Consider the following 53,922-nt stretch of genomic DNA (forward strand, 5'->3'; position numbering starts at 1 on the left):
AGAATCACTGCTCCAGTGTTTGAAAACTGGGAGCCTCCTGAGAGATTCCAATCAAGACTCCATCTCTTATTTAGTTTAAAATATTGAGCACTTCCCTGGTGACTCAGATGGTAAAGTGTCTGCCTACAATGCCAGAGACCTGGATTCAATCCCTGGATTGGGAAGATCCCCTGGAGAAGGAAATGGCAACCCACTCCAGTACTCTTGCCTGGAAACTCCCATGGACAGAGGAGCCTGGTAGGCTACAGTCCATGGGGTCCCAAAGATCAAGGCATGACTGAACGACTTCACTTTCACTTTTATTGAGCATAACATTAAACACTTCTGAGTATCATTGACAAAATGGGGAATGAAGTGCATAAGAGGACTACATCATAAATATAGTATGAGGACTACATTTATTTATGACTACATCATAAATAAAAATTTTTGCAATCACTACAATGTTCTAAGGTAGGTTATGGTATGTTGTTACTCTTGTTCACTAGCTAAGCCAAGTGCTTGGTTTTCATATTAATTAGAAAGATCTTGACCAAGTTGTTCAATCCCACAGTTGTGTCTGGCTCTTTGAGACCCCGTGGACTGCAGCAACCCAGGCTTCCCTGTCCTTCACCATCTCCTAGAGCTTGCTCAAACTCATGTCCATTGAGTCAGTGATGCCATCCAGCCATCTCATCTTCTGTTGTCCCCTTCTCCTCCTGTCTTCAATCTTTCCCAGCATCAGGGTCTTTTCTAATGAGTCAGACTTCACATCAGGTGACCAAAGTAATGAAGCTTCAGCTTCATTATCAGTCAGTCCTTCCAATGAATATTCAGGATTGATTTCCTTTAGGATTGACTGGTTTGATATCCTTGCAGTCCAAGGGATTCTCAAGAGTCTTCTCCAACACCACAGTTTAAAAGCATCTATTCTTCCATGCTCAGCCTTCTTTACGGTCCAACTCTCTACCAGGAAAACCATAGCTTTGACTGTGTGGACCTTTATCAGCAAAGTAATGTCTCTGCTTGTTAATACACTGTATATGTTTGTCATAGCCTTTATTCCCTGAAGAAAATAAAGTCTGTCACTGTTTCCATTGTTTCTCCATTTATTTGCCATGAAGTTATGAGACCGAATGCCTTGATCTTAGTTTTTTGAATGCTGAGTTGTAGCCAGCTTTTTCTTTCTCCTCTTTCACCTTCATCAAGAGGTTCTTTAGTTCCTCTTCACTTTCTAGCATAAGAATGGTGTCATATGCCTATCTGAGGCTATTGATATTTCTTCTGGCAGTCTTGAGTCCAGCTTGTGATTTATTCAGCTCAGCATTTCACATGATGTACTCTGAATGTAAGTTAAATAAGCAGGGTGACCATATACAGCCTTTGATGGATTCATTTCCCAATTTGGAACCAGTCCAGTTTTAACTGTTGCTTCTTGACCCTCATACAGATTTCTCAGGAGGCAGGTAAGGTGGTCTGGTATTCCCATCTCTTGAAGAATTTTCCACAGTTTGTTGTGATCCACACAGTCAACGGCTTTAGTGTAGTCAATGAAGCAGAAGCAGATGTTTTTCTGGAATTGTCTTGTTTTTTCTATGATCCAATGGATGTTGGCAATCTGATTTCTGGTTCCTCTGCCTTTTCTAAAGCCAGCTTGTCCATCTGGAAGTTCTCAGTTCATGTACTGTTGAAGCCTATCTTGGAGGATTTTTAGCATGATCTTGCTCACATGTGGAATGAGTGAAATTGTGTGGTAGTTTAAACATTCTTTGGCATTGCCCTTCTTTGGGATTGGAATGAAAACTGATCTGTACCAGTCCTGTGGCCACTATGGCCAAATTTCCTGACATATGGAGTGACGCACTTTCACAGCATCATCTTTTAGGATTTGAAATAGCTCAGCTAGAATTCCATCACCTCCACTAGTTTTGTTCATAGTGATGCTTCCTAAGGCCCACTTGACTTCACTCTAGGTAAGTGATCAACCATTGTGGTCATCTGGGTCATTAAGATCTTTTTTTGTATAATTTTTCTATGTATTCTTGCCACCCTGTCTTAATATCTTCTGCTTCTGTTAGGTCCATACCATTTCTGTCCTTTATTGAGCCCATCTTTGCCTGAAATATTCCCTCAGTATCTCTACTTTTCTTGAAGAGATCACTAGTTTTTCCCATTCTATTGTTGTCCTCTATTTCTTTGCATTGATCATTGAGGAAGGCTTTCTTATCTCTCCTTCCTATACTTTGGAAATCTGCATTCAGTTGGATATATCTTTCCTTTTCTCTTTTGCCTTTTGCGTCTCTTCATTTTTCATCTATTTGTAAGGCATCTTCAGACAATCATTTTGACTTCTTACATTTCCTTTTCTTGGGGATGGTTTTTTTAAATTTATTTATTTTAATTGGAAGTTAATTACTTTACAATATTGTATTGGTTTTGCCATACATCAACATGAATCCGCCACAGGTATACAAGTGTTCCTCATCCTGAACCCCCCTCCCTCCTCCCTCCCTGTACCATCTCTCTGGGTTGTCTCAGTGCACCAGCCCCAAGCATACAGTATCATGCATCAAACAGTCTTTTGGGGATGGTTTTGATCACCTCCTGGTGAACAGTGTTATGAAACTCCATCCATAGTTCTTCAGGCACTCTATCAGATCTAATCCTTTGAATCTATTTATCACTTCCACTGTGTAATCTTAAGGGATTTGATTTAGATTGTACCTGAATGGTTTAGTAGTTTTCCCTACATTCTTCTATTTAAGTCTGAATTTTACAATAAGGATTGCAAAAATAAATCCTGACCAAGGTATTTATGCAAATACATGCCTACTGCAGCATTACTTGGAATATATATATCTCAGTATCTTTTCTATATTTGCATAAAATGTTTTATGTGAAAATGGGCACACTAAAGAGCTTTAATTATTAATTATAACAGTTGCAATTATTTTCTTACCAATGATGCTGTGTATATATTTCCATTTTTTAGTCATTTAATTTCTTGATTAAAAATATTGTCTGTGAGAGTCTTTTGTTTTGTATGCTCTGGTTGGATTGGTTGGATTCCTATGTTTGATCATACTTTTCAACAAAAATTTGATGTTTCATTTGTTCACAAAATTATTGCATGCAATTTAATTATTTTATGTATGTAGATATATTAGAATGTTTGATAACATATACTCAGTCATATGTTGTTCCTTTTATTACTCAGTTCAGCTAAGTCATTCAGTCATGTCCAACTCTTCGTGACCCCATGGGCTGCAGCAACCCAGGCTTCCCTGTCGATCATCAGCTCCAGGAGCTTGCTCAAACTCATGTCCATTGAGTTGGTGATGCAATCCAACCACCTCATCTTCTGTCATCCCCTTCTCCTCCTGTCTTCAATCTTTCCGAGCATCAGGGTCTTTTCTAAGGACTCAGTTCCTTGCATCAGCTGGCCAAAGTATTGGAATTTCATCTTCAACATCAGTCCTTCCAATGAATATTCAGGACTGATTTCCTTTAGGATTGACTGATTTGATATCCTTGCAGTCCAAGGGACTCTCAAGAGTCTACTCCAACACTACAGTTCAAAAGCATCAATTCTTCAGTGCTCAGCCTTTTTTATAATTCAACTCTCACATTCATACCTGACTACTGGAAAAACCATAGCTTTGACTATGTGGACTGTTGTCAACAAAGCAATGTCTCTGCTTTTTAACATGCTGTCTAGGTTGGTCATAGCTTTTCTTCCAAGGGGCAAGCGTCTTTCATTTTCATGGCTGCAGTCACCATCTGCAGTGATTTTGGAGTCCAAGAAAATAAAGTTCGTCACTGTTTCCGTTGTTTCCTCATCTATTTGCAATGAAGTGATGAGACTGGATGCCATTTTTTGAATGTTGAGTTTTAAGCCAGCTTTTTCACTCTCCTCTTTCACTTTCATCAAGAGGCTCTTTAGTTCCATATCACTTAGTCATATGGTGTTCTTTCCATTGCTTTTCTACTTTTTGGCTTTTTTTTTTTTTTACTGCAATAATTGAACTGTCACTTTAATACTTGTCACTTGCAAATCCTTGTTATAAACTAAAACAAGAGTGAATGTTCTCTTGCATAGTGTGAATAAATAACCTTTTATACTTTTATATACATGGAAATCTGTTACTCGTCATTGCTCTATCAGCCTTTCTTTATTAAACATATTTCTAAAAGTTGTATCACTTTTGGTGAGCACCTGGAAAGCATTCTTCTTTGCCATTTGAAAAATATCACCTTCATCTTTCATATGTTTATTTGAATCCAAATATATTAACATGAGAACAAATTGTAACTTGAGTACTCCTTTATTCTCACATTTTAAAATCCTTTAAGTTATTTTATTTTTAAGTCTTTGGGAATCTAGGTTGAAATAGTAGCTCATGTTGGTATCATTAAATTGGTAATATTTTATGTCCTTATATAAGTTAATTGTAGATTTTTATTCAATATTGTTGCATTCAGTTATCTTGAAATCACTATGAAAAGTGAAAGTGTTAGTTGCTTAGTCGTATCTTACTTTTCAGGATTCCAGGGACTGTAATCCATCAGGCTCTTCTGTCTATGGAATTCTCCAAACAAGAATATTGGAGTGGATAGCCATTCCCTCTCCAAGGGATCTTCCTGACCCAGGAATTGAATCTGGGTCTTCTGTATTGCAGGTGGATTCTTTACTGACTGAGCCAGCTGGAAAGCCTAATGTACATCTCTACTGTACCTGATTCTTGATTAATTCAACAAATAATTGAACATCTACTATGTACCACTGTTTCTAGGAACATTGAGTATTATATTCAGTTAAAACTCATCAGTGGCCATAGGACTGGAAAAGATCAGTTTTCCAATCCCAAAAAAGGGCAGTGCCAAAGAATTTTCACTCATCTCACGCTCTAGCAAAGTAATAATAAAAATTCTTGAAGCCAGGCTTCAATAGTATATGAACCATGAACTTCCAGAAGTTCAAGATGGATTTTAAAAAAGCAGAGGAAAAAGAGATCAAATTGCCATCATTCATTGGATCATTGAAAAAGCAAGAGAGTTCCAGAAAACATCTACTTCTGCTTTATTGATTACCCCAAAGCCTTTGACTGTGTCAATCACAACAAACAGTGTAAAATTCTTCAAGAGATGGGAATGCCAGACCACAGACCACCTGACTTGTCTCCTGAGAAATCTGTATGCAGGTCAAGAAGCAACGGTTAGAACTGGACACGGAAGAACAGAGTGGTTCCAAATTGGGAAAGAAGTACGTCAAGGCTGTGTATTGTCACTCTGCTTATTTAACTTATATTCAGAGTACATTATGCAAAATGCCAGGCTGGATGAAGCACAAGCTGGAATCAAGATTGCTGGGAGAAATATCAATAACCTCAGATATGCAGAACACCACCCTTATGGCAGAAAGTGAAGAGGAACTAAACAGCTTCTTGATGAAGGTGAAAGAGGAGAGTGAAAAAACTGGTTTAAAACTCAACATTCAAAAAACTAAGATCATGGCATCCGGTCCCGTCACTTCATGGCAAATAAATGGAGAAACAGTTGGAACAGTGAAAGACTTTATTTTTGGGGGCTCCAAAATCACTGCAGATGGTGACTGCAGCCATGAAATAAAAAGACGCTTGCTCCTTGGAAGAAAAGCTATGACCAATCTATACAACATATTAAAAAGCAGAGACATTACTTTGCCAACAAAGGTCCATCTAATCAAAGCCATAGTTTTTACAGTAGTCATGTATGGATGTGAGAGTGGGACTATGAAGAAGGCTGAGCACTGAAGAATTGATGCTTTTTAACTGTGGTGTTGGTGTAGACTCTTGAGAGTCCCTTGGACTGCAAGGAGATAAAACCAGTCCATCCTAAAGAAAATCAGTCTTAGATATTCATTGGAAGGACTGATGCTGAAGCTCCAATACTACAGCCACCAGATGCAAAGAACTGACTCCTTAGAGAAGACTCTGATGCTGGGAAAGATTGAAGGCAGGAGGAGAAGGGGACGACAGAGTATGAGATGGTTGGATGGCATCACTGGCTCGATGGATTTGAGTTTGAGCAAGCTCTGGAAGCTTGTGATGGACAGGGAAACCTGGATTGCTGCAGTCCATGGGGTTGCAAAGAGTCAGACACGACTGAGTGACTGAACTGAAGTGCATGTCTACTCTTTTGCCAATTTTATTAATAATCTATGTCACATCATTAGGTCAATACCATTCTTTGCTTCTTTAAGTTTTTTCAATTGAAGTATAGTTGATATGGGCTTTCCTGGTTGTGCTAATGGAAAAGAACCCACTTTCCAAGGCAGGAGTCATGAGATGTGGGTTTGATCTGTGAGTTGGGATGATCCCTTGGAGGAGGGCATAGCAACCCATTTCAGTATTCTTGCATGTAGAATACCATGGACAGAGGCCCCTGGCAAGTTACTATCCATAGAGTTGCAAAGAATTGGGCACAACTGAAGCAACTTAGCATACACAAGGATAAAGTGCAAGGAGGTTAGACCTCTGGAAGGCAGGCAAGTTCATGGGAAGAAGGTAATAAAAACTAGATTCATCTGACTTCTAATTAGCCTTCTGGGAAAAGAGACTTACCCGGAAAATTTTCCTATCTAGACCAGTGTCCCAAGGGAAGTGTTGTGCTCAGATGTGGGAGTAACAATGGAAACAGTGCCTAATGAACAGATATGGAGAGCTGTAAAACCTCCTTGGTTGCATTCCTCGATCTGTATAACCTTGAGCTGCACAGGGCATGGTTATTGGTTTTGGAGTCCTACATCTGAATAAGGACCAATGCTTCCCTCTTTCCTTCTGACCTGCCTGGGAACAGAGCTTCAGCCTTTATCATCAACCATCCACGGAGAAACATGGATATCGACACAGGGACTTTCCTCCTGTCGTCCCCATCCAGGTGAGTGTGTGAGTTCTATAGGTACTTCAAGGAAGTTTGAGAGAGAATACAAGCAGAAAACTTTTTTCTGAGGTCACTTGAGAGCCTAATCGGCCCACACCAGGGCTGAGATATTAGCCACTGTTGTTCATTAGGTTGACTAATTAACTTATAATTCATTTTTTTTATATGTTAAAATTTTTGGAGAAGTGTCTGATGAACTCAGCAGCACAAGAATCAGTGTTGACAATTAAGTGATGGGAATGGAAATCCAACTGGATGAGAATGAGGAAGCAATGAGGAGCATAAAGTGGTTCCAGTACAATCAGAGCATATTAGAGGAGTTATACATTTAAGGAGAGTAAGAAAAGTGGGTTTGGAGGCATGTGAAATGAAATATCTACATTTGCAAAAAGACTTTTAAATTTGGGAAGTATTTGAATACCTTCCACTTTTATTAGAACAACCCATACCTATGGAAGTAAAAACTGCCTTGCAACAGTGTTTTTGAGACAAACATTTCACAGTATCTTTCCTCATGTTAGATATTCACAGGAAAATATTGTGCTTAGAATGAAAAGAGGGGTATGAAAAGGAGTCTTACTTTAAAATTCTTAAATACCAAGAGGTAGGGAAGCAAGGGAGGCATTTGGAAGGTAGAAAGAAAAAAACAAGCAAATTCACATCTCTGTGATACCTGCTAATTTAGTATGAGAAAGGAACTATGCTAAACTTTTACATATATTGACTAAATTTGCCTTCCAACTTAGGAGGATAGATACCACTATCCCCACTATTTGAATTAGGTCATTAATGTTTAGAATGGGTCTGCAGATCCACTACATTCAAATGACTAATATGTGATAACACTGAGTTTCAAAAGTCAGTTTTCTGAATAAAAAGCTTTGTATTCAAGATCATTTACAAAAGCCTGTTACCATTTACCTTTTTTTTTATTTTTAAAGTTTTTCAGTTTTATTTATTTATTTTCTTTACAATATTGTATTGGTTTTGCCATACATTGACATGAATCTGCCATGGGTGTATATGTGTTCCCCATCCTGAACCCTCCTCCCACCTCCTTCCCCACCCCATCCCTCTGGGTCATTCCAGTGCACCAGCCTAGAGCATTTATCTTTTACAATCCTCATCTATAATTGTGTATTGTCTATTTTCTGTTGTCAGTTGTGGGTTTATTCCCTTGGAAGTGTTAGTTGCTCAGTTGTGTCCAACTCTTTGTGACCCTATGGACTGTAGACCACCAGGCTCCTCTATTCATGGCTTTCTCCAAGTAAGAATACTGGAGTGGGTTGCCACTTCCTACTCCAGGGAATCTTCATGATCCAAAGATCAAACCTAATCAAATCTCCTGCACTTCAGGCAGATTCTTTACCATCTGAGCCACCAAGGAAGCCTTATTCCCTTTGCTTACTTTCTACTGGAATGCTCCTGTTGTCCTAAAATGATTACTCCTTCCTGCTTTGATAAATAGCTCTAGAATATTTTATGAGGTATTTTGAGCATCAAGGCAATATAACTGTCATTGGAAAGCTACCAGAATCAAGGAATCTTTCTCTTTTCCGTGGTCTCTTAGAGACCAGCTGAGTTTATTAGATTTTGCTTTGAAAATGAAAGTATTCAATACAGGTTTGTAGGGGAGACCATGGTGTAAATCCCTGATGCCATCAGACTTGTCATAGAGGATGAAATGTCTGCATAACTGAGGTATACATATTTCAAGGCCTGGATCCTAGGACAATGCAACCACCAAGGAATGTGACCCACAGGTAGGCCTTATTTTCATCCACAGGACTTTTCATTCTCTCAGTTTTTAAATTACTTTTTTTTTTAATGCATGCATGCTTGCTCAATTGCTTCAGTCATGTCCAGTGCTTTGCAAGTCCATGGATTGTAGCCCACCAGGCTCCTCAGTCCACGGGATTCTCCAGGCAAAAATATTGGAGTGGGTTGCCATGCTCTCCTCAAGGGGATCTTCCCAATCCAGGGGTTAAACCTGTGTCTCTTGCATCTCCTGGGCTTCAGGGGGATTATTTACTGCTGAACCACAGGGGAAGCCCAGTACAGGGGACAAAGAAGTCACATTTAAATGGAATACAGTCCATGGGAAGCTTACTATCTAGAACTTGGGTACTATTTCTACATTTGCTTAGGGAAAAATAACATAGTGTTGATGACTTTCTTTTATCACTGCTTTCATAATTATTGTAGCCAAAAGTGAGACAAGCCAGAGAGTAACAAGCCCAGTAAGACATGATGTGTATAAGTGTGTATTGTGTGTGTGTGTTGTGGGGAAGGAGCAGTTCTCTGGAAAGTGATTCTTAAATTATCCACTCCAAAATGTTACCCTTAAAACATAGACACAATGTCAACCAGAAGATGCAAATAAAGGAGTCCATTCATTTTAACTCACAGGAATCGAAACAAATGTAAAAATGTGAAAGTAACAACATGTGGATGAAGGACTTCTTGTGTCTTGAAGGTTCAGCTGTAGCCAGGAAAACCTTGTACCTTAGCATTCTCTGATACTATTTCTACTCACACTCACTCTTGTTTGTTCCCCTTGACACTTTTGCTGCTTTTAAAGTCTTGAATATTTGAAACAAGCCCTACCCTCAGGTATGTTGCAGACTCTTTTCCCAATAGGGCACACTGTTCCCCCAGGTAAACTGATGTCTCTGCTTTGTCTTGCTTCGGGTCTCTGTTCAAATGTCTCTGCTTTTTTATTTTTTATTTTTGCATATCTTCCTGAACTCATTAAAATATAACATATCCATGCATGGTAATTTATACCTGCCTTTTTCCCCCATATCATCTGTCACCACATGAGATGACACATATACAAATTTTTCATTTGCTAACTCATATTCTTTCTTCATCATTGCATTTTTGGAAGTTTTGTTCTCAGCATCTCACACATTTCCCCTAGAAGATGGCTGATACTCAACATGAATTTCTAGAATATATGAAAGACATTTGCTTTAAAACTGTATAATCATGACCTCTTGGGGAAAAGGTTGAGTGTTAGGAATTTCTAATCACAGATAACACTGTAGATTACTTAAAGATGATTTAATATTGTAATTCATAGCATCTTATTATGTTAATGTGCACACATGTAGAAATTAATCATGCTATATTTTTCTTCCCTAGTAGTGATCACCACCACGTGGTACAAGGAAATGATACAGGAATGGCACAATTTATTCTTCTAGGATTATCAGAGGAACTAGAACTGCAGCCTCTCATATTTGGACTTTTCCTCTCCATGTTCCTGATCACTGTGTTTGGGAATCTGCTCATCATTTTTGCCACCATCTCAGACTCCCACCTCCACACTCCCATGTACTTCTTCCTCTCCAACCTGTCCTTTGTAGACATCTGTTTCATCTCCACCACCATCCCAAAGATGCTGTGGAACATCCAGACACAGAGCAAAGACATTTCCTATGAAGGCTGCATCACCCAGATGCATTTTTACATACTGTTTGTAGAGCTGGAGAACTTAATTCTAACTGTCATGTCCTATGACCGCTTCATAGCCGTCTGTGACCCCCTGCACTACACAGTCATCATGAGCCCTATTCTCTGTGGACAGATGGTGCTCCTATCCTGGATGATGAGTGCCCTGAATTCCTTAGTACAAAGCTTACTGGTACTGAGACTGTATTTCTGTACAGTCTTGGAAATCCCCCACTTTTTCTGTGACTTGAAAGAAGTACTCCGACTTGCTTGTTCTGACGCCGTTCTTAATAACGCTGTGATGTATTTTGCAGTTGGGCTCTTTGGTGCCGTCCCCCTGGCTGGTATATGTTACTCATACTCTAGGATAGTTTCCTCCATATGTAGAATCTCATCAGCTGAGGGGAAGTATAAAGCATTTTCCACCTGTGCATCTCACCTCTCTGTTGCTTCCTTATTTTATTGTACAGGTTTAGGATTGTATCTTAGCTCTACTGCTACCCACAGCTCACATTCAAGTGCAATAGCCTCGGTGATATACATTGTGGTCACACCCATGCTGAACCCATTCATCTACAGTCTGAGAAATAAAGACATAAAGAGGGCTCTGAGAAGATTTTTTGGGGTGGCAGCTATGAAAGGGCCATTTGTCCTGGGGCTGAGGAAGTCCTGGTAATGGCTGTGCTCAAAGCATTAGAGTCAGAAATTGTGCTTCTTGATCAGATTGTGGAAAGAGCACTTGTTCTTTTTATGTATTGCCTGGTTTTTGCACTCTTTGATTTAAATTCAGCATATATATATGGAATTTAGAAAGATGGTAATGATAACCCTGTTTGCGAGACAGCAAAAGAGACACAGATGTATAGAACAGTCTTTTGGACTCTGTGGGAGAGGGAGAGGGTGGGATGATTTGGGAGAATGGCATTGAAACATGTATAATATCATATAAGAAATGAATCGCCAGTCTAGGTTCAATGCAGGATACAGGATGCTTGGGGCTGGTGCACTGGGATGACCTAGAGGGATGGTATGGGGAGGGAGGTTGAGGGGGGTTCAGGATTGGGAGCATGTGTACACCCGTGGTGGATTCATGTTGATGTATGGCAAAACCAATACAATATTGTAAAGTAAAAATAATAAAAATAAAAACAAAATAAAGTAAAAAATCCAGCATATAATTTAAGTAACTCGATTAAGCTTTCTTAATAGCTGATGCATGGACAATTTTCCCTTGTTTTTTTTTTTTTTTTTTCTATTTTTCTACTTTCCCTAAAATTTTCCCAAACATGGGTGAGAAATATTCGGAAACTTCCATTTATTTGGTAGGAAAAACTGGATTTCTTAAGGCCTTTGTCTTAAGCAACATTCATCTTCTCAAGTATTTTAAAAAAATTCTTCTCTACTCATGAGGAATAACTGCCTTTGGCAGCTAAAGTAACTTATAGAATTCAACTGCAGAGCAAAGTCTGAAACCAATGTTTTTATTTTGGCTCTGTATTTATTTGTATTTGTTTTTATTTGGCTCTTTATTTTCATGTATCACCAGTTTAACTGTTCTTCCTGATAATATCGATTTTATTCATGCCACTGAGTTTTATAACTGGTCTTTTGGTGTCATACAATTATTCAGCCTGTGTCCCCAGTATCTACCACGTGTTGTTGCTGTTGTTGTTTAGTCGCTAAGTCATGTTTGCCTCTTTTGCAATCCCATGGACTGTAGCCTGCCAGGCTTCTCTGTCCATGGGATTTTCCAGACAAGAATACTGGAGTATCCATCTTGAACCTCCCTCCCACAACATACTACTCCTCTAGGTTGTCACACAGCATCAAGTTGAGCTCCCTGTGTTGTTCTTTTTTTGGTTAAAAAATTTCTGTGCTGCTTACAATTATGGGTTCTCTATTGCATATAAGTTAAATAAGCAGGGTGACAATATACAGCCTTTATGTACTCCTTCCCCAATTTGGAACCAATCCATTGTTCCATGTCCAGTTCTGTTGCTTCTTGACATGCATACAGGTTTCTCAGGAGGCTAGTAAAGAGGTCTGGTATTCCCATATTTTTAAGAATTTTCAGAAGTGTGTTGTTCAGCCTCCATATGTTGGAATTTTTAATAGTTTTTCTCCTGTAATTGAGACCTAATCTTAATGCATTATGGTCAGAAAAGATGCTTGGAATGATTTCAATTTTTTTAAATTTATCAAGGTTAGATTTATGGCCCAGGATGTGATCTATCCTGGAGAAAGTTCCATGAGCACTTGAGAAAAAGGTGAAATTCATTGTTTTGGGGTGAAATGCCCTATAGATATCAATTAGGTCTAACTGGTCTATTGTATCATTTAAAGTTTGCGTTTCTTTGTTAATTTTCTGTTTAGTTGCTCTATCCATAGGTGTGAGTGGGGTATTAAAGTTTCCCACTATTATTGTGTTATTGTTAATTTCCCGTTTCATACTTGTTAGCATTTGTCTTACATATTGCGGTGCTCCTATATTGGGTGCATATATATTTATAATTGTTATATCATCTTCTTGGATTGATCCTTTGATCAATATGTAGTGGCCTTCTTTATCTCTTTTCACAGCCTTTGTTTTAGAGTCTATTTTATCGGATATGAGTATTGCCACTCCTGCTTTCTTTTGGTCTCTATTTGCGTGGAATATCTTTTTCCAGCCCTTCACCTTCAGTCTGTATGTGTCCCTTGTTTTGAGGTGGGTTTCTTGTAAGCAGCATATAGAGGGGTCTTGTTTTTGTATCCATTCGGCCAGTCTTTGCCTTTTGGTTGGGGCATTCAACCCATTTACGTTTAAGGTAATTATTGATAAGTATGATCCCATTACTATTTACTTTATTGTTTTGGGTTCGGGTTTATACACCCTTTTTGTGTTTCCTGTCTAGAGAATATCCTTTAGCATTTGTTGGAGAGCTGGTTTGGTGGTGCTGAATTCTCTCAGCTTTTGCTTGTCTGGAAAGCTTTTGATTTCTCCTTCGTATTTGAATGAGATCCTTGCTGGGTACAGTAATCTGGGCTGTAGGTTATTTTCTTTCATGACTTTAAGTATGTCTTGCCATTCCCTCCTGGCCTGAAGACTTTCTATTGAAAGATCTGCAGTTATCCTTATGGGAATCCCCTTGTGTGTTATTTGTTGTTTTTCCATTGCTGCTTTAAATATTTGTTCTTTGTGTTTGATCTTTGTTAATTTGATTAATATGTGTCTTGGGGTGTTTCACCTTGGGTTTATCCTATTAGGAACTCTCTGTGTTTCTTGGACTTGGGTGATTATTTCCTTCCCCATTTTAGGGAATTTTTCAACTATTATCTCCTCAAGGATTTTCTCATGGTCTTTCTTTTTGTCTTCTTCTTCTGGGACTCAGAAATATAGATCAATGGAACAAAATAGAAAGCCCAGAGATAAATCCATACACATATGGACACCTTATCTTTGACAAAGGAGGCAAGAATATACAATGGAGTAAAGACAATCTCTTTAACAAGTGGTGCTGGGAAAACTGGTCAACCACTTGTAAAACAATGAAGCTAGATCACTTTCTAACACCGCACACAAAAATAAACTCAAAATTGATTAAAGATCTAAATGTAAGACCAGAAACTATAAAACTCCTAGAGGAGAACATAGGCAAAACACTCTCCGACATAAATCACAGCAGGATCCTCTATGATCCACCTCCCAAAATTCTGGAAATAAAAGCAAAAATAAACAAATGGGATCTAATTAAAATTAAAAGCTTCTGCACAACAAAGGAAACTCTAAGCAAGGTGAAAAGACAGCCTTCTGAATGGAAGAAAATAATAGCAAATGAAGCAACTGACAAACAACTAATCTCAAAAATATACAAGCAACACCTGCAGCTCAATTCCAGAGAAATAAACGACCCAATCAAAAAATGGGCCAAAGAACTAAATAGACATTTCTCCAAAGAAGACATATGGATGGCTAACAAACACATGAAAAGATGCTCAACATCACTCATTATTAGAGAAATGCAAATCAAAACCACAATGAGGTAACACTTGACACCAGTCAGAATGTCTGGGATCCAAAAATCTGCAAGCAATAAATGCTGGAGAGGGTGTGGAGAAAAGGGAACCCTCCTACACTGTTGGTGGGAATGCAAACTAGTACAGCCACTATGGAGAACAGTGTGGAGATTCCTTAAAAAATTGCAAATAGAACCGCCTTATGACCCAGCAATCCCACTGCTGGGCATACACACCGAGGAAACCAGAATTGAAAGAGACACATGTACCCCAATGTTCATCGCAGCACTGTAATCCCTAATATTTTTTGAAGAGATCTCTAGTCTTTCCCATTCTGTTGTTTTCCTCTGTTTCTTTGGATTGTTCATTTAGGAAGACTTTCTTATATCTCCTTGTTAAACTTGAATTCAAATGGGTGTATCTTTCCATTTTTCTGTGCCTTTTGCTTTTCTATGAAAAGGCAAAAAGATATGACACTGAAAGATAAACTCCCCAGGTTGATAGGTGCCCAATATGCAACTGGAGAAGAAGGGAGAAATAGCTCCAGAAGGAATGAAGAAGCCGAGCCAAAGCGGAAACAGCACCCAGTGCCATATGTGTTTGGTGCTGAAAGTAAAGTCTGGTGCTGTAAAGAACAATGTTGCATCAGTTCAGTTCAGTCACTCAGTAGTGTCCGATTCTTTGCGACCCCATGAATTGCAGCACGCCAGGCTTCCCTGTCCATTACCAAATCCCAGAGTTCACTTAAACTCATGTCCATCGAGTCAGTGATGCCATCCAGCCATCTCATCCTCTGTCGCCCGCTTCTCCTCCTGTCCCCAATCCCTCCCAGCATCAGAGTCTTTTCCAATTAGTCAACTCTTCACACGAAGTGGCCAAAGTACTGAAGTTTCAGCTTTAGCATCAATCCTTCCAAGAACACCCAGGGCTGATGTCCTTTAGAATTGACTGACTGGATCTCCTTGCAGTCCAAGGGACTCTCAAGAGTCTTCTCCAACACCACAGTTCAAAAGCATCAATTCTTTGGTGCTGAGCCTTCTTCACAGTCCAAATCTCACATCCATACATGACCACAGGGAAAACCATAGCCTTAACTAGACGGACCTTTGTTGGCAAAGTAACGTCTCTGCTTTTGAATATGCTATCCAGGTTGGTCATAACTTTTCTCCCAAGGAGTAAGCATCTTTTAATTTCATGGCTGCAATCATCATCTGCAGTGATTTTGGAGCCCTCCGAAATAAAGTCTGACACTGTTTCCACTGTTTCCCCATCTATTTCCCATGAAGCGATGGGACCAGATGCCATGATCTTCGTTTTGCGAATGTTGAGCTTTAAACCGACGTTTTCACTCTCCTCTTTCACTTTCATCAGGAGGCTTTTTAGTTCCTCTTCACTTTCTGCCATGAGGGTGATGTCATCTGCATATTTGAGGTTATTGATATTTTTCCCAGCAATCTTGATTCCAGCTTGTGCTTCTTGCAGCCCAGCGTTTCTCATGATGTACTCTGCCTAGAAGTTAGATAAGCAGGGTGACAATATACAGTCTTGACGTACTCCTTTTCCTATTTGGAACCAGTCTGTTGTTCCATGTCCAGTTCTACCTGTTGCTTCCTGACCTGCATATAGGTTTCTCAAGAGGAAGGCCAGGTGGTCTATTTCAATCTTTTTCAGAATTTTCCACAGTTTATTGTGATCCACACAGTCAAAGGCTTTAGCATAGTCAATAAAGCAGAAATAGATGTTTTTCTGGAACTCTCTTGCTTTTTCCATGATCCAGCAAGTGTTGGCAATTTGATCTCTGGTTCCTCTGCCTTTTCTAAAACCACCTTGAACATCTGGAAGTTCATGGTTCACGTATTCCTGAAGCATGGCCTGGAGAATTTTGAGCATGATTTTACTAGCATGTGAGATGAGTGCAATTGTGCAGTAGTTTGAGAATTCTTTGGCATTGCCTTTCTTTGGGACTGGAATGAAAACTGACCTTTTCCAGTCCTGTGGCCACTGCTGAGTTTTGCAAATTTGCTGGCATATTGAGTGCAGCACTTTCACAGCATCATCTTTCAGGATTTGAAATAGCTGAACTGGAATTCCATCACCTCCACTAGCTTTGTTTGTAGTGATGCTTTCTTTGGCCCACTTGACTTCACATTCCAGGATGTCTGCCTCTAGGTGAGTGATCACACCATCGTGATTATCTGTGTCATGAAACTCTTTTTTGTACTGTTCTTCTGTGTATTCTTGCCACCTCTTCTAATATTTTCTTCTTCTGTTAGTTCCTTACCATTTCTGTCCTTTATCAAGCCCATCTTTGCATGAAATGTTCCCTTGGTAACACTAATTTTCTTGAAGAGATTTCTAGTCTTTCCCATTCTGTTGTTTGCCTCTATTTCTTTGCATTGATCGCTGAGGAAGGCTTTCTTATCTCTCCTTGCTATTCTTTGGAGCTCTGCAGTCAAACGGGTGTATCTTTCCTTTTCTCCTTTGCTTTTTGCTTCTCTTCTTTTCACAGCTGTTTGTAAGGCCTCCCCAGACAGCCATTTTGCTTTTTTGCATTTCTTTTCCATGGGGATGGTCTTGATCCCTGTCTCCTGTTCAATGTCACGAACCTCCATCCATAGTTCATCAGGCACTCTATCTATCAGATCTAGTCCCTTAAATCTATTTCTCACTTCCACTGTGTAATCATAAGAAATTTGATTTAGGTAATACATGAATGATCTAGTGGTTTTCCCTACTTTCTTCAATTTAAGTCTGAATTTGGCAATAAGGAGCTCATGATCTGAGCCACAGTCAGCTCCCTGTCTTGTTTTTTCCAACTGTATAGAGCTTCTCCATTTTTGGCTGCAAAGAACATAATCAATCTGATTTCGGTATTGACCATCTGGTGATGTCCATGTGTAGAGTCTTATCATGTGTTGTTTGAAGAGGGTGTTTGCTATGACCAGTGCATTCTGTTGGCAAAATTCTATTAGCTTTGCCCTGCTTCATTCCAAACTCCAAGGCCAAATTTGTCTGTTACTCCAGGTGTTTCTTGACTTCCTACTTTTGCATTCCAGTCCCCTATAATGAAAAGGACATGTTTTTTGGGTGTTAGTTCTAAAAAGTCTTGTAGGTCTTCAGAGAACCGTTCAACTTCAGCTTCTTCAACATTACTGGTTGGGGCATAGACTTGGATTACCATGATTTTGAATGGTTTGTGTTGGAAACAGAGATCATTCTGTCGTTTTTGAGACTGCATCCAAGAACTGCATTTCGGACTCTTTTGTTGACCATGATGGCTACTCCATTTCTTCTAAGGGATTCCTGCCCGCAGTAGTAGATATAATGGTCATCTGAGTTAAATCCACCCATTCCAGTCCATTTTAGTTCGTTGATTCCTAAAATGTCAACGTTCACTCTTGCTATCTCCTGTTTGACCACTTCCAATTTGCCTTGATTCATAGAGCCAACATTCCAGGTTCCTATGCAATATTGCTCTTTACAGCTTTGGACCTTGCTTTTATCACCAGTCACATCCACAGCTGGGTATTGTTTTTGTTTTGGCTCCATCCCTTCATTCTTTCTGGAGTTATTTCTCCACTGTTCTCCAGTAGCATATTGGGCACCTACTGACATGGGGAGTTCCTCTTTCAGTATCCTATCATTTTGCCTTTTCATTCTGTTCATGGGGTTCTCAAGGCAAGAATACTGAAGTGGTTTGCCATTCCCTTCTCCAGTGAACCAGATTATGTCAGACCTCTCCACCATGACCTGCCCATCTTGGGTGGCCCCACTGGGCATGGCTTAGTTTCATTGAGTTAGACAAGGCTGTGGTCCTAGTGTGATTAGATTGACTAGTTTTCTGTGATTCTAGTTTCAGTGTGTTTGCCCCCTGAAGTCCTCTTGCAACACCTATCATCTTACTTGGTTTCTCTTACCTTGGACTTGGATTATCTCTTCATGGTTTCTCCAGCAAAGTGCAGCCGCTGCTCCTTACCTTGGACAAGAGATACCTCCTCACCACCACCCCTCCTGATCTTGAACATGAAGTAGCTTCTCTAGGCCCTCCTGCACCCACGCAGCCATCACTCCTTGGACGTGGGGTGGCTCCTCTTGGCCACCGCCCCTTGGGCATGGGGTCCTCCTGGCTTCTGCCCCTGACCTCTGACGTGGGGTAGTTCCTCTTGGCCACACTTGTGCGCCATCGCAGCCACCCACACTTATTCTTATTGCAATATTTCATAGGAACCAGTAATGTTAGATCCATGAATCAAGGTAAATTGGAAGTGATTAAACAGGAGATGGCAAGAGTGAACATCAACATTTTAGGAAACTAAAATGAATGGGAATGGGTGAATTTAATTCATATGACCATTATATCTACTACTGTGGCAAATAGATGGGGAAACAATGGAAAGAGAAACTTTATTTTGGGGGGGCTCCAAAATCACTGCAGATGGTGACTGCATCCATGAAATTAAAAGACACTTGCTCCTTGGAAGAAAAGTTATGACAATCCTAGGCAGAATATTAAAAAGCAGAGACATTACTTTGCCAATAAAGGTCCATCTAGTCAAAGCTATGGTTTTTCCAGTAGTCATGTATGGATGTGAGTTGGACTACACAGAAAGCTGAGCTCTGAAGAAGTGATATTTTTGAACTGTGATGTTAGACTCTTGAGAGTCCCTTGGACTGCAATGAGATCCAACCAGTCCATCCTAAAGGAAATCAATCCTGAATATTCATTGGAAGGACTGATGCTGAAGCTGAAACTCCAATACTTTGGCCACCTTATGAGAAGAACTGACTTATTGGAAAAGACCCTGATGCTGGGAAAGATTGAAGGCACAAGGAGAAGGGGATGACAGAGGATGAGATGGTTGGATGACATCACCAACTCAATGGACATCAGTTTGAGTAAGCTCTGGGAGTTGGTGATGGACAGGGAAGCTTGGCATGCTGCAGGCCATGCAGTCGCAAAGAATCAGACACAACTGAGCGACTGAACTGACAGTGGGCAAGAATCCCTTAAAAGAAATGGAGTAGCCCTTATAGTCAACATAGAGTCTGAAATGCAGTTTAGTTCAGTTCAGTCGCTCAATCATGTCCGATTCTTTGCGACCCACTGAATCGAAGCACGCCAAGCCTACCTGTCCATCACCAACTCCCAGAGTTCACTCAGACTTGCGTTCATCGAGTCAGTGATGCCATCCAGCCATCTCATCCTCGGTCGTCCCCTTCTCCTCCTGCCCCCAATCCCTCCCAGCATCAAAGTCTTTTCCAATGAGTCAACTCTTCTCATGAGGTGGCCAAAGTACTGGAGTTTCAGCTTTAGCATCATTCCTTCCAAAGAAATCCCAGGGTTGATCTCCTCCAGAATGGACTAGTTGGATCTCCTTGCAGTCCAAGGGACTCTCAAGAGTCTTCTCCAACATCACAGTTCAAAAGCATCAATTCTTCGGTGCTCAGGGCTTCCCTGGTGGCTCAGAGGTTAAAGCATCTGCCTCCAATGCGGGAGACCCAGGTTCAATCCCTGGGTCGGGAAGATCCCCTGGAGAAGGAAATGACAATCCACTCCAGTATCCTTGTCTGGAGAATCCCATGGACGGAGAAACCTAGTAGGTTACAGCCCACGGGGTCACAAAGAGTCGGGCACGACTGAGTGACTTCACCTCACCTCACCTCAGCCTTCTTCACAGTCCAACTCTCACATCCATACATAACTACTGGAAAAACCATAGCGTTGACTAGACAGACCTTAGTCGGCAAAGTAATGTCTCTGTTTTTGAATATGCTATCTAGGTTGGACATAACTTTTCTTCCAAGGAGTACATGTCTTTTAATTTCATGGCTGCAATCAACATCTGCTGTGATTTTGGAGCCCAAAAACATAAAGTCTGACACTGTTTCCACTGTTTTCCCATCTATTTCCCATGAACTGATTGGACCGGATGCCATGACCTTCGTTTTCTGAATGTTGAGCTTTAAGCCAACTTTTTCAGTCTCCTCTTTCACTTTCATCAAGAGGCTTTTTAATTCCTCTTCGCTCTCTGCCATAAGGGTGGTGTCATCTGCATATCTGAGGTTATTGATATTTTTGCCAGCAATCTTAATTCCAGCTTGTGCTTCTTCCAGCCCAGCGTTTCTCATGATGTACTCTGCATAGAAGTTAGATAAGCAGGGTGACAATATACAGCCTTGATGTACTCCTTTTCCTATTTGGAACCAGTCTGTTGTTCCATGTCCAGTTGTAACTGTTGCTTCCTGGCCTGCATGCAGTACTTGAGTACAGTCTCAAAACAACACAATGATCTCTGTTCATTTTCAAGGCAAACCATTCAGTCTCAGAGTAACCCAAGTCTATATCCCAACCACTAATGCCAAAGAAACTGAAGTGGAATGATTCTATGAAGACCCTCAAGACCTTCTAGAACTATCAAGAAAAGATGTCCTTCTCATCATAGGGAACTGGAATGCAAAAGAAGAAAATCAAAAGGTACCTGGAGTAACAGTTAAGTTTGACCTTGGAGTACAAAATGAAGCAAAGCAAAGGATAACAGAGTTTTACCAAGAGAATGCACTAGTCACAGCAACACCCTCTTCCAGCAACACAAGATATGACTCTACGCATGGACATCACCAGATGGTCAATACTGAAATCAGGTTGATTACATTCTTTGCAACTGAAGATGGAGAAGCTCTATACAATCAGCAAAACAACTATGGGAGCTGACTGTGTCTTAGATCATGAACTCCTTATTGCCAAATTCAGACTTAAGTGGAAGAAAGTAGGGAAACCTACCAGGCCAATCAGGTAAGATCTAAATCAAGTCCCTTACAATTACAGTGGTGAATGTGACAAAGATTAAAGGGATTAAATCTGATAGACAGAGTGCCTTAAGAACTATGGCCTGAGGTTCATAACGTTGTACAGGAGGCAGTGATCAAAACCATCCCCAAGAAAAAGAAATGCAAAAAGACAAAATGGTTGTCTGAGGAGGCCTTACAAATTGCTGAGGTTTTTATACTTATTTAAATACAAGACAGAAAATGGTCACACTTTAATGAAGCACCAAGTTCACATGTCCCAGGCAGGCTCACCAACTGGACTATGAATGTTATTTCTTTACTCTTTAGGGTAAAGATAATTTGATTGACAGCTTTATTTCTAGAGCTTTTTTTTTTTTTTTCCTTCCTAATTTTGGTTAGGAATGAGAAGGGGCTTCTTTGGTGGCTGGACAGTAAAGAATTTGCTTGCAATGCAGGAGACCTGGGTTTGATCCCTGGGTTGGGAAGATCCTCTGGAGAAAGCAGTGGCAGAATATACCAGTATTCTTCCTGGAGAATCCCATGGACAGAGGAGCCTGGTGGGCTACAACCCATGGGGTAACAAAGAGTTGGACACAGCTGAGTGACTAACACTTTCACTTTCTTTTAGGGATGAGAATAGCCTGGGTGTATTGTGCCCCTAACAGGACAAAATATGCTCTGTGTTGTGTGTTGTGTGTGTGTTGTGGCTGATGCACAGTTCTAAGTGTTGACTACCTGAACCCACATACAGTAAAGTGACCTTTAAAAGACAGAAACCAGAATGTTAACCAACACATGAAGATAAGGAGAATCCATGTGACTAGGATCCATGCCTAGTCACAGGATGCCTTGAAATCAAAGATGAGATGAAATTCCCATTAGATCAAAAGTATTATATCTCAAATAACTTAGAAATAAAGGGGAAGTTGGAAGTAAAAAAAAAAAATTAATGATGAGCAAAGAACAGAATTTGACAAAGGGACTCTTTTGTGCCCTGAAGTCCCAGTTATGGTAAGGAGTCCACTCTCTGACACTATCTGTCATCACTTTCTCTATGCTCTTTGCTCACCACACTGGAAATATATTGAGCCTGGAATGTCTGAAATGAGAACCTTCCTCAGATACCTTTCACTGACTCTTTTCCCTGCAGGGCACACACTTTCCCAGACAACTCTTTGTCTGCCAACTATTTTTCCTTAAGGTTTATGTACAAATATCCCCCTGTTTTTCAGTCTTCCTGAACGTCCAATGAAAATAACAAAACCACCCACTCTTTCTTATGTTTACTTTTGCTTGACATACAGTTGTAATTGCAGCATTTTCAACATGTTACTGATGTCCATTTATATAAAAATTAATCATAGTATTTTATTTTATTTTTTTATTTTTATTTTTATTTTACTTTACAATACTGTATTGGTTTTGCCATACAATGACATGAATCCACTACGGGTGTACATGCGATCCCAAACATGAACCCCCCCCCCCCCTCCCCACAGCATCCCTCTGGGTCATCCCCGTGCACCAGCCCCAAGCACGCTGTGTCCTGCATTGGACATAGACTGGTGATTCGATTCTTACATGATAGTATACATGTTTCAATGCCATTCTCCCAAATCATCCCACCCTCTCCCTCTCCCTCTGGGTCCAAAAGTCCACTATACACATCTGAGTCTTTTTTGCTGTCTTGCATACAGGGTCATCATTGCCATCTTTCTAAATTCCATATATATGTGTTAGTATACTGTATTGGTGTTTTTCTTTCTGGCTTACTTCACTCTATATAATTGGCTCCAGTTTCATCCATCTCATCAGAACTGATTCAAATGTATTCTTTTTAATGGCTGAGTAATACTCCATTGTGTATATGTACCACAGCTTTCTTATCCATTCATCTGCTGATGGACATCTAGGTTGTTTCCATGTCCTGGCTATTATAAACAGTGCTGTGATGAACATTGGGGTACATGTGTCTCTTTCAATTCTGGTTTCCTCGGTGTGTATACCCAGCAGTGGGATTGCTGGGTCATATGGCAGTTCTATTTGCAATTTTTTAAGGAATCTCCACACTGTTCTCCATAGTGGCTGTACTAGTTTGCATTCCCACCAACAGTGTAGGAGGGTTCCCTTTTCTCCACACCCTCTCCATCATTTATTGCTTGCAGATTTTTGGATCGCAGCCATTCTGACTGGTGTGAAGTGGTACCTCATTGTGGTTTTGATTTGCATTTCTCTAATAATGAGTGATGTTGAGCATCTTTTCATGTGTCTCAAAAATATACAAGCAACTTATGCAACTCAATTCCAGAAAAACAAACGACCCAATCAAAAAATGGGCCAAAGAACTAAATAGACATTTCTCAAAAGAAGACATACGGATGGCTAATAATCATAGTATTTTAAAATTTTAGTCTTTACCACCACACATGAGACCAGGCAATGATACCGAATTTTCAGGATTTCTTCTTCTGAGATTATCAAAGGAACCAGATCTGCAGCCCATCATGTTTGGGCTTTTCCTCCCATGTACCTGATCATTGTGCTTGGAAACCTGCTTATCATCCTGGCTGTCGGCTCAGACTCCAACCTCCACATCCGCCTGTGTTTCTTCTTCTCCAACCTGTACTTTGTAGACATCGGTTTCACCTCCACCACAATCCCAAAGATGCTGTGGAACATCCAGACACAGAGCAAAGGTATCTCCTATGAAGGCTGCATCACCCAGATGTATTTTTCCATACTCTTTGGACACCTTTCTCCTGGCTTTGATGGCCTGTGTCCACTTCTTTGCCATCTGTCATCCTCTGCACTACAATATCATCCTGAATCCCCAGCTCTGTGGACTGCTGATGCTGGTGTCCTGGGTTTCGAGTGTCCTAAATTCCCTGTCACAAAGCTTAACGATGTTGTGATTTTCCTTCTGTACAGATATGGAAATACCCCACTTTTTCTGTGATCTCAATCAGATGCTCAAACTTGCCTGTTCTGACACTTTTCTTAAAGATGCTGTGTTTTATTTTTCAACTGGGTGCTGGCTGGTGGTCCCCTTGCTGGTATTCTTTACTCTTATTCTCAGATAGTTTCTTCTATATGTAGAATCTCATCAGCTCAGGGGAAGAATAAAGCGTTTTCCACCGGTGCTTCTCATCTCTCGGTTGTCTTCTTGCTTTACTCTTCTGTCCTAGGAGTGCACCTTAGCTTGGCTTCTATACAGCTCACCCTCAAGTGCAATAGCCTCAGTGATGTACACTGTGGTCACACCCATGCTGAATCCCTTCATCCACAGTCTGAGGAATGAAGACATTAATGGGGCTCTGAAGAGATTATATGGGATGGCAGGTATAAAAGGACCAATCATTCTGGAGGTGAAGAAGTGTCCTTGATTGCATGACTCAAACCCTCAGAACACAAAATTATGATTCTTTGAGCACTGTGGAATATAATTTGTTTCCAATTATTTCCTAGAATTCTATTTCTTTGAATTCAACCTTTGTATACAATTTCAACAATTCAATTTATTAATCTTTCTGTTCTGTCTGGTATATAGACAGCTTTTCCTTGGGGCCATTTTCATATATTCCCAAAGTTTTCTCTACTTTGGATCAGATATATTTGTAAATTAACATATATTTCATGAAGAGACTTAGATTTCTTAAAAATATTTTCTTCTCAAAAGACTTATACTGTCCCACACAATTGCTCCTAGTTTCCATGAAAGAGCAATCATGTTATTATATTGATATGAATAAAACTATACTTGGCATCTAAGATCATTTATACAATGCCTTTGTAGGGGGAAAGATGAAACCACAGTTTCACTTTGGTATTGTCACTCTGCTTTAGATCATTATTTTAACTGCTCTTCCTGGTAATGTGGACTGTCTCATGAACCCAATTTCAGTATCTACCTACTGATATGATGGTGTTACCTAAGAATGCCTGGGAGGCACTGCCCAGGCCTGTAATGTTTGTGATTTTGATCTGAACAAATGTTTTGACTAAACCAGCCCTTATGTTGTTGTTGTTTTAAATGAATCATAACTGATATTACCTAATGTTAGTTTCAGGTGTACAACATAATGGTTTGATAATTGTGTATATCACAAACAAATTACCACAATAAATCAAGTTAGCTTTCATCATGATGTTGTTATTTTCATTTGCTAAGTCATGTATGACTTTGTGATGACGTGGACTACATAGCACACCAGGTTTCTCTTTCCTCCACTATATCTCAGAATTTGCTCAGATTCATGTCTATTGAGCTGGTCATGCTACCTAAACATTTCATCCTCTGCCACCTCCTTCTCCTTTTGCTTTCAATCTTTCCCAGCATCAGGGTCTTTCCCAGTGAATCAGCTCCTCACATCACGTGGCCAAGGTACTGAAGCTTCAGCTTCAGCAACAGTCCTTCCAGTGAATATTCAGGATTGATTTCCTGTAAGATTGACTGGTTTGTTCTTCTTGTTGTCCACAGAACTCTCAAGAGTCTTCCACAGCACCACAATCTGAAAACATAAAGCTTTCTTTATGGTCCAACTCTCACATCATTACATGACTACAGGAAAACCGGTAGCTTTGACAACATGGGCCTTTGTCAACCAAGTGATGTCTGTGCTTTTTAAAATGCTTGACTGCTGGGCATACACACTGAGGAAACCAGAATTGAAAGAGATACGTGTACCCCAATGTTCACCACAGCACTGTTTATAATAGCCAGGACATGGAAGCAACCTAGATGTCCATCAGCAGATGAATAGATAAGAAAGCTGTGGTACATATACACAATGGAGTATTACTCAGCCATTAAAAAGAATACATTTGAATCAGTTCTAATAAGGTGGATGAAACTGGAGCTTATTATACAGAGTGAAGTAAGCCAGAAAGAAAAACACCAATACAGTATACTAATGCATATATATGGAATTTAGAAAAATGGTAACAATAACCCTGTATGCAAGACAGCAAAAGAGACACAGATGTGTAGAACAGTCTTTTGGACTGTGGGAGAGGGAGAGGGTGGGATGATTTGGGAGAATGGCATTGATACATGTATAATATCATATATGAAACGAATCACCAGTCCAGGTTCGATGCATGATATAGGATGCTTGGGGCTGGTGCACTGAGTCGACCCATTGGGATGGTACCGGGAGGGAGGAGGGAGGGGGGTTCAGGATGGGGAACATGTGTATACCTGTGGTTGATTCATGTTGATGTATGGCAAAACCAATACAATATTGTAAAGTAATTAACCTCCAATTAAAATAAATAAATTTATATTTATAAAAATAAAATGCTTGTCTCAATTTGTCACAGTTTTTCTTCCAAGGAGCAAGCATCTTTTAATTTCATGGCCTCAGTCACCATCTGCAGTGATTTTGGAGCCCAAGAAAATAAAATCTGTTACTACTTCTACTCAGATTATAACTGGGAGATCACTAATCCCTACGAACCCCATTTCTACAATGGAAAACCGAGTTCATAATAGTACTACCTCACAGAATGAAGTTTTCCAAAGATAAATCATACAATCTCTAGGAGATGTTAAGATCTAAATATACCTCTTATAATTAACAAACACTTTCTAATGAGGAACAAAATAACCAGTCTTGTGCTGGAAGTATGAAATGTGCAATTGTTTTGGCAGTATTGTCATAAATCCAAGCAGTGTACTGACCAAGATTTTATATTAAGGTGACACTTTAACCCACTTCTTAAAGATGGCAATAGGATTTTAGGGGCTGTGACCCATTACAGTTAGTGCTTGATTAGGGCCCTAATCAAGACAGAATACCAATCTTGGATTCTAGTTAAAGATGGATTCATGGTTGGAATAAATTGCTGGGAAACTTAAGGTTTATTCCTCTGGGTAGACACGACAGTTCATGTAAAGAGTAATAAATGTTGAACGCATTTGACTTGTAACATTGTCTCCTAAACATAGAAAATGAACAGGAAAATTTTTTTATCTGTCCAGACCAGTGTCCCTCAGGGAAATCAGTTATTAGAGCTGGTGGAAACAAGAGAGAAACATGGTAATGAGTAGACCCAGGGAGCTGTAAATATCTCCTCTGCTGCAACCCTCAGCCTGTGCATCCTTGGTCTGGAAGGACTAGCTTGTTGTTTTTGGAGACATAACTGACTTAGGGGACCGATGCTTGACTGCATCTCACTGTCTTGTCTGGGAACAGAGCTCCTATTTCCATCATCAACCATTCAAGAGGAATTTGGACATCTCTGTTGAGAACTTCCTCTCAGAGACTCACCCAGGTGAGTCAAGAACCAGATAAATACTGCAGAGTGTCAAAGGGAATAACAATCAAGAACATTCACCCAAGTTCACCTGAGAGCCAGTCCAGGCTAACCCAGAGGCAAGATCACTGAAGTTGTTTGTGTGCTTGATTAATAATATATTAATTTTTTATTCCAAAAATAGAAGCGAAAATTGAACTAACAATGCAAGGTCAAGGTTGACCATTAAAAGATGCACATGAAAGCCCAATGAGAAGAGGGAATGGGAGGTATAAAGTGCTTCCAGTAAAAGTAGAATCTAAGTTCAAGGATTTTGTAATTAACTGGAGTAGAGACAAAGGGTATTAGCTGTGGAAGGATGTACAGAGGTGGAAGGATGTACAGAGGTGGAAGGATGTACAGAGATGCCAGGACTTTTTTTTTTTTTTAATATGGGGCATATTTGACTATGATGAGAGGTATCCAGACTAAGGAATACCTCCACATATTTTTTTGAAACAGCAGTTCATAAAAAATAAAATATATATATATATATATATATATATTTCACAGTATTTCTCCTCTCAATGTAGAAAATAAAACACATTATCATGTGAAAAATGGTGTAGTAATGAGCTTCATCTGTGGTTATTTCCTGTAAGAGTGAATACATTTGTAGATTAGCTAACCAATCGCTTTCTCTGTTGAAAATATAGAGACATGACTAATCAGGACCTTTCTTTTTTCAATTTATTTACTTATTTTAATTGGAGGATAGTTACTTTATAATATTATGATGGCTTTTGCATGCATTAACATGCATTGGCCATAGGTATACATGTGTCTCCCCAGCTGAAACCCCCTCACACCTCCCTCCCCACCCCATCCCTCTATGTGAATCCAGCATGTTTTATTCCTGTTTTATATTTTATTCTTCCAAACAATTAAATTTTTTCATCAAGCTTGCTGCTTGCCATTTACTTATTTTCTGTATATATAAAGCAATTTGTATATAATGTGTGAGAATTTATAAATTTTGTGTGGTAAAATCAGTGTTATTTCATCTTATTGCTCTTCATTTTTTGGAATTCATCTCTATTGCTTTTTAAAAAGAGTTTAACTGAAGGGATAGAGTTGTCACTTAAATATTACTTACTTGGAAAATCCTTGCTTTAAATAGAAATGAAAATGTTCTTCTGTATATTGGGTGCTAATAAATCATGCTTTTAATGCATTTGCAACTACCTTTCCTATCTCTTATCCCTTATTGTTTAATTTATTCTATTTTGATCAGATCTATTTATGAAAGTTGCACATATTCAGCCACTACTATTTGGAAGGCATTCTCTTTTATATTTAACCAAAGACAACTTTGTGTTCCATACCTGAATTTGAGTCCATATGTCCCCATGGAAGAGGAAATTATAACTTAGGTACTGCTTCCTCCCCACATTAAAAAAGACTTTCTGTCATATTCTTTCATTTCCAAATCTAAAATTGAATTAGTGACACACTTGATATCATTAAATTGTAATTATTGTATATCATTTCTTTGAGAAGTCATTTCTGGATTTTCCTTAAATTTTGTTTCTTATAGGCATTTTTTTCAATTAAAATAAATAAATTTTTAAAAACTGAAAAAATAAAATAAAAAGCTAAAAAAATGAAATAAAATAGTATCTTTTATTGAGATGTAATCAACATGTTATATTAGTTTCAGGCTTACAACATAATGATTCAATATTTATATATATTGTGAAATGGTTACCAAAATAAGTCTAGCTAATACACATCACCAAGTGTAGATATAATTTTTATCTTGATAGAAACTTTTAAGATTTACTCTATTCGCAACTTTCAAATATGTAATGCAGTATTATTAACTATTGCCATGATACTGTTTATCATAGCCCCATGACTTATTTATCTTATAACTGGAAGTGAGTACCTTTGACCTCTTTCATCCAGTTTACCCACTCCACTCCCTGCTCCTGCCTCTGGCAGCCACAGTCTGTTCTCTCTGTCTGTGAGCTTGGCTTTTGTTTTTGTTTTGATTCCACATATAAGCAAGAGGTTACAAGTGTTTGTTTGTCTCTGTCTGACTTATTTCACTTATCATAAAAGCCTGCATGGCAATTAAGACCCAGGACAGCCAAAATAAATAAATTAATTAATTAAAAAAATAATAAACAAATAAAACAAAACAAATAGGATATAAATCTGTAATGTGCAGTATAGGGAGTATAAGCAATATTCTGTAATACTTTTAAATGGAGTATAATCTGTAAAAATATCAAATAACTATGTTGTACACCTGAAACTAATAAGCAGTTTGGATCAACTATATACCAGTTTTTAAGAAAAGAATGAAATCTTGCCAACAACATGGTTAGAACTTGAAACCATTATGATAAGTGAGATAAGTGATACAGGCTTTTTAAAATACGAAGTTTCTTAAAGCGCTGAAGACACATGTGGACTTTATGACTTGAAGTTTCCGCAGTAACACGGAGGCTACATGATTTTTCAACCTTCTCCGACAATATCTCTCCTCACTAATCCTCCTGCTCATTTTCCCTCACCAGATCGGCTTCCTTTGATCAGCTGGGCCATCTTAAGCAAGCGCTTTCCTCAGGGCCTGTGCACTGGCCGCTTCCTTGTAAGGAGACCCTTCCCCAGGTCTGTTCATGACAGTCACCCTTCTTTGAAGTCTGTTCAAATAACGTCTTGTTTACAGTTCTTGTCTAAACATGCATAAAATAGTATTTCCTTTTCACTCTTGCTTTTATGCCAGCTTTCTTTTCTTTTTATTTTATAGGTCTCTTTTTAAGAGACCCATAAGCATAAGACACGCTATATAAACATTTAAATTTCTGTGTCACTTTTTATTTGCTTATATTCTCTCTGCACAACCAGAGTTTATGAGCTTTTGTTTTCCAACATCCTAAATCCCTGCATAGATAGTACCTGGAATATTGTCACAATTCAATTTACATTCCTCAAATGCATGAAAGAATTTCTTATTAAAATTGTAGTATACATAACATGTTGGGGGAAACTGACCATGAGACAACTTTGCTAACTAGGGATGACACAGGAGGTTCCTTCAAGTGCACAAAATCCATGAACAAAATGTTGAAAGCAATTATTGATGGCAAAATATAAATGGTGGCATTTCTACCACATGAGCAATGATGCTTTTGTGTGAAAATAAATTATGCTATTTCCCTCTTTTTCCATAGTCACCATCAACACATGGCAATAGGAAACCTAACAGGAGTTTCACAATTTCTTCTTCTGGGAGTCTCAGAGGAATTAAAATTGCAACACTTCATATTTGGTCTTTTCTTCTCCATGTACCTGATCACTGTGTTTGGAAACCTGCTCATCATCCTGGCCGTCAGCTCAGACTCTCACCTCCACACCCCCATGTACTTCTTCCTCTCCAACCTGTCCTTTGTAGACATCTGCTTCACCTCCACCACCATCCCAAAGATGCTGTGGAACATCCAGACACAGAGCAAAGTCATAACCTATGAAGGCTGCATCACCCAGGTGTATTTTTTCACACTCTTTGCAGGACTTGACATCTTGCTCCTAACAGTGATGGCCTATGATCGCTTCATGGCCATCTGCCACCCTCTGCACTACATGGTCACCATGAACCCCCAGATCTGTGGACTGCTGGTGCTGGTGTCCTGGGTCATCAGTGTCCTGCATTCTCTGTTAGAAAGCTTAAATTTGTTGAGACTGTCATTGTCTACCTTCTTAGAAATCCCCCACTTTTTCTGTGAACTCAATCAGATGATCCAACTTGCCAGTTCTGACACCTTTCTCAATAATGTGGTGATGTATTCTGGAGCTGTGTTGCTGGCCGGGGGTTCCCTCACGTGTATTCTTTACTCTTACTCTGGGATAGTTTCTTCCATAGGCAGAATCTCATCATCTCAGGGGAAGTATAAAGCATTTTCCACCTGTGCATCTCACCTCTCAATAGTCTCCTTATTTTATTGCACAGGTTTAGGAGTGTACCTCAGCTCTGCTAGTACCCACAGCTTCCACTCAAGTGCAACAGCCTCGGTGATGTACACTGTGGTCACACCCATGCTGAACCCCTTCATCTATAGTCTGAGAAACAAAGACTTAAAGAAGGGTCTGAAAAAACTCTTTGGAAAGATAATCATAAAAGGTCCTATTGGCATAGGTCTTAAGAAGTACTTAGTCACTCAGTCATGTCTAACTCTTTGTGACCCTTTAGACTGTAGCCCACCAGGCTCTGTCCATAGGATTTCCCAGGCAAGTATACTGGAGCGAGTTGCCATGCCCTTCTCCAGGGGATCTTCCTGAACCAGGAATCAAACCCATATCTCTTATGTCTCCTGAATTGCAGGTGGATTCTTTACTTGCTCAGCCATCAGGGAAGCTCAATAGACCTGAATTCTCCTGGCTTATAACCCGATCTCTTGAGAACAGAGAATCAGAAGGAAAAATTTCTTTCTGTCCAGACCAAGTTCCATAGGGAATTTATGTGCTTACAGGCCGTTGTAAAATGAGAGAAATGTACATAATGAGCAGATAGAAAGAGCTGTAAATATCTCCTCTGCTGTGGTCCCTGAGCTTGTACAACCTGGGTGTGGATGAGACACAGTTGTTGCTTTTGGAGTCCTAAGTCTGGCTCTAGTTTCGATAGTTTAACACTTCCTGCTGTCTCATCTGCACACAGAGCTTCAGTCTCCATCATCAACCATCCAGACTTCTGCCCAGAGAACTACCTCTCAGAGTTCCCATGCTGGTGAGTCCAAGAGCCCAAAAGACACTGCAGAAACAGGTCATAGAGAATGAAAATCAAGAATATTTACCTGAGGACACGTGAAAAATAATTCAGTCTATCCCAGAGTCCAAAGAATACTGTGGTGGTTTGCTTGTTTGATTGAAATGTCAAAGTATTTTTCAGATGCTAAAAAGAGAACTCAGTAAGGCAATGCTCAGTGATGACAATTAAATGACAGGAAAGAAAGCACAATTACAAAAGATAAAAGAGAGATATAAAGGGCTTCCAGGCAGAATATAATAGAATATCCAAGTATCTTACTAATTCACTGGAAGAAAGAGGTAAAGTGTTAACTGGAGGGACATAAAATGAAGTGAGGGCATTTTTTTCTAACTTTCAATATAGGGCATATGTAACTATATTTCCTTATTGATGAGAAAGGTCCACACCAAAGAAGATCTGCAAACACATCCTTGCAACAGCAGTTGCAGGAGACATTTATTTCACAGCATCTTCTATGGGGGAAAAAAAGGAAGGAAAATAATTAATTTTCATAAAGGGGAATGCTAATGAACTTGAATTATTCCGTTCCTTGTGATGCTTGAATATATAAGTGGATTTGATAACTATTTACTTTCTGTATCTCAAATTATCTTTGTGACTCCTTTCCTTGGTAGAATAGAACTGGAGAATTTCTATTCTTGTTTGTAATTGCTGCTGCTGCTAAGTCGCTTCAGTCGTGTCTGACTGTGCGACCTCATAGATGGCAGCCCACCAGGCTCCCCCGTCCCTGGGATTCTTCAGGCAAGAGTACTGGAGTGGGTTGCCATTGCCTTCTCCATGTTTACAACTATGATCTTTCAAATAAACAGTTGGAGGTTACCACTACCCCCTCATACTGGTTATTTGTCATTTTGTTCTTTATTTATGTATAGATGTATTTGAGGGGAATTGTGAATATATATGAATTTGGTGTGGTCAAATTTCTTAATTAATCATATTGTATATTCTCCATTGCCTTCTATTTATTTATTTATTGGCATATAGTTGCTTTACCACATTGTGTTACTTTCTACAGTGCTATGAAGTGAATCAGCTCTATGCATATATACATCCCCTCCCTCTTGGCCCTCCCTCTCATCCCCCATCCCATCTATCTAGGTCATCATGGAGCACCGAGCTGAGTTTCCTGTGTGGCACAGTAGGTGTGCACTAGCTATCTGTTTTACACATGGCAGCGCACCTGCTTCAGTCCCAATCTTCAAATTCATCCCCCTTCTCCCCTCCAGCTCTGTCCATATGTTTTTTCCCGATGTCTGTGTCTCTATTCCCACCCAACAAATAGGTTCCTCAGTACCATTTTTCTAGATTCCACTTACATGCATCCCTATATATTTGTTTTTATTTAAAAATTTTTTTTCTGAAAGAAATTGAGCTGTCAGTTTAATAGTTTCCATTTGCCGATCATTGTTTTAGACAAAAATGAAGTTGAAAGTTCTGTATCCTTCATGCTAATAAATCACCGATTACAGTTTTTCCAACATGCATTTACATCTCTGCTATTTCTAATTGTTCCTTTATTTATTTATTTTTGGCCACCTTAGATGGCATGTGGGATCTTAGTTCTCTCACCAGGAATGGAACTTGTGCCCCCTGCAATGGAAGTGCTGATTCTTAACCACTGGACCAGCAGGGAAATTCCTAATTGCTCCTTTTGATTAGACCTATGTTTAAAAGTTGCTTCACATCAAACCATCATTTGGAAGGCATTTTTTTTAATTTTAATTTTTACTTTATTTTGCTTTACAATACTGTATTGGTTTTGCCATACATTGACATGAATCAGCCATGGCTGTACATGAGTTCCCAATCCTGAACCCCCCTCCCACATCCCATCCCATATCATCTCTCTGGATCATCCCCATGCACCAGCCCCAAGCATCCTGTATCCTGTATCGAACATAGACTAGCGATTCGTTTCTTATATGATAGTATACATGTTTCAATGCCATTCTCCCAAATCATCCCACCCTCTCCCTCTCCCTCAGAGTCCAAAACTCCATTCTATACATCTGTTTGTTTATCATTTGACTAATGATCACTATACCTTCTGTGAAAATTGAAAGTGAAAGTCACTCAGTCATGCCAGACTCTTTGTGGCCCCATGGACTCCTCTGTCCATGGAATTCTCCAGGCAAGAATACTGGGGTGGGTTACCATTCCCTTCTCCAGGAGATCTTCCTGACCCAGGAACTGAACCCAGGTCTCCTGCATTGCAGGCAGATTCTTTACTATCTGAGCCACCAGGGTACACTGAAATCCACAACTATTCATATAAGGTGAAATTATGACTTAAATACTGCTTTCTCCCTACATTTTAAAAGTCATTCTGTTTCATTCTTTTTTCCCTAGTCATTGGCAACTTAACTTTATATTAATGATCAATGGTGACTTTGTTAAATTGTTACTATTTCACATTTTTATATAGCATAGATTTTCATTCCATTTTGTTACATACAGTTGTTTTGAAACTACTCTACTTGACCTAGTCTCATTCAAGTTAATATATTTTTTTTGCCATAAATTCTTAGATTATTTTAAAACCTCACTTTCTGTATTATGCATGAAGTCTTAACTACCAGACTGCTAGGGTAGTTCCCCAAGATTAACATCTTGTTTGTACTATGCACTTTGGATATATTCTTGACTATGGTAATTGTTCAAGATGTTTGTCAGCATGAAAGCATTTAAATTCCTAATGGAAAAAAAAATCTTACTCATTATTAAAATAAAAATTGATTTAAAGTGAAAAAAGAATATCTATAGTTTGACTATTAATAGCTATCTTCAGATTGTTTATCAGAGACTGATCCTTTACTACTACTAGCACATTTGGGGGTAATTATTCTTACCCCAAAATGTGAAAGGTCTTTAAGTTTTCCCCAGGACAATGGTATGAAAAAGATTTTTTGCTGTTCCCTTAAACTATATACTGAGTTCAAGCAAAGATTTTTATGCTGGATCATGATTTTGATTTGCCTAGTATTATTATTATGTACCCACATATTATATGTCCAGTTTTCTATAGATACCAATATTTCAAAGAATTTTTATGAAAGATTGTTTTTGAACTGACTTTAAGTACATACTTTTGGTCATAAGTTAAAAAACATTTTTTCTCTAGTTAAAAATGTCTATCATCTTACTTCTGAGTATCTTGACTTATTTATCATGATTTTGCCCACCCAAAGACTTTATATGTAGATTTCAAGATGTTTATCTATGTGTCTGTTTCACTTACACTGAGGTCATAATCTTTCTAAATTTTTGCAAGATGTTTTACGGTGGGAACCTACAGACTTGGCAAAATAAATAGACATTTGTGTTTAATTTCATCAACAATTCACTTCTTCCAAACCAAATGAAATACAACCTTAAATGTCCATAAATAGAGACCTAAGTCCTAATGTATCCAACAAATAACTGAGAACGTGCTATATACCAGATCATTCTAGGAAGATTATATTTTATATTATTTGACATCTAGGTCATTGTCAATTTAATTAACCCATTTTTATATCATGAGTCAGAAAGTCGCTCAGTTGTGTTGACTCTTTTTGACCTGTGGACTATACATATAGTCCATGGCATTCTCCAGGCCAGAATACTGGAGTGGGTAGCCATTCCCTTCTCCAAGGGATATTCCCAACTCAGTAATTAAACCCAGGTCTCCTGCATTGCAGGTGGATTCTTTATCAGCTGAACCACAAGGAAAACCTGTAAGTTATTGTTATTATATTTCTTATACATTTAGTTTTCTTTATTTTTATTTTTATTTTTTTGTATTTCTTATACATTTAGTTTTCAATGCTCCATTCTATTTTGTTTGCTAAACTTGTCTTGAAACCATACTATTTAACTTGGTTTCATTCTCCTTTTCCTTTCCCCAACTTTTCATTTTTTCTAAATTCATTTTTGTACAAGTGCATTTATATTCACACACGGTTAAAATACAAACTTGAATATAACAGGTGAAGTCTCTGTCTGCTTAGACCCTGTTTTCATTGAGAAGATGAGTACAATGAAAGAAATGTATGAATAGCACAATGTCTCAGATAACTAATATGAAGAATGTTACTGAGAAGGCTGGAATCACCATGACATGTATATCTTACGTGTATGGACCGTGGAGGTCACTGATGGTTGGGCAAACTAGGACCAAAGTGTGCATACACGAATTAACAGATCATCCCACCCTCTCCCTCTTCCACAGAGTCCAAAAGACTGTTCTATACATCTGGGAGAATGGCATTGAAACATGTATATTATCATATATGAGACAAATCGCCAGTCCAGGTTCGATGCATGATACTGGATGCTTGGGGCTGGTGCACTGAGACGACCCAGAGGGATGGTACCGGGAGGGAGGAGGGAGAGGGGTTCAGGATGGGGAACATGTGTATACCTGTGGCAGATTCATGTTGAAGTATGGCAAAACCAATACAATATTATAATTAACCTCCAATTAAAATAAATAAATTTATATTAAAAAAAGAATAAACAGAAAAATGATGAAAACCCAAGAATAGCAAAGAGAAGGGGCCACGTACGAAAAGAGAGAAAGAGGACTGCCTAGTCTGCTATCAGACCACATAAAAACAATTAAACAAAAAAATATAAAACAGGCACAGGAAAAACAAGTTTTGCTGCCTCATCATAAAGATGGGCTTTCCAAGTGGCACGAGTGGTAAAGAATCTGCCTGCCAATGCGGGCAAAGGCACCCCACTCCAGTACTCTTGCCTGGAGAATTCCACGGACGGAGGAGCCTGGTAGGCTGCAGTCCATGGGGTCGCGAAGAGTCGGACACGACTGAGCGACTTCCCTTTTACTTTTCACTTTCATGGATTGGAGAAGGAAATGGCAACCCACTCCAGTGTTCTTGCCTGGAGAATCCCAGGGACGGGGGAATCTGGTGGGTTTCCATCTATGGAGTCACACAGAGTCGGACAGGACTGAAGCAAGTTAGCAGCAGCAGCAGCCAATGCGGGAGACATGAGTTGTGAGTTTGATCCCTGGGCCAGGAAGATCCCTGGAGGAGGAAATGGCAAGCCAGTCCAATATTCTTGTATGGAGAATCCTATGCACAGAGGAGCCTAGAGGGCTACAGTCCATGGGTTTGCAAGGAGTCAGACATGACTAAATCGACTAAGCACAGGATAGCACATTAAAAGTCAACATTCATTTTACATTATGTATTGTACTTTATATACATCCTTTTACAAGTTTTTTTTTTTTTTTTCGCCTTTACTCACTTTTATCTTGATGGTATAATCTGCAAATGTTTTAAAGCATAAAGACATCACTACTTTATCTTTTGGGTGAGTGTATTCTTTTTTATCATTTTTCCTGGGCATCAAGGGAGTATTCAGTTCACTTGCTCAGTCGTGTCTGACTCTTTGAGACCCAGTGAACCGCAGCACACCAGGCCTCCCTGTCCATCATCAACACTCGGAGTCCACCCAAACCCAAGTCCATCGAGTCAGTGATGCCATCTCATCCTCTGTCATCCCCTTCTCCTCCAGCCCTCAATCTTTCCCAGCATTAGGGTCTTTTCAAATGAATCAGCTCTTCGCATCAGGTGGACAAAGTATTGGAGTTTCAGCTTCAACATCAGTCCTTCCAATGAACACCCAGGACTGATCTTTAGGATGGGTTGGTTGGATCTCCTTGCAGTCCAAGGGACTCTCAAGAGTCTTTCCAACACCACAGTTCAAAAGCATCAATTCTTCGGTGCTCAGCTTTCTTTACAGTCCAACTCTCACATCCATACATGACCACTGGAAAAACTATAGCCTTGACTAGACGGACCTTTGTTGGCAAAGTAAGTCTCTGCTTTTTAATATGCTGTCGAGGTTGGTCATAAGGAGTTCCTTTCAAGGAGTAAGCGTATTTTAATATCATGGCTGCAATCACCATCTGCAGTGATTTTGGAGCCCAGAAAAATATTCAGCCACTGTTTCCACTGTTTCCCCATCTATTTCCCATGAAGGGATGGGAACAGATGTCACGATCTTAGTTTTCTGAATGTTGAGCTTTAAACCAACTTTTCGCTCTGCACTTTCACTTTCATCAAGAGGCTCTTTAGTTCTCCACTTTCTGCCATAAGGGTGGTGTCATCTGCATGTCTGAAGTTATTGATATTTCTCCTGGAAATCTTGATTCCAGCTTGTGCTTTTTCCAGCCCAGCATTTCTCTTGATGTACTCTGCATATAAGTTAAATAAGCTGGGTGACAATTTCTACCTTGACGTACTCCTTTTCCTATTTGGAACCAGTCTGTTGTTCCATGTCCAGTTCTCACTGTTGCTTCCTGACCTGCATACAAGTTTCTCAAGAGGCAGGTCAGTTGGTCTGGTATTCCCATCTCTTTCAGAATTTTCCACAGTTTATTGTGATCCACACAGTCAAAGGCTTTGGCATCGTCAATAAAGCAGAAATAGATGTTTTCCTGGAACTCTCTTGCTTTTTCCATGATCCAGTGGGTGTTGGCAATTTGATCTCTGTTTCCTCTGCCTTTTCTAAAACCAGCTTGAACATCTGGAAATTCACCGATCACGTATTGCTGAAGCCTGGCCTGGAGAATTTTGAGCATTACTTTACTAGAATGTGAGATGAGTGCAATTGTGTGGTAGTTTGAGCATTCTTTGGTATTGCCTTTCTTTGGGATTGGAATGAAAACTGACCTTTTCCAGTCCTGTGGCCACTGCTGAGGTTTCCAAATTTGCTGGCATATTGAGTGCAGCACTTTCACAGCATCATCTTTCAGGATTTGCAATAGCTCAACTGGAATTCCATCACCTCCATTAGCATCATTCGTAGTGATGCTTTCTAAGGCCCACTTGAGTTCACATTCCGGGATGTCTGGCTCTAGGTGAGTGATCACACCATCGTGATTATCTGGGTCATGAAGATCTTTTTTGTATAGTTCCTCTGTGTATTCTTGCCATCTCTTCTTAATATCTTCTACTTCTGTTAGGTCCATACCATTTCTTTCCTTTATCAAGCCCATCTTTACATGAAATATTCCCTTGGTATCTCTAATTTTCTTGAAGAGATCTCTAGTCTTTCCCATTCTATTGTTTTCCTCTATTACTTTGCATTGATCACTGAGGAAGGCTTTCTTATCTCTCCTTGCTATTCTTTGGAACTCTGCATTGAAATGGGAATATCTTTCTTTTTTTTCTTTGCTTTTTGCTTCCCTTCTTTTCACAGCTATTTTAAGACCTCCTCAGACAGCTATTTTGCTTTTTTTTAATTTATATACTCAAGGGAGTATAGAAGCACATGAAATGTCACCAGAACCAAAGAAGGTTTTCTTTACCACAGTCTGTCAGGGACCATTTGAGCTTATTAGATCTTTCTTTTCTCTTATGTCCAGTTCCTCTCTCTCTCCCTCGATACATACATACATCATTTTTCAGTTTTATTAATTTTTGCCTGTGCTGGGTCTTCATTGATGTGTGGGCGTTTCTCTAGTTGGGGCGAGCAGGGGCCACTTTCTAGTTACATTGTGAAGACTTCTCATTGTGGTTCTGTTTGGGAGAGCACAGGCTCTAGGGCACTCTGGCTCAGTAGTTATGATGCATGGACTTAGTGATCTGGCAGCATATGGAGTCTTCCTGGACCAGGGATTGAACTCATGACCCCTGCATTGACAGCCAGATTCTTAACCACTGAACCACCAGAAAAATCCATATATATATATATATATATATATACATGTATATATATGTATTTTCAGGCTTTGAGAAAGAAAATTATATATATACACACACACACACATATATATGTATATATATATATACACACACAAGCATATAGCATCACAGACTCAATGGACATGAATGCAAGCAAACTCCAGGAGATAGTGGACAGGGAAGTCTGATGTACTACAGTCCATGGAAAGAATCAGACATGACTTATCGACTGAACAACAACATGACTTTATGTAACAAATTTTCAACATAAGTTTAATACAAAGCATAAAATGGCCATACCAAAACAGAGCTCCAAGTTTATTGGCACTGTGCTCTGTCATTTCCGTTATGTCTAACTCTTTGCAAGCCTATGGCCTGTAGCCCGCCAGGCTCCTCTGTTCATGGGATTCTCCAGGCAAGAATACTGGAGTGGGTTGCCATGCCCTTCTCCAAAGGATCTTCCCAACCCAGGGATCAAACTCGTGTCTCTTGTGTCCCCTGCATTGCAGGCAGATTCTTTACCCATTGAGCTATCTGGGAATGTTAGGAAATTTACAAACTGGAATTTCTGGATGCCATTTCTAAATAATTTGCCGTGATCATCTTGAGTTATATCAACATCCAACTTAATAAGGGTAGTTAGGGGTGAAAAAGACATGGAAGTTACACAGTATAGGAAGGAAGATTCTACCGTGTGTGTGTGTGTTTTCATGCCTTGTGAAGTGTGTGAAGTCCTCCAGGCAGGCGTACTGAGCACATATATTCCAAGGTGAAGCTTATAACAGAGTTCTAAACTCAACTGCCAGAAGAGATTCATTAGTACTTACAAGCCAACTTTGCAACAATTTCCTGAGGTTCTAAAAATACATAGTGTATATAAGAGACTCCTTGATATTTGCTGCTTCAGCAGCAGCAGGGAGGCCGCTTTGCTTCTCAGCATCCTATGACATCATCTCTGCTCACTTCCCCTCCTGCCGATTACCTTTCCCATACTGAACATCTTAAGAAGGACCTCTCTTTGCACTGCTGTTCTCTCTGCCTGGCACACATTTCATCTGATATGTTCACGGAAATGTCACCTTGTTTTTCAAGTTTTCAAGCCTTAGCATGAACATCCATAAAAAATAGCACCCCTTCTTTGCTCATTCTCTTATACCTGCTTTCGTTTTCTTCATACAATCTGTCACAGTCTGAGAAGCTATACATACCATTTTTTTTTTTAATTCTCTGGATTTTTCTCTGTAGATGGATAGTAAGAGTTTTTATTTTTCAGCACCCCATACTCATTGCCCAGACAGCACCAGGAACATTGTTGGCACACAATTTAAATGCCCTGAAAAAAATGAAAGAATTTCTCCTTAAATATGAGAAATATTTGACTTGCCAGGGAAAATGCTGAAAGTCAAAAAAGCTTGCTAATTAAAGATGACATAAGAAATTCCACCAAGGGGACTGAATTCATAAACAAATTTTTGAAATTAATATTTTGATAGGCAATTATAAATGGGAGCCCTTTAACAATGTGAGTAGTGTCTGATTGTGTAAAAATCAGTCATGTTATTTTCCCATTTCCTCATAGTTACCTTCAGCCCATGGTACCAAGGAACCTAACACATGTTTCAGATTTTCTTCTTCTGGGATTTTCAGAAGAACCAGAACTGCAGCCCCTCATATTTGGACCTTTCCTCTCCATGTACCTGATCACTGTGTTTGGAAATCTGCTCATCATCCTGGCCATCAGCTCAGACCCCCATCTCCATACTCCCATGTACTTCTTTCTCTCCAACCTGTCCATTGTAGACATCTGTATCACCTCCACCATCACCCCAAAGATGCTGTGTAACATCCAGACACAGAGCCACATTGTAACCTATGAAGGCTGCATGATGCAGATGTATTTTTTCATGCTGTTTGCAGGGTTGGATGACTTCCTCCTGACTGTGATGGCTTATGACCGCTTTGTGGCCATCTGCCACCCTCTTCACTACACGGTCATCATGAACCCACAACGCTGTGGAATTCTGGTTTTGGTTAGCTGGATCATTAGTGTCCTACATTCCTTGCTAGAAACTTTAATGGTATTGACGCTGTCCTTCTGCAGAGAGGTGAAAATCCCTCACTATTTCTGTGAACTCAAGCAGTTGATTCAACTTGCATGTTCCAACAACTTTCTTAATGAACTGGTGATGAATTTTGCAGCTGGGCTTCTGGGTGGTGTTCCCCTTGCTGGTATCCTTTACACTTACTGTAAGATAGCTTCCTCAATATGTAGAATCTCATCAGCTCAGGGGAAGTATAAAGCATTCTCCACCTGTGCATCTCACCTCTCAGTCGTCTCCTTATTTTACTGTACATGCTTGGGAGTGTATCTTAGCTCTGCTGCTCCCCACAACCCACACTCAAGTGCAACTGCCTCAGTGATGTACACCGTGGTCACACCCATGCTGAACCCCTTCATCTACAGTCTGAGGAACAGAGGCATTAAGAGAGCTCTAAGAGCGTTCTTTCAAATGTGAGCTATAAAAAAAGGTAATTCACCTGGGCTGAAGAAAGGCCTCAGAATCATACATTGCTAAACTTTGATTAGGCTGTGGAAGCCGAACTTGCTATTTCAATTTATTTCCTGAAATTTTCCTTTTTTTGACTTCAGCTTCTCCATATGATTTATATAACTGTTAAAGCTTGTGATACCTCTCATAATTCAAATATTTTTCATTTTATGGTTTTCCCCCTTTCTCAGATTTATGCTTAGCCTTGGATCTGGATAATTTGGGAATTAATCATTTTTTCATATAACTATATGAATTTCTTAAAACTGCATGCATGCTAAGTCACTTTAGTCAAGTCCAACTCTTTGCGGCCCTATGGACTATAGCCTGCCAGGATCCTCTGTCCATGGGATTCTCCAGGCAAGAACACTAGATTGGATTGCTGTGCCTTCCTCCACGGGATCTTCCTGACCCAGGGATCTAACCTGCATCTCTTATGTCTTACCGGAAGGTTCTTTACCACTAGCGCCACCTGAAAAATCCTTCTTAAAATAATTTGTTCTCTGATCATCTGTTTTACATATGGAAATATACATGTTTCAATGGGGAGGGAGGTGGGAAGGGCTTCAGGATGGGGGTACATATTATACCTGTGGCTGATTCATGTTGATGTATGGCAAAACCATCATAATTTCATAAACTAATTATCCTCCAACTAAAATTAATTTATTAAAAAAGAAAAAATATTTTCTCTCAAATAAAACATATAGCATCAATGACTTTTTTTGTTGTTTGTATAAAGAATAGTCATGAATTGTAGTTTTGCTATGAAAGAAAAAAAAAACTATAAGCATTCATGTCTGTTCATGTATTTGTAAAGATTAAAATCTCAGACCACAGATTTGATTTTTATTTGTATCATTTCTTTGTATATAACTACCTTAACTCTTTTTCCTGATATTCTAACTTAGAAAATTTAGTGTCATTTGTAATGTGCAATTTAATTTTTTTCTCCTCATTAAGTTCCTATTATCTTGTTCACGTACCTACCATGTGCGTACATGAATGCTCAGTTGCTTCATTTGTGTCCGACTCTTTGTGACTCTATGGACTGTAGTCTGCCATGCTCCTCCTGTCCATGGAATTTTCCAGGCAAGAATACTAGAGTGGGTTGCCATGCCTTCCTTCAGCGGATCTTCCTGACCCAAGAATTAAACCTGTTTCCTCAGTCTCTGGCATTGCAAGCAGATTCTTTACCCACTGAACCACCTGGGAAGCCCCATACCTACCATAGTCAATGGCCAAAACAGATGATCAAATGCATGTATCCATGTGATATCCCCAAGGCAAGGCACTTTTTGAACTTTTTTCCTGATTTTTAAATCTGAAGTAGAGTTGATTCACAATGTCTTATTTATTTTTGGTGCATAACACACTGATTCAGTATTTTTACAGATTATCTTTCACTAAAAGTTAATAAAAGATAATATCAATAATTGCCTGTACTACACAATATATCCTTGTTACTTGCCTATACAGTAGTTATGCTCTCTTTTTCCCATACTGCTAATTTGCTCATACCGTATTCTCTTTACAGTCTGGTAACTTTTAATTTGTGTTCTGTATCTGTGAGTATGTCTCTGTTTTGCATATATTCTTATTGTATTATTTTTAAGATTTCATATGATCATTTACCATAAATCATAAGTTATATCATACACTATTTTTTCCCTGATTTATTTCACTAAACATAATAATAACTAGGTCCATCCACATGGCTTCAAATAGCAGAATTTCATTCTTTTTAATGTCTGAGTAATGTTCATTATTTATACATATTAATGTTTATTTATTTGTGGCACATATTCTTTATATATTTGTCTATTGATGTACATTTGAGTTGCTTCCATACTTTGGCTATTGTAAACAGTGCTGCAATGAACATTCAGTTCAGTTCAGTTCAGTCGCTCAGTCGTGTCCGATACTTTGCAACCCCATGAATTGCAGCACGCCAGGCCTCCCTGTCCATCACCAACTCCCAGAGTTCACTCAGACTCACATCCATCAAGTCGGTGATGCCATCCAGCCATCTCATTTTCTGTGGTCCCCTTCTCCTCCTGCCTCCAATCCCTCCCAGCATCAGAGTCTTTTCCAATGAGTCAGCTCTTCACATGAGGTGGCCAAAGTACTGGAGTTTCCTCTTTAGCATCACTCCTTTCAAAGAAATCCCAGGGCTGATCTCCTTCAGAATGGACTGGCTGGATCTTCTTGCAGTCCAAGGGACTCTCAGGAGTCTTTCTCCAACAGCACAGTTCAAAAGCATCAATTCTTCAGCGCTCAGCTTTCTTCACAGTCCAACTCTCACATCCATACATGACCACTCGAAAAACCATAGCCTTGACTAGACGGACCTTTGTTGGCAAAGTAATGTCTCTGCTTTTCAATATGCTGTCTAGGTTGGCCATAACTTTCCTTCCAAGGAGTAAGCGTCTTTGAATTTCCTGGCTGCGGTCACCATCTGCAGTGATTTTGGGTGCATGCATCTTTTAAAAATTGTGCTTTTATATTTTGGGTGTATATATTCCCAAGAGTGGTTTTCAGGGTCATATAATAGTTCCATTTTTCAGTCATTGAGAAACCTCCCTACTGATTTCCATAGTGAACGAGTGAGTGAGTGAGTGGAGGTCACTCAGTCATGTCTGACTCTTTGCAACCTCATGGACTATACGTTTGATGGAATTCTCCAGGCCAGAATACTGGAGTGGGTAGCTTTTCCTTTCTCCATGGAATCTTCCCAATCCAGCAATCAAACCCAGGTCTCCCACATTACAGGCAGATTTTTTACCAGCTGAGCCACAAGGGAAGCCCAAGAATACTGAAATGGGTAGCCTATCCCTTCTGCAGCAGATCTTCCCAACCCAAGAATCAAACCAGGGTCTCCTGGATTGCAGGCAGATTCTTTACCAACTGAGCTATGAGGGAAGCCCATTTTCCTTAGTGGCTGTATCAATTTACAATCCCAACTATATCAATGAACAGATGGTCCAAACAGAAAATCAATAAGGTAACAGTTGTCTTAGATGACATCAGTCACTTAAATAAACCAGTTAGATAATAGGTAACACAAATTTGAATAAATATTTGACATAAAGAATGTGACCTCTCCTTTCTGGAGAGGACATATGTATGCTTATGGTCCATTCGTGGTGATGGATGGCAGAGGCCATCACAATATTATGAAATATGATATAGCAAAATCTTTGTTATACGTCAACTCCTTAAATTATGGAAAATCAATATTCAAGTGAGAGGAGGTTTATATGTTGGCGTGAAGGATTCAATGGCTGATTTTATGTGCTTTTATTAGATTATCTTCTGGTTTCTGGTTGAAAACTTAGAGTGCTGCCTATACATGAATTCTGTTGCTGCCCTAAAGAAATATCATCCTATTTCCTAAGTTAGGCATAATATTAACTGAGGAGAAATGCATGTACATTACAAATAAGAACCATTTTATGTCCTCTCTATGGTAAAGAATCTCTTCAGTCTTTATAATAAAAGGGTGACTCACAAGAACAATTGAATTCCTGTCTAGTCCTCTGTTTTAGGGTCATATGTTTTTCTCCACAAACATTCATTTTCTTTCAAACTCCTCTGGTTACCTGAAAGGGAACTTTAATGGAGTTACATTTTAATAATGTGATCTAAGTTAAACTTAAATAACAAAATGGTCATTAATGTTGTCTTGATAGCAAATCAAATGTCAGAAGTCTTCACTTCTGCTCATTTGGGTTGTTGTATCAGTAAGCTCTCGTTGCATAACAAGCTATTCTTTTTTTAAAAAATACTTTATTGAGATATAGTTGATTTACAATGTTGTGTCAATTTCTGCTATATAGTGAAGAGATTCAGTTATATATGCTTTATTTTTATATCCTTTTTCATGATGCTTTATCACAGGATACTGAATATAGTTCCTATGCTGTACTGGAGGACCTTGCTGTTTACTCATGCTAAATATGATAACTTGTATCTGTTAATGCAAAACTTTCAATCCATCCCCCCTACACTCCCTCTCCCTTGGCAACTGCCAGTCTGTCCTCTATGTCTGTGAGTCTGTTTCTGTTTCAGAGATAAGGACATTTGTGTACATTTGTGTCATATTTTAGATTCTTCATATAAGTGATATCATATGTGTTCACAACTAGCCATTATGAAAGCTTGTTTTGCTAACATGAAATTGTATGGTGATCTTTCTTCTGATGCAAATAAAAATTGTTTACCTCGAAATTTTCTTGTGTCTAAGGTAGACCTGTATTGCCAAATAGTTCTATCTTAGTTCAGGTTTAGTATATCTCATAGATTTAAGTATGTGATATTTTTATTTTCATTTGTTTTCAGGTGATTCTCTATTTCTCCTTTGCTATTTTTATTGACCTCATAGTTGTTCAGTAGCATGTGTTTCAAGTTTCACATAGTTCTGTTTTCTGTTTCCATCTTTCCTCTTTTATTTGATTTCTAGTTTTATATCTTCAAGTGATTGGAAGAGAAGCTTGATGCAATTCAAAATTTCCTAAATTTATTGAGGCTAGTTTTGTGTCCCCAAAACGTGGCCTATTCTTGAGAATGTCCCATGTACACTTGAGAAAAAAATGTATATTCTTCTGCATTAGGATGGAATGTTCTATATAAATATATCAAATGAATCTGGCCTTATATTTAATTTAGCTGATACTTATTTTTTGACTTTCTAGCTGGATGATATTTCTTCATATACCAGGATTGTTAAAGTCATGGGCTATTATTGTGTTACTGTCAATTTCTCCCTTTAGGTCTGTTAACTATTGTTTTATATGTTTGGTGCTCCTATGTTAGGTGCTTGTAAATAAAAAAAAACAATTATGTGCTCTTGATGAACTGTCCCCTGTAGCATTGTATTCCGTCCATTTTTGTCTTTTGTTTCCTTTTCTGTCTTGAGATCCATTTTTTCCTGATATGATTATGGCTACACCTTTTATGTTGCCATTGGCTTGGGCTATCCTTCTCCATCACTTAATTTTAAATCTATGTCTTTAGACATGAAGAGCCTCTTGGGTTTAGTATGTATGTGGGTCTTGTATTTTAATCCATCCAGACACTGTATTTTTGATAGGTGCATTCAACACATTTAGAATGATTATTGACAGGTGAGGATTTAGTATTGCTATTTTATCTTTTATATTCTGGTTATTCCATTCCCCACCCTCCTTTTTTCTTTTTCCTGAGTTTCTGCCTGCCATTTGAATTTGGTCATTTTTCTATGATTTGTTTTAACCAGCTTCCTCTTTTTTGATGTTTTGAGTCATTAGTCTAGGTTTATGTTTTGTGGTCACCACGGCTTTATGGTAAACATCTCATAGGTAAAATAGTCCTTTTCCCACGGATACCATCTTATTTTTGCTGCACACATGGGTTCCTTAGTTTCCTTCTTCCCATTTTGTGTTTTAGTTGCCTTTTTATGTTGTGAGCTTGTTACCTAATTGAAGTAGCCATAATTATTTTCTGCTTTTTCTCCTCTTTGCACATTACATTATAATAAGGTATTTAAAACTCTGTTCTGTAGTATTTTATAATTTTATGACTCTATTTGTCACCTTACTCAAAGTTGTGTGTGTTTTTGCCTTTCTGTTTCATGTTGAAGAGCTTCTTTCTACATTTCTTGTAGGTTAGGTCTAGTGTTGTTAAAATCCCTTAGCATTAGTTTGTATGAAAAAGTATTTCTCCTTCATATCTTAATGATAATTTTTATGGATAGAATATTTGGGGGTGAAAGCTTTTCTCTTTCAGAATTCTGAGAATGCCATTCCATTCCCTCCTGGCTTGTAGAATTTCTGCTGTGAAATCTTCTTTTAGCCTAATGAGTGTTTCATGAAGGCTACCATCCTGTTTTCTCTGTCCCCGCCTCTAAATTATTTTTTGCTCATGATTTTTGACAACTTTAATATGCTGTGTCCTGGAAAAGGTCTTTGTGCATTGAGGTAATTAGATGATCTTAACTTTATGGACTTGAATTTCCAATTCTTTGCCCAGGTTTTGGAAATTCTCAGTTTTATTTATCTGAATGAGCTCTCTACACTTTTCTTTCTTCTCTTCTGTTTTTCAGACACACATTAGCTTAAAGTGGCCCTTCTTTAAAGAGTCAGTTACCTCTCATTGAATTTCCTCATTTTTTAAATATCTCATTTCTCTTTCTTCTCCTTCTTTTATCATGAATTTCCATCTTCACACTCACTAACTCTGCCCTGCTTCCAATGATTTCTAATGCATTCTTCATCTGGCCTATTGTTTGCTTTTCAGCTCTAGAATTTCTGTTTAGTTTTATCTTAAAGTTTCAATCTTTTGGAAAAGCATTCCTTCTGGTCATCAATTTTATTCCTGGGTTCATTCGGCTGCCTTTCTCAGTTTTCTTGTACTGAATTTCTTCACAACAGTGTGGAAGTTTGGTTGCAGGACAGTTGCTGTTTTCTTTTGGTGGTGCTGTTCCTGTGGTTCTTTCTCGTCTTTGGTGTGCTGTTCCTCTCAGGTGGTGCCTTTTAAAAAGGGAGCAGTATTCTCTTTCCTTCTACTAAATTAAAAATGTGTTGCTTTTTTAATCTACTAGGTGGCATACCTTTTTCTTTTTTCTTTTGGTTTTTCAATCTTCCTACCTGAGCAGCCCTTCATTATCATTTGAAAGTATTCACTTTCCAACCTCTGTCAAAGATGTTCTCTTTCATCCTAATTATAGTTTCGTGTACCTCTGGGACTGTTGGTACCTTGCTTGCTGCGACTGTTACCGGTATGCTGCCTGGACCGCTGGGATGAAGGCTTTTCTAAAGGGTCTGAGAAATACTGAGTCACAGGCTCTATCACCCTCTTGGCACCTCCTATATGTCCCCACCTTAGAAGTAAAGGTTTGTGGAATTCTCTGATAACCTGGTATGTTGTGCAGAGGCACCGTTGTTGTGTTGTGGACATTATCTTGGCTGTTGATTGAAGGGGAGAGACAAAAGGAGTCTTTCATTAACCCATGATGTAGAAGACAAGATAATTTAAATAGAAAAACCCAAACTCTCCACCAAAAGTGTATTAGAAATATTAAATGAAATCAGAAAAGTTGCAAGATAAAATTTTAATATACAGAAATCTATAGCTCCCTATACACTAATAATCAACTATAAGAGGAGAAAGGTAAAAAAATAGATAGTTAAAATCAAATTTAAAAAATGCCTAGAAATAACCTTAACCAATGAGGTGAAAGATCTGTATTCCAAAATGTATAATATATTAATGAAGTAAATCAAAGATGATACAAAGAAATGAAAAGACATTCCTGTGCTCTTGGAGTGGAAGAAGTAATACTCTTAAAATGACATACAACCAAAAGCAGTCTACAGATCTGATGCACTCTGAGATCAGCCCTGGGATTTCTTTGGAAGGAATGATGCTGAAGCTGAAACTCCAGTACTTTGGCCACCTCATGCGAAGAGTTGACTCATTGGAAAAGACTCTGATGTTGGGAGGGATTGGGGGCAGGAGGAGAAGGGGACAGCAGAGGATGAGATGGCTGGATGGCATCACCGACTCGATGGATGTGAGTCTGAGTGAACGCCGGGAGTTGGTGATGGACAGGGAGGCCTGGCGTGCTGCAATTCATGGGGTCGCAAAGAGTCGGACACGACTAAGTGACTGAGCTGAACTGAACTGAACTGAATCAAAATGCTCATGATATTTTTCACTCAAGTAGAACAAAATCCTAAAATTCACACGAAACTACAAGAGACCTAGAATTGTCAAAGCAATCCTGGGGAAACAACAGCAACAACAACAAAGCTGGAGTCATAAGGATCCCAGACTTCAGACTATACTATCAATACCAAGATATGATAATCAGAACTGCATGGTACTGGCACAGAAACTGATGCATGAATCAATAGATCATCCAAGCAATAAATCCAAACAGTTGTGACCAATTAAACTATGGCAAAGGAGGAAGCAAGAATGTACCGTGGAGAAAAGATCAGTCTCTTCAACAAGTTGCACTGCCAAAACGGAATGGGCATTTGTGCATGCTCAGTCATGTCCAGCTCTTTACAGCCTCGTGGATAAGCCCTCTAGGCTTCCCTGCTGGTGGGATTTCCCAGGCAAGAATACAGGTGTGGATTGTCATTTCCTTCTCCAGGGGATCTTCCTGACTCAGGGATAGGAACTGTGTCTCCTATACTGGTGGGCAAGATTATTTACCACTGAGCCACTTGGGAAGCTGGTGAAAACTAAATGGCCACATGCGAAACAATGAAATTAGAACATTTTCTCACACCGCATATGAAAAAAAAAATTCAAGATGGATTATGGACCTAAATGTAAGACCTGAATCATAAAATTCTGAGTAGAGAACACGGGCATAATATGTTTTTACATAAATCATAGCAATATTGTTTTGGACCTCTGTCTTTTGGTTAAGGAAATAACAGCAAAAATAAACAAATGGAACTTAATTAAATTTAAAAGTTTTTTCACAGCAAAGGAAACCATCTAAAAAATGAAAAGACATCTATGGAATGGGATAAAATATTTGCAAATTATATCACTGGCAGGAATCAAAATCCCAAATACATAAAGTGCTCATACAACTCAATATAAAAAACAAACAACTCAATAAAAAATGGTCAAATGACCTGAATAGACATTTTTTTTTTCCTAAAGAAAACATGCAGATGGATAACCGACACATGGAAGGTAGATCAGTATCACTATTTCCTAGAGAAATGCAAACTGAAAAAGAATGAGATGTCACCTTGAACTTGTGGGGATAGCTATTATCAAAGACTCTACAATTAATGAATTTTGAAAAGGATCTCAAGAAAAGGAAACCCTGTACACTGTTGGTAGGAGTGTAAATTGGTGCAGACAATATAGAAAATAGTACGGAAGTTCCTAAAAAACTAGAAATAGAACTATGCTGTGATTAAACAATTCCACTTCTGAGTATTTATCCAAAAGATGCAAAAACACTAAATAATATGTATTACTAAATCCACTGCCACATAGTTAAGATAATCAACATATGGTTTCAACCTAAGTGTTCATTAGCAGAAGACTGGACAAAGATAATGTGTTTTATACAATAGAATACTACTTAGGTATAAAACAGTGAAATCTCACTATTTGCAACAATATGGCTAGACCTAGAGGGTATGGTTGTCTGAGGAGGCCTTTCATGTAGCTGAGAAAAGAAGAGAAGCTAAAGGAAAAGGAGAAAGAGCTTGCTCAAATTATGTCCATTGAGTCAGTGATGCTATTCAACTGTCTCATCCTCTGTCCTCCCCTTCTCTTCCTGCCTTCAATCTTTCCCTACATCAGGGTCTTTTCCAGTGAGTTGGTTCTTCACATCAGATGGCCAAATTATTGGTGTTTCAGCTTCAGCATCAGTCCTTCCAATGAATATTCAGGACTGATTTCCTTTAGGATGGATTGGTTGGATCTCCTTGTAGTCCAAGGGACTCTCAAGAGTCTTCTCCAACACCACAGTTCAAAAGCATCAATTCTTCAGTGCTCAGCTTTCTTTACAGTCCAACTCTCACATCCATACATGACTAACGGAAAAACCATTCCCTTGACTAGATGGACCTTTGTTGGCAAAGTAATGTCTCTGCTTTTTGAACTGAACTGAACTGAACTAGGTTGGTCATAGTTTTTCTTCCAAGGAGCAAATGTCTTTTAATTTCATGGCTGCAATCACCATCTGGAGTGATTCTGGAGCCCAGAAAAAGACAGTCTGCCACTGTTTCCACTGTTTCCCCATCTATTTGCCATAAAGTGATGGGACCAGATGCCATGATCTTAGTTTTCTGAAAGTTGAGTTTTAAGCCAAATTTTTCATTCTCCTATTTCACTTTCTTCGAGAGGCTCTAAATTATTCTTCACTTTCTGCCATTAGGGTAGTGTCATCTGTGTATCTGAGGTTATTGATATTTCTCCTGCAATCTTGATTCCAGCTTGTACTTCATCCAGCCTGGCTTTTTACATGATGTACTCTGCATATACATCATTACATGATGTACTCTGCATATACATGCAATGTGGTCAGGAATCCCTTAGAAAAAATGGAATAGTCATCATGGTCAATGAAAGAGTCTGAAATGCAGTTCTTGGATGCAATCTGAAAAACGACAGAATGATCTCTGTTCATTTCCAAGGGAAACCATTCGATATCATGGTAATTCATGTCTATGCTCCTACCAGTAAGTAACACTGAAGAAGTTGAAGTTGAACAATTCTATGAAGACCTACAAGAGCTTCTAGAGCTAACACCCCCAAAAAGATGTCCTTTTCATTATAGGTGACTGGAATGCAAAAGTAGGTAGTCAAGAAACACCTGGAGTAACAGGCAAATTTGGCCTTGGAGTATGGAATGAAGCAGGGCAAAGGCTAATAGAGTTCTGCCAAGAGAACACACTGGTCATAGGGTGTTGGAAAAACCCTCTTCCAACAACACAAGAGAAGGCTCTACACATGGACATCATCAGATGGTTGACACTGAAATCAGATTGATAACATTCTTTGCAGCCAAAGATGGAGAAGCTCTATACAGTAAGCAAAAACAAGAGCAGGAGCTGACTGTGGCTTGGATCATGAACTCCTTATTGCAAAATTCAGACTTAAATTGAGAAAGTGGAAAAAACCACTAGACCATTCAGGTATGACATAAGTCAAATCCCTTATGACTATACAGTGGAAGTGAGAAATAGATTTAAGGAACTAATCTGATAGACAGAGCGCCTGATAAACTATGGGTGGAGGTTCGTGACATTGAACAGGAGACAGGGATCAAGGCCATCCCCATGGAAAAGAAATGCAAAAAGGCAAAATGACTGTCTGGGGAGGCCTTACAAATAGCTGTGAAAAGAAGAGAAGTGAAAAGCAAAAGAGAAAAGGAAAGATATACCCATTTGAATGCAGAGTTCCAAAGAATAGCAAGCAGAGAGAAGAAAGCCTTCCTCAGTGATCAGTGCAAAGAAATAGAGGAAAACAATAGAATGGGAAAGACTAGAGATAGCTTCAAGAAAATTAGAGATACCAAGGGAACATTTTGTGCAAAGATGGGCACAATAAAGGACAGAAATGGTAGAGACCTAACAGAAGCAGAAGATACTAAGAATAGGTGGCAAAAATACACAGAACTATTTTAAAAGATCTTAATGACCCAGATAACCACGATGGTGTGACCACTAATCTAGAGCCAGACATCCTGGAGTGTGAAGTCAAGTGGGCCTTAGGAAGCATCACTAGGAACAAAGCTAGTGGAGGTGATGGAATTCCAGTTCAACTATTTCAAATCCTGAAAGATGATGCTGTGAAAGTGTTGCACTCAATATGCCAGCAAATGTGAAAAACTCATCAGTGGCCAAAGGACTGGAAAATGTCAGTTTTCATTCCAATCCCAAAGAAAGGTAATGCCAAAGAATGCTCAAACTACTGCACAATTGCACTCATCTCACACGCTAGTAAA

The 53,922-nt window shown here is 39.0% G+C and overlaps 3 protein-coding genes across 3 annotated transcripts; all 3 read left to right on the forward strand.

Moving 5' to 3' along the window:
* The first annotated feature begins 10,000 nt into the window (after positions 1-10,000).
* On the forward strand, positions 10,001-11,032 carry LOC138085615 (olfactory receptor 7A17-like). The gene has a single exon (XM_068980085.1). The coding sequence runs from the start codon at positions 10,001-10,003 to the stop codon at positions 11,030-11,032; it is 1,032 nt and encodes a 343-aa protein (XP_068836186.1).
* A 19,598-nt stretch (positions 11,033-30,630) lies between these two features.
* LOC138085616 (olfactory receptor 7A17-like) lies at positions 30,631-32,217 on the forward strand. Its single transcript, XM_068980086.1, has 2 exons — positions 30,631-31,579; positions 32,099-32,217. The coding sequence occupies exons 1-2, from the start codon at positions 30,631-30,633 to the stop codon at positions 32,215-32,217; spliced, it is 1,068 nt and encodes a 355-aa protein (XP_068836187.1).
* Positions 32,218-41,495: 9,278 nt separating this feature from the next.
* LOC138086475 (olfactory receptor-like protein OLF4) lies at positions 41,496-42,419 on the forward strand. Its single transcript, XM_068981289.1, has one exon. The coding sequence runs from the start codon at positions 41,496-41,498 to the stop codon at positions 42,417-42,419; it is 924 nt and encodes a 307-aa protein (XP_068837390.1).
* Positions 42,420-53,922: the final 11,503 nt, after the last annotated feature.

The sequence above is a fragment of the Capricornis sumatraensis genome, chromosome 9 (genome assembly GCF_032405125.1).
Source record: "Capricornis sumatraensis isolate serow.1 chromosome 9, serow.2, whole genome shotgun sequence".
Classification (NCBI taxonomy): Eukaryota; Metazoa; Chordata; class Mammalia; order Artiodactyla; family Bovidae; genus Capricornis; species Capricornis sumatraensis.

Bases quoted from the DNA above. Each gene is read 5' to 3' on its own strand.
- LOC138086475 (XM_068981289.1), top strand. From the start codon at position 41,496: ATGGTACCAAGGAACCTAACACATGTTTCAGATTTTCTTCTTCTGGGA.
- LOC138085615 (XM_068980085.1), top strand. From the start codon at position 10,001: ATGTGCACACATGTAGAAATTAATCATGCTATATTTTTCTTCCCTAGT.
- LOC138085616 (XM_068980086.1), top strand. From the start codon at position 30,631: ATGGCAATAGGAAACCTAACAGGAGTTTCACAATTTCTTCTTCTGGGA. The intron at 31,580-32,098 runs GTCTTAAGAAGT...ATCTGCACACAG, and splicing joins AAAAGGTCCTATTGGCATAG to AGCTTCAGTCTCCATCATCA.